General features: G+C 40.1%; 3 protein-coding genes across 3 annotated transcripts in view; 1 reads left to right on the top strand and 2 right to left on the bottom strand.

Annotated features, from left to right (window-relative positions):
* The window catches only part of LOC139465125 (GATA zinc finger domain-containing protein 14-like), a 2,821-nt gene extending 468 nt beyond the window's left edge, over positions 1 to 2,353 (bottom strand). Inside the window, exon 1 of the mRNA XM_071246813.1 lies at positions 1,556 to 2,353. Coding sequence (XP_071102914.1) covers positions 1,556 to 2,353 — 798 coding nt within the window. The remainder of the gene's footprint in view (positions 1 to 1,555) is intronic.
* Positions 2,354 to 4,539: 2,186 nt separating this feature from the next.
* On the bottom strand, positions 4,540 to 7,037 carry LOC139464262 (uncharacterized). The gene has a single exon (XM_071245784.1). The coding sequence runs from the start codon at positions 6,751 to 6,753 to the stop codon at positions 5,458 to 5,460; it is 1,296 nt and encodes a 431-aa protein (XP_071101885.1). The 5' UTR covers positions 6,754 to 7,037; the 3' UTR covers positions 4,540 to 5,457.
* A 29,983-nt stretch (positions 7,038 to 37,020) lies between these two features.
* LOC139464261 (transmembrane channel-like protein 7) lies at positions 37,021 to 71,160 on the top strand. Its single transcript, XM_071245783.1, has 18 exons — positions 37,021 to 37,037; positions 41,694 to 41,793; positions 47,822 to 48,036; positions 48,689 to 48,758; positions 49,476 to 49,548; positions 50,971 to 51,143; positions 51,980 to 52,143; positions 52,728 to 52,875; positions 54,299 to 54,402; positions 58,285 to 58,387; positions 60,080 to 60,160; positions 62,410 to 62,550; positions 63,538 to 63,624; positions 64,381 to 64,494; positions 65,821 to 66,026; positions 67,504 to 67,686; positions 68,177 to 68,255; positions 71,101 to 71,160. Exons 1-18 carry the CDS (start codon positions 37,021 to 37,023, stop codon positions 71,158 to 71,160), a joined length of 2,118 nt encoding a protein of 705 aa, XP_071101884.1.
* Positions 71,161 to 72,089: the final 929 nt, after the last annotated feature.

Below are 72,089 nucleotides of genomic sequence, written 5' to 3'. Positions count from 1 at the left end.
TCAGTAACATACGTATTCCTTATCTTTGTACAAGCTGTATTGGATATCAGCTTCACGTCTAACCCCTTTGCGATCGAGTACATGTATTTAAGACAACAGTAAGTATATAATCCCCCAGAACCAGTGGCGTGGCGGTAGCGTTGTGTCCTGAAACATTAGCACAAGTCATTGATTCCCTCTATTGTTGTTTTGACAATGCTCAGTTCTGATGATTGATATCACTAATAAAAAGAACAAGCTGACTTTGAAGCCCGTTTATTGTATCTGTCTGTGGATATGCTAATGACCTACTTAGCAGCTTTACGGAACGTATAGGCTGATTAACAAAGCTTCCACTGGATACTTGAACGGGAACTGGGGAAGGGGTGGGGTGCGGTGGAGGGTCACCATAACCATGACAATTTCAGGCAGTGAGTCTTGAGAAAGAGTGAGTGAGTTGGGTTTAACGCCGCTTTTAACAGTATTCCAGTTATATCGCGGCGTGTCAGCTTAATGTGGGAGGAAAGCCCGAAATGATGCAGGTCTCAGGCGTTGACCACTTCGGGGAAACCCACGAGCACCTGTATGGGGCTGACAAACCTAGAAACATAATCGGGGCGAACCGGGATTCGAACCGACAATCATAGGTTTTTGGCGTGGCCAAGGGACGCAACTCTGCACAGAGAATCGCGGCGCCTTAGACGTCTTGGCCACCCGTGCCCCCGAGTCTTGAGAAAAGGAGGTGGTCGGTTAGCCTAGAGGTGAAAGCGTTAGCTCGTCACACCGAAGACCCGGGTTTGATTCCCTATATGGGTACAATGTGTGAACCCCATTTCTGGTATCCCCCGCCTTGGTATTGCTGGAAAATTGCTAAAAGCAGCGTAAAATCATAGATTACTCACTTTCGAAAAGGCACAATTTTTTTAATGGCTACGTCATAAAAAATACCATTTCAAACGCGTGATTATCATTATAACTATCTGAGGGAAACACACACACACACACACACACACACACACACACACACACACACACACACACACACACACACACACACACACACACGCACGCACGCACACACAAAAAGCAATTTACCACAAGCAATCTCACACTTTACGGCTAAACTGACATTGTCATTCTACCGAAAAGATAACAAGTAGTGGGTTTGTGGCAGTTCCCATTCTGTAATGCAATTATAGTTATCAAACAAAGTCGGGTATTATGTCGTAGTGCGGGCTAAAAGTCATTTCACTGCTTATGATACAATAACCATTGACACAGCTACCGAAATAGCTATATGCAGGATGTTTATGGTCTCCAAAATGTTGTATGACAAAAGACTATAGCACTAAACATTTCAGTATCTGTTGTCATAATTGTTGCAATTTCTCAAAAGGTAATCTCGTAAAGTGTTAACTGTATGTGTGTAACGGCCTTGTTGAGGGCAATGTGGTCCTCGCACAGTCGTGAGAGAGATTTGAGTTTCAGCGTTAGATCATTCAAATACATTATGGTTGTTGCGCGGAACTGTTATGTGTTGGGTTTTTTATTTCTGTTGTTGTTTAACCCTTGTTACTGGTGTTGTTGCTGCTGTTCGCACGTTGTTGGTGTTCATAATACCAGTGTTGACCCCGTTGTGGGTGTTGTTATTGCTGATGGTGACCCTGTTGTCACTGTTCATATTGCTGCTGTTTTCCACGTATTTGGTGTTCATGATACCAGTGTTGACCCCGTTGTGGGTGTTGATATTGCTGGAGGTGACCCTGTTGTCAATGTTCATATTGCTGCTGTTATCTCCGTTGTTGGTGTTCATGATACCAGTGTTGACCCCGTTGCGGGTGTTGTTATTGCTAGAGGTGACCCTGTTGTCACTGTTCATATTGCTGCTGTTATCTCCGTTGTTGGTGTTCATGATACCAGTGTTGACCCCGTTGCGGGTGTTGTTATTGCTAGAGGTGACCCTGTTGTCACTGTTCATATTGCTGCTGTTTTCTCCGTTGTTGGTATTCATAATACCAGTGTTGACCCCGTTGTGGGTGTTGATATTGCTGGAGGTGACCCTGTTGTCAATGTTCATATTGCTGCTGTTATCTCCGTTGTTGGTGTTCATAATACCAGTGTTGAGTCCGTTGTGGGTGTTGATATTGCTAGCGGTGACCATGTTGTCAATGTTCATATTGCTGCTGTTATCTCCGTTGTTGGTGTTCATAATACCAGTGTTGAGTCCGTTGTGGATGTTGATATTGCTAGCGGTGACCATGTTGTCACTGTTCATATTGCTGCTGTTTTCTCCGTTGTTGGTGTTCATGATACCAGTGTTGACCCCGTTGTGGGTGTTGATATTGCTAGCGGTGACCTTGTTGTCACTGTTCATATTGCTGCTGTTTTCTCCGTTGTTGTTGTTGGTGGTGATATTGTACCTGGTTATGTTGACTATAATTATTACCGTCGTTGTAGTAGTTGTAGAATGTTGTTGATGATAACATAGATGCGACGTAAACCTGCATTGTAGATGTCCAACACGGGATCGGATCAAAAGGCTACAGCAGTTTCACTAAAACGTTGTTATTTCTTAAAAAATATTCAGAAAACTTGAAAAAAACTTATTTTGGGGTTTACAACAAGAAACATAATGGTTTATTGTGCATCCTGAAAGAATTGCGTTATGGGTATCCATAAAACCTGAAACATTCCAAACAGGAAAAATAGCCTTTATGAAAACAACATTTAACAGTTGAAATCATGACCAAAGAATATGTCTTCACTAGGTGTAAGTTCGGCAAAACATGATTTTATTTGTGTGTTTATTTTTTGTGAGGTTTGTTTTATGGGGTTGGTTTATTATTTGGGGTAGGAGTAATATGTCGGGTACTTTTTGATACACCATATTTAGCTACAAGCTGTGACACCATCAATCTGAATTGTTTATTATGGATGGTTTAAGTCAGTCTGGGACATCAGTACAAAAATGCTAAAACATATTATTTTGTTTAAAAAAAGAATAAATGAGCCAGCTCATAAAAGTTAGACGAATAAATAATAAACGTATTGTATTGTCAATTTAGAAACCCAGAAAATACTTCCTTGTTATTCGTAAAGTTTGGAGTAGATTTCGGAGTGCGCGCGTCAGAATAGTGTGATATTAACTGTATATCATCATATTACTCATACAGACAAACTTATCGAAGGATGCGGTAAGATAGGGGTCAGCTGGAAATGTCAAATTTAAAAGTCTGAAATATTGGTGTGAAAATGATCAGACTTGTTCAAATGGAAAGCAGCTTGTCTTTGTTTCTTACACTTGCAAGTTCACATGGTCAAGTACATAACTCAGTTTGAGTCAAAGGCTTGCTCATGTTCAAATGTTAGAAAAATCCTTCATGAAAACCTCTAATCAGCATATTTGACACGTCTGATTACTTTCAGAACAATTTCTAAAAACTTTTCATTATTCTTAAATTATGCAGATCCGGTGGGCCAAAACAGTCCCTAATCCCATCTTGCCAGATCAAATTACACGTGGGAGCGTCTCAAAAAAAAACAATACACTTTCACTGAACAAAAAGCGACCGGTGTGGTTTTGTTTATTTCAAAATATTGCAATATTGACAATTATTTTTTATATAAAAAAGTATCACATTTGCTTCTTGTAAACAAATTCCAGCAAACAAATCCATCCTCGTTCATTCCCATACTTATCACAGATTTATGTAAATATTTTATATCACACATTCAATAACAATGTCTCGCATCCTATCCCTCACCGGCACATATATACAAAAACATCAACAAAAACATCATCAACTGCTCAAAAGAAGTCAAGGATCATGTCATGACAGGTTAACTATAGCTGTATGAAATAATCGGGGTCCTTAACTTCTACTGAGTAGTATATTTTCAAATATCAGCAATCGTGGGATCATATTTAAACACTGGCAGTTTAAAAAAACCATATTCGAATGACTAATCTTTTCAACTGTTGCTGTATGCCAAATATGGAGGATGTCATGGCAACCATACACAGAACATACGAAGGTATATGTGAGTTTCAATGGCTGCCACAAGTCTCGTCAAAACACGCGATTATGATAATCCACTAAAAGCTTACATCGTTAAGCTGATTATTGCCAAGATAAGCTTCATAAAATCATGCTAAACAGGAATTATTTGATATGAGTACACCCTTAAGTAACATATCTAATTACGTCAATGCGCTGTAAGAATACAGTTCGTATACACCCGCAGTCTTAGGGGATACGGTGGAATCACACTTCAGGCAACATGCATTCCTTGATATATGGCCTTACGAAATCCAATATCCCTCTCGTGAAACACGATTTGTTTAATGTGAATTTTGATCCCGTGGGGATTACAGAATAGGGGCAGGGAATTTATTATAAAATGGGGGTGGGGTAGCGGTGGAGTTGATGGAGCTTTAGGACTGTATCATATTCTTTCACCCCCCACTTCCCCCTGCCCAAAACATACAAGATGTTTTTCAAGCTCCCCGCCCCCCCCCCCCCCCCCCTCTATAATCTATAATAAATACCAGTCCCTAAATGATGTTCAAATTTAAAACTTATAATCCCATACATTTTTAATAAATCTCTTTATGAAAAAATAACGAAGGAGTACTTATGACAAAATAACTAGTCAGCGTTGCCATCTCTGTTCCACATAACAGTAGTGAGACTGGCTGAGACTCTATTTGTCAAAAAACTGTGTATAGCATACTCGCGAACACTTAGACGACCGCTTAGGCTCTGAAAATATATAATTTTCATAGAAACAACCAACTATATTTAAAATGAAAAGGGGAGCTGATGAGACCCAGAAAGTGTGGAAGGTCTTAACGTGCTTCGTTTAGGACGAGGCAAAAAGGAAAATAATATGGTTCCAGGACTGTGACATAGAGTAGTGACCACTAAGGACGTCCGATATATCAGTTCAGCAGACACAGCAATAACCCAAGTTTCACCTTAAAGTACATTCGAGAATACGATGTTCGAGCTAAGGAGGGTTCCTTGTACCTTTCGTGACCTTCGAGTTGGTGAATTAAAAGCAAAGTTAGCAGTATTTTAGCCATGGTGTGGACTTTCAAGTTTTCCATACGTCTAGGCACACGTAACGATAACGAATATTCTCCGAAAACGTAAGGACTTAACAACTTGTTGGGTTCCGATTACCCTACCGACCATAGTTTTTTAGGCGCCGATTCTCACTTTTGTTTTACTATTTCACCATTCGTGATAAAACAAAGAGAACACATGAAAGACTATACCACACACTGGTGTCTTCCACATTTATAATCCAATACCATGCATATATGTTCAAGTCTACCTGCCCAACCTATTTTGAAATGTAGTGTAATCGGAAACCGCTTCACAATCCTGTTATGAGTTGTTGTTTTTTTCAAATATAAGACACTTTGGTGAAAAAGTACATATATGAGCTAAATTATATATTACCATATATGTATTACCTAGGCATGTACTTCTCCAACCATTGGGTACATTTGGCTATCGCCTTCTCCCGGATCTCTGCTGGGGGCGTTTCAGACCCCCTTCGGTCGCACGAGATGATGTCCCTGTAACGTATGTCGAAGTCACCAAATGTTATTTGAAAAGTTCTCTCCCGCCTGATGACATTATACTTCCCCACCCCCGGGATCCTCATTGCTTCTGCATTGTTCAGTGTTTCAACCGAAGAGGATTTAGGTAACATATTCGATCTGAGGCTTATCTGAGGAAAGAGACACTTGTCTCCCCTTAGTGCTCTTCTGTCTCGAGAGTCCATTAACTCAGTAGTAGTAGTACTAGATGCACAACTTCTTGCACTGTCTAAAGATCCATTCTCGACTTCACATGTAGATAGCATACCACTGGCGAGAACACTTGGGTCAATGTCATTTATTATTGGGCCATCCTCTCCAGTTACAGATGAAGGTGCTGGCTTTAGACTAGAGTTTTCAGCACCCATTTCATTCAATGTCTCATTTATAGCGTATTGTGCCTCTAACGACATACGTGAAAACACTTTTAAATTTTTTCGTCTAGTAGGTCTAGGTAGCCGAGATGGCTGCCTCAGCCCAGATGGTCTGGGGAAGTCATTTGCAGATTGTATTACCGCGGGACATGATCTAGAAGTCTTGTTACTTACTCTACTTACAGATGTGTTTACATTTCGTGGCGTGGGTAGAAGAGTATCCATTGACTGAGCCACGTTGGTCGCATGGCCAATATTCTTACCCTGAGAATTCATGGCGTTCGTGTTCGTGTTATCCACCACTCCACACGTCCTCACACCAGACGCTTTTAAAATCTCGTCTGCTGTCTTTGCAACCTCGGACCTTTCCCGCCACGGTTTGACATCCGGTACATTCTCCCGCCTAGAAGCACAAGGATCCTGTGTCATGGGCTCCTTCAGAATGTCGTCATCACTATCATCGTCCTCGAAGTCGTCCCCGGCGTTCACCCCGGCTCCAATGCCCCCCAAGCCAATGTCAACACTGCTTTTACAAACTGATCGTCTGATCGGTATAGAGTTACGAGTTCTGTTACTCAGCCTGGATACGCTGGCCTCTGACCTCTTGGACCGAGGTCCAGCCAACTGTCGGACAGAGCTAACACTTGTACTTTGCATAATCTTCGTATGTAACTTCTGGTATTTCACCTCTAAGGATTTCATCCACTGTGGGTATGGCGAATTGGCATGAGTCCCAGACACATCGCGAGTGCTCGCCAAGCGAGGGGCTATACCCGTTTTAGATCGCATTCTGCCACTTATATGAACTGATTTCTATAAACTTATTGACCAGCATAGACAGCAAGTAGCAACGGCTTTGTCCACCTGCTAGGCCACCATTGTGGGACTTTCCACAAACGATACACTTTTGCCATTCACGGAACGACCCGTTGTTAGATATGTACACAATCGCGTTTTTCTCAATACAAACGTCACTGAAGAGGTAACAGGTAGTTGAATACCCATGCGTCTAGCCTACAATTGGCTCAGTCACCGATTGTATCCACGGCGCGTAGGTTCCGTATTATACTCGCTGCCAGTCATTCCGTAATGAATGTGATCTCAAACCACCCATAACATTTGTCTTATCAATAACGCGTCCACGGCTGCAAGGCGTTGTGCGAATGCCGAGCCTTTGTGGCTGGCAATCTTGTACTAAAGGATCCGATTGGGCTTAGCACGCGAAATAGTCTTGCGAACTTTCTCAAGATTATCGAATATCAATGGGCATGCTATGCCTCAACAGTCATTCGTCATTTGTAATCAACTGCCCAAATCTTCAAACTAATTAATCAATTACACACTCCGAGATTACACTGATTAAAGGTGTTTGTCCCTATGGAGTAGTGTGTAGCTTCCATGCACTGATGTACTGAGTTATTTCCGGCTCAATCGTTTTCCTTCTATGACGAAGCGTCCTATCTTGTTGAAATCTGCAACACAGAAAATAAATACATCACAAATATGAAAATGAGGTGTCTATGATAAGGTACTGGGAATTTTCTGCAGACTGCACTTGATAAATGTTAAGATGAAATCAGTAAAAACTATATACAAAAGAAAATGAATAAGGGCCCAATTTAAAAGACTGCATATTTTAAAGGCAAAGACACACTGAAAGGACGTCACGTAACGTCTGTAATCTTGAAGTCTGAACCCAGGTGAGTGATATCATTTATTCTCAATGGTATTCACAGCTCAGGCAATAGCCCGGAAGCCGTCTCGCCTAAACTGACTGTGTATGAGTTCTCGTGTGCGAAGTTTTCGATATCCTGTAAATTTGAAAGTCTTAATCTATTTATCCAACCGTATGCGGTTTCTGCTATAGGGATGCAAACAAACGTTTTTTGCTGAATTCAAACCCGGATCTAAGAAATCATTTCGACATTATTCTGACAACAGATGTATAACTCCGCGTAGTTTCATCTTTTTCTTGTTTTCTTTGTTGGAAATACACCAGGAGGAGATTTGATTCTTTCCGAGTGCCTGTCTTCCCCTAGAAACAAAATATCAACGGGTTAAACATTGTTTGACTGAACTTCGTGTACTCTGCCTGCATCCCCCAAGCAATGATTATATGGTTAGACATCTGAATATGTCCCCCATCATTGCCTCCTGCTACTGCTGCAGTAAACCACGAAGTCATAAACAGGGACTTCAATTATTCAGATTAATTCCATTCCCTATCCGTGTATTTATCGGTTCTGTCCTAACGACATCAAGCAGAAAGTATCTTCCGTTATCCATTATTCAATGTTATTTGCACCATCAATGCCGTTTTCGTCTTTGGTTTCCACCTCAACTCTCTTGGTAATACAATAGTGTCATATTTTTAATGCATTTTTTATTGTTCTCAAATATTTAACAATGCTGAGGAAGGTGACTATTTAGCCATGCAAACAGAAGGAGACTATTTAGCTATGCTGAAAAATGGCGGCTATTTACCTATGCTGAAAGAAGGAGACTATTTAGCTATGCTAAAAGAAGACGACTATTTAGCTATGCTGAAAGAAGGAGACTATTTAGCAACAATGCTGAAAGAAGGAGACTATTTACGTATGCTGAAAGAAGGAGGCTATTTAACAATGCTGAAAGAAGGTGACTCTTTAGCTATGCTAACAGAAGGAGATTATTTAGCCTTGATGAAAGAAGGAGACTATTTAACTATGCTGAAAGAAGGAGACTATTTAGCCTTGCTGAAAGAAGGAGACTATTTGGCTATGCTGAAAGAAGGAGAGTATTTAGCCTTGCTGAAAGAAGGAAACTATTTAGCTATGCTGAAAGAAGGAAACTATTTGTCTATGCTGAAAGAAGGAGACTATTTAGCTTTGCTGAAAGAAGGAGACTATTTGTCTATGCTGAAAGAAGGAGACTATTTACCTATGCTGAAAGAAGGAGAATATTTGGCTATGCTGAAAGAAGGAGACTATTTAGCTATGCTGAAAGAAGGAAACTATTTAGCTTTGCTGATAGAAGGAGACTATTTGGCTATACTAAAAGAAGGAGACTATTTGGCTGTGCTGAAAGAAGGAAACTATTTAGCTTTGCTGAAAGAAGGAGACTATTTATCTATACTAAAAGAAGGAGACTATTTGGCCATGCTAAAAGAAGGGGATTATTTAGCCATGTGGAAAAGTAGGAGGAGAGTTACTTAGCCACGTGGAAAAGTAGGAGGAGAGTTACTTAGCCACGTGGAAAAGTAGGAGGAGAGTTACTTAGCCACATAGGAAAAGAATGAAGAGAACATGGCCCTGCTGAAAGGGGAGTATTTTACCATACCAAACAAGCAAGGAGAGTCTAACTGCATTAAAGGAAGAGGCCATACTTACAGAAGGAGGGGTGTTTAGCAATACGTAAATAAAGAAGGGCGTTTGGCCATGCTAAAAAGGGAAATGTTTAGTCATACTTAAAAATGGAAGTGTTTTGCAATGCTAAAAAGGAAGTGTGTGGCCATACTTAGAGACGGAAGAGCGTTTGACCATGCTAAAAGTTGGAAGAGTGTTTGACCATGCTAAAAGATGGAAGAGTGTTTGACCATGCTAAAAGATGGAAGAGTGTTTGACCATGCTAAAAGATGGAAGAGTGTTTGACCATGCTAAAAGATGGGAGAGTGTTTGACCCTGCTAAAAGATGGAAGAGTGTTTTACCATGTAAAAGACGGAAGAGTGTTTGGCCATGCTAAAAGATGGAAGAGTGTTTGACCATGCTAAAAGTTGGAAGAGTGTTTGACCATGCTAAAAGATGGAAGAGTGTTTGACCATGCTAAAAGATGGAAGAGTGTTTGACCATGTTAAAAGATGGAAGAGTGTTTGACCATGCTAAAAGATGGGAGAGTGTTTGACCCTGCTAAAAGATGGAAGAGTGTTTTACCATGTATAAGACGGAAGAGTGTTTGGCCATGCTAAAAGATGGAAGAGTGTTTGACCATGCTAAAAGTTGGAAGAGTGTTTGGCCATGCTAAAAGATGGAAGAGTGTTTGACCATGCTAAAAGATGGAAGAATGTTTGACAATGCTAAAAGATGGAAGAGTGTTTGACCATGCTAAAAGATGGAAGAGTGTTTGACTATGCTAGAAGATGGAAGAGTGTTTGACCATGCTTAAAGATGGAAGAGTGTTTGACCATGCTAAAAGACGGAAGAGTGTTTGACGATGCTAAAAGATGGAATAGTGTTTGACCTTGCTAAAAGATGGAAGAGTGTTTGACCATGCTAAAAGATGGAAGAGTGTTTGGCCATGCTAAAAGATGGAAGAGTGTTTGGCTATGCTAAAAGACGGAAGAGTGTTTGACCATGCTAAAAGATGGAAGAGTGTATGACCATGCTAAAAGATGGAAGAGTGTTTGACCATGCTAAAAGATGGAAGAGTGTTTGACCATGCTAAAAGATGAAAGAGTGTTTGGCCATGCTAAAGATGGAAGAGTGTTTGACCATGCTAAAAGATGGAAGAGTGTTTGACCCTGCTAAAAGATGGAAGAGTGTTTGACCCTGCTTAAAGGGAAGAAGAGTATCTGGTTTCAAATGTTTGGGCATTTAATCATGCATCTTTAAACCAATAACTTTTAAGGAAAGTGTAATTCGTAAACATTCTTACGAGCTTTAGTTTTATAATGAAATCAGTCACATTCAAATACCTGAATTTTTTATATCTTTTCATCTCGATTATAATTTATAGTGTAATAGCTTCATATCAGCCATAGTTGATAATAACCTTGAAACACTAGGCCCCCACGATACTGAGTATCAAATAAAACCAAACATAATGTGGGTATTACTTGCCTTGTCAAACGGTATGTATCGAGTCGAGTGGATAATTTCACACCAGACAACATTGATAAGCTGAAGTAATCCTATAAGATACACGTCACTGACTGACATATTCCGACTAATGCCAATCACAAGTGGGTTGAATCCCTGGTTAAGGTGAGTGAGACTTGGTGGGGGTATACTATAGAAGCGTACAGCAGCTTCACAACATGGTGTTTGTACATTGTAGAGTAACGTGCCACCTTGTATGGGCTCATGTAGGGATTTTAAATAGCATTTGTATTCGAAATTTCATTTCATTTCGCTTGGATGATAAGGTTACTTATAATTTCATGGGGTTAGAATTGATTTCGTTATATCCGATTTCGTTTTATACCACTCTGCTTAATCGAATTTACTATAGAGCCCTTGCTATAGCCTTTTGTTCGCGAGATATTGTGGTGGCATTGTTTTTTTATAATCCCAGGGACATGAGGGAAGCTTTGAAATAGCCAATATATATATGCTATTTGGTAGTATAATACAAATGAGATGTTGCAGTTGTTGCAGTTCAAAATAAATGTTGGTCACGTGTTAATTAGGTATGTGTGTGTGCATATATATATATATATTTCGCTTTATTCCTCTTCGAAATATAGTCTTTGTACAGTCGAGTGTTTCTGTGGTATTTTGAACTGCGACACCTCATTTATATTCCGAGTGAGTGAGTGAGTATGGTTTTACGCCGCTCTTAGCAATATTCCAGCAATATCACGAGGTGTGTGTGGGGGGGGGAGGGGGACACCAGAAATGGGCTTCACACATTGTAACCATGTTCGGGAATCGAACCCGGGTCTTTGGCGTGACGAGCGAACGCTTTAACCACTGGGCTACCCGACCGCCCCATTTATATTCTGAATACAAGAAGACTTGCAACACGATCGTGACCATACTGATGACGATGAAATACGTGTGTCCGGCTTATGACAATGAAAGGTTACTGGAAAGAATGACCCCGTAACCATCCTACTGTAAGCACGGGTAGGGTTCGAATCTGCGGTGTCACATCCCCTGGTGCTGTACCCACTTGGCCATCCGAACACGACTCATGGGAACAGATCAATGAGAGTGGTGGATCGATGAGGTTGGTGATCATTAACTTTTCATTAACGATTCCTCGAGATATCTGATGTATGAGAGTGATAAGACACCCCGGTCTGAAGACAATATCAATGATTTAGTTTAATCATGAATTAAGTTAGCGTGTTTCTCAAGCACATCAAGTTATGTTAGGAACATTAAAAAAATGATTAAAATCAGATGTATAGAAGTCAGTGCTCAGAGCAAAAGGTTTAAGCTTGGAGAACACGCCCGTGAGTGGACGGGCGCGATTGGAGCGGGTAAATATGTGAATGTCGGACTGGTTGAGTTTGTGTGATGGGTCAATGGCAAGGTGGAAGGGTGAGGTCGGTGATCAATGAGTAGGGTGGACGGGTGAGGTGGTTTATCAATGAGTAGGGTGGATGGGTGAGATTGGTGATCATTGAATAGGGTGATGGGTGAGGTTGTTTATCAATGAGTAGGATGGATGGGTGAGGTTGGTGATCAATGAGTAGGTTGGATGGGTTAGTTTGGTGATCAGTGAATAGGGTGGATGGGTGAGGTTGGTGATCAATGACTGAATTGAACTGAACTGAACAAGGTACTTGTTAAGTTACTCAGACAAGATACTTGAGTAAGTTAATCAGACAAGGCACTTGAGTAAGTTAATCAGACAAGGCACTTGAGTAAGTTAATCAGACAAGGCACTTGAGTAAGTTAATCAGACAAGGTAGTTAATTAAGTTGTTTGAGTGGAGTAAGATGGTTCAATAAGTTATTGACTGAGATAGTTGGATGCGGGTTGGGTGGGTATTGGGGTGAGTATTGAATGACAAAAATTTAATTATATGAGCGAGATGTTTTATAGGTGACTTCATAGGTAGGCACACATATGCTACAATCTAAGAATACGACTAGTCAAGTGACAGAGGAATTACTTATGCGGTAATGTAATAAAAGTTGATGCGATGTCATTACGAAAGGATAAAAACTACCTCCCAGTGTGGAATATAATACCTCGCAATACATGAGACACTTGACGGAATCCAAATTACAACAAATTAAACAAGGGCATTGTTTGACGCAGCAATCTACGTAAGAAGTATCGACACTCGACACAGATCTGTTACACTGAGAAAAGAACGTTATTGACAACACTGCAACCATTGTATGCTCTAAATACAGACCTTTTATCAAATGTATGTTTAACGAAGACACGTGCAATTAATAGTACTGAAATTCTAAAAATATAATGTGGCGACAATGTGGGGGTGCTTTGACATGTTATGCATTGTCGGATATCGGGTATCTGCAAGCAAAATCCATGTAATTAATGTACTGTGAAATAGTACACCGTACCAGTCGAGGCTACATGTGACAATGTACTGTGATGTATTGGGTAATAGAGTACACCATACCAGGCAAGGCTACATGTGATGTGACAATGTACTGTGATGTATTGGGTAATACAGTACACCAAAACAGTGAAGGCTACATGTTACAATGTACTGTGATGTATTGGGTAATACAGTACACCAAAACAGTGAAGGCTACATGTTACAATGTACTGTGATGTATTGGGTAATAGAGTACACCATACCAGTCAAGGCTACGTGTTACAATGTACTGTGATGTATTGGGTAATAGAGTACTCCATACCAGTCAAGGCTACATGTTACAATGTACTGTGATGTATTGGGTAATAGAGTACTCCATACCAGTCAAGGCTACATGTTACAATGTACTGTGATGTATTGGGTAATAGAGTACACCATACCAGTCAAGGCTACATGTTACAATGTACCGTGATGTATTGGGTAATAGAGTACACCATACCAGTCAAGGCTACATGTTACAATGTACTGTGATGTATTGGGTAATAGAGTACACCATACCAGTCAAGGCTACATGTTACAATGTACTGTGATGTATTGGGTAATAGAGTACACCATACCAGTCAAGGCTACATGTTACAATGTACTGTGATGTATTGGGTAATAGAGTACACCATACCATTCAAGGCTACATGTTACAATGTACTGTGATGTATTGGGTAATACAGTACACCATACCAGGCAAGGCTACATGTTACAATGTACTGTGATGTATTGGGTAATAGAGTACACCATACCAGTCAAGGCTACATGTTACAATGGACTGTGATGTATTGGGTAATAGAGTACTCCATACCAGGCAAGGCTACATGTTACAATGTACTGTGATGTATTGGGTAATACAGTACACCATACCATTCAAGGCTACATGTTACAATGGACTGTGATGTATTGGGTAATAGAGTACTCCATACCATTCAAGGCTACATGTTACAATGTACTGTGATGTATTGGGTAATAGAGTACACCATACCAGGCAAGGCTACATGTTACAATGTACTGTGATGTATTGGTCTAATGCAGTTCACCATACCAGGCAAGGGTACATGTTACAATGTTTTGTGGAATATTGGATAATATAGTACACCAACCACAGCTCAAACACCAACTTTAACTTTAAGCCATACTTGTACATAGCCTAACAATAGCTCAACTTTAACTTCAAACCGAACTTGTACATAGCCTAAAAACGGCTCAAACACCAACTTTAAGTTCAAGCCGAACTTGTACACAGCCTAAAAATGGCTCAAACACCAACTTTAACTTTAAGACGTACTTGTGCATAGCCTAATAACTGCTCAAACACCACTTTTAACTTTAAGCCATACTTGTACATAGCCTAAAAACGGCTCAAACACCAACTTTAACTTTGAGCCGTACTTGTACATAGCCTAATAACAGCTCAAACACCACTTTTAATTAAAGCCGTACTAGTACATAGCCTAATAACGGCTCAAACACCAACTTTAACTTTAAGCCGTACTAGTACATAGCCTAATAACAGCTCAAACACCACTTTTAATTAAAGCCGTACTAGTACATAGCCTAATAACAGCTCAAACACCAACTTTAACTTTAAGCCGTACATGTACATAGCCTAATAACAGCTCAAACACCACTTTTAATTAAAGCCGTACTTGTACATAGCCTAAAAACAGCTCAAACACCAAATTTAACATTAAGCCATACTTGTACATAGCCTAATAACAGCTCAAACACTAATATCAATGACCAAATAACAGATTAATAGACTCGGTCAAACTTACAACATTTTACTCACGCACTATTTCTAACTAACATAACTATCCCTCCTATCTCTCACCTCTGATGCGCCACGACCAAATCATGACGCCACGGGGAACACCCATATTTCATGTTTTAATCGAATATCATTAATGTTCTAGTGACAGACATGCTTATCTAAACACTCAAACTGCTGAGTCAGGTCATTCATACAGAACTACTTAAGACGAGAGTCCAAAGTAAGCGTCGGTTATATGACCGTCAACACTTGCATTGTCCACCAACCAGTCTCCCACCCGTGTAGCTCATATACAGTCCAGCACGCCCGGCATGTGTCCACCTGCCATTACGATGTATACTGCCTGTAAAGGAGTGTATTATTAACCTGTTAATGATTGTTTGCTTATCTGTAGCAGTGAATCGAACACGTTCGGCTCACCTAACCTACCACAGCAGTTTCAAAAGTCGCTAGGTGCGAGAGCATTTTCCCATGTCGTAAAAAGTTAACTATGGAATCCTAGACGGGACATTGTCGCGTTATCGCATTGTCGCTTTGTCGCCCTTACAAAAACAAGCAAGACGAGACAAAATTAACCAAAGCCCGACTACGAGACAATGCCCCTTCTTGGATTCCATAGTTATGTTTTACTCGATGGAATATACGAGCCTCGGGAGAAATAGAAATCAATAAAACATTCTTGAAGGTGTCATGGGTATACAGTGAAAACGTTGATAATGATTAATAGATTTTCTTTTCTTAAGATAAAAAAATGGAACATTAATATTACAGTGCATTCGGGTTACCAGTGACAACGGGAAAATATGAAAGTTATTCACCATGACCACGACAATGTATACATATGACATGGAGTATCATTAGGTATATAACTACTGATATTATATAAAATATGCTATCTGTTATTAGTATTTTATACATACACAACGTTTCAGGGACATGAAGCTGTTGTTGTCCGTAAGATTACTCCTTCACGTTTAGATCCAACTTCCAAATGCCTACAGTGACTCTCAATGTATATGTAGTTTAGGGAATACAAATTGTGTTAATTTATAGACTTAATGTTATATCAGTAGTTGAAACGTATAAAAACTTTTTTTCCCTTTTATATTTTTGTTGTTCATTGATTTGCTGTTTTCTTGCATGGAATTAAACTTTCCGCCGCGGTTGTTTGTTTGTTTGTTTATTTTGGGGAGTGTGTATTTTTTTATTTATTGGTTTGTTGTTTTTTGTGTTTTTGTTGTTGTTGTTGTTTTGGGGGTTGTTTGTTGTCGGATTTTTTGGGGTGGGGGGGGGTGTGGGGGTATGTATAAATATCCCTCATTATAGATTTAAGCTTATGACACCAACGTTTATTTTAATTTAATATTTAGTTGTGTTGTGCATATCATGTTGTGTTGTGTTGGTGCGTCTTGTTATTTATTTAGTGTTGCGATCGTTGGGTTGTTCTGCGTTTGGCAGTGTGTTGTGCTCAGTTGTATGTTTGTAATGTGTTGTGCGCTGTAGTGTGTTGAGTGTCTGTAGTTTTCCAAGACTCCTTGTAACAGCACGTGTTACGCATTATAGGCATAGGGAACCAAGAACAACGGCCAACCTGACCACATATATGGACTACGGGATAGGTGATCGCGCCGACTGAACGGTGACCAGACGGACGGACCAACAGACACGTGCTATAACGGACACTCCTATATATTCTGCCATGCCAAAAGATACACTTGAAAATTGCAATTGACTAACACATTACACACGTCATCAAAACGTTATAAGTCTGAAAACATTTTCCGAAACACCACAAAACTTAAGGTCCAAAACACAACTGTGACACCATCGAATAGCCATTGGTTTCACTTTAAGACACCATGTTTGATAGTGGCTAAAAATGAAACAAACAAGAAATGGTTATTCCATGGTGATGTTTTTGAAATATTACACGCATCATATCAATTACACGCATCCTATCAATGAGTATCTCACAACAGATGACGTGCATACGACGTCTCAAGGAACATGGGGGTCGCAGTTTCACAGTACACCGTAAGGGGCGGTGGGGTAGCCTGGTGGTTAAAGCGTTAGCCCGTCACGTCGAAGACCCGGGTTCGATTCCCCACATAGGTACAATGTGTGAAGCCCATTTCCGGTGTCCCCCGCCGTGATATTGCTGGCATATCGCTAAAAGCGGCGTAAAACCACACTCACTCACTCACTCACTCAGTACACAGTAATTTACATTCTTTTGCCCGGATGTTTGTGTGTTATTTTATGTTGACAAGAGACATACCTTGGTGAGAACGCCCCCTGGGGCAAGCGTGGTTGTGTTACTTCCTTGAGATGCCGGAACTGGCATATAGGCACATACATCTTCAACATGAACAACGTCAAACTCGAGTAAGCAGACAGAATCGGAACTATTTCACAGAGAGAACCAACACACTTTGGGCTCTAGTCGTCTGCCTCGGATGCGGCGTACAAATACATGTGCGATGTTCTGGAAGTAACTGGATGCGTCGGTCAATTGGGATCTAGTCGTCTGCTTCCGATGTCAAACTGTATGACTAAACGTGTCTCTGCAACGTTCTTCCATTCTTCACTACGACTACGTCGTGCACCTGCTTCTAAACATGTCGTCTGCTGCTCGTCATAACAACAGTCAATCAATCTCCGTTGATGGACGTTTATCTCCTTACATCTCTAATTTCTAATCGTGAAAGAATATCCTCTCTCACTTGAACACGTCGCACTTAAACACTACTCGGGGTATCCAGGTAAATACTCTCCACACGGGATTTCAGCAGTTCCTCTCACTCTCCAAACAAAAGTCGTCCACCACTCGTCCTGAAATGACTGGGACTCAATCTCCTTCTCAGGTCCTCCCGGCATTCCTTGAGTCCTAAGTCAGTGAGCCCGACAGGGGTTAATCCCGTCGGTACGGTTATCGGGCAATCTGTGATATTTGACAACTCACGGGCTGAATGAGAACGTTAAAGTTTGACGCTGAAGACTTTTAAGCTTTAAATGTCGACCTGGGCTGTTCTGGCCAAGTTTGAGTAAGTGAACGTTCCCTAAACGGCAAATAAATCCACAACATAAACACGACCTCCCCGAGTTTGCACCTTAGTTACCGTACAATGTCGGTGTTGATCCCAACTCTCGGCGATCGATCTATCCTTCGGCTCAGTCATTCCATTAAGATGCGAGCAACGTTGAATCCTGAGGTGCGTTTGGCCGCTGTGGTCGATGTGAGACGCCCGACTGAACAAATGTAAACAACAATAATAGAAAGGTCCGGGGATGATTGGATACTCAATTGGAAACAGGTAGCGTTGATTGGGCTTTGGTTCTGATCTGCGGTAGAATTCAAGTAGATAGACGCGTTGATTAATTGTCGTAAAACCATAAAGCGCACGAGCATGTCCATGTGGTGCAGTCGAGTACCACAGCACTTTGCACATTTATTGCAATGGGGGGCACGGGGGGCCCAGTTGTCTAAGGCACCGCGATTTGCTGTGCAGAGTTGCGTCCCTTGGGCACACCAGGAACCTATGATTGTGGGTTCGAATCCCGGTTCGTCCCGATTATGTTTCTAGGTTTGTCATCACCATACCCGTGCTCGTGGGTTTCACCGAAGTGGTAAACGTCTGAGACCTGCATCACTTCGGGCTTTCCTCCCACATTAAGCTGACACGCCGTGATATAGCTGTTCGCCTGTGGCGAGAGTGAGTGTGAATTAGAGTGTACTATAGCAAAGACCAAACCACGTAACCTACACATGTACCAACATAAGGTCACACCACACACATACACCCATCTGCGATCGATAACATAACATAACAGAACAGAATACGTGTCAGCCAGCAATATCAACAACAAAATATGATGATACGTCACCCCGTGTCTACCCCAGTTACACTGTGGTCGTCTCAGAATCTACTCTTGTCTCGCTTTGGTCAGAGGCTGAAACCTTTCCCCGAGACCGACATACACATCTGCACTGAGATGCAGCCCTCCTTGGAAACCATGTCGATATTTACGCATCACTGCCGAAAGTACGGATCAGTTTGTTCAAATTATTAATGAGCGTCTCATAAGTTAACGTCGTATCTTCTTACGTGTGCAAAACCGGTAAGCGATTGATTGAGTGGTGTGGGATTTAACCCTTCGGCTAGTAAATCAGTTATGTAAACTGCCCGGCAAAAGAAAGTATACACTTAAATTTGGAATTGACCAAACTTACAAACGTAATCGAAATGTTACCAGGCTGAAAACAGACTACAAATAACCGTATCAAAGACTGGTCTGGCGACAAGTACATGTATACATCAGGACTCTTCTACTGAGGAACCCCCACCATAGCTAGCCTTTCATTTCCACACTTAAGCGAGACTTCTACGTCGGTACGGTTTACCCTTTTAAACGACCAGTGAAGATCCGGGGTAGAACAGGTCTTCAGCAACCCATGCTAGGGACCCATGAAGATCCGGGGTAGAATAGGTCTTCAGCAACCCATGCTAGGGACCCGTGAAGATCCGGGGTAGAATAGGTCTTCAGCAACCCATGCAAGGGACCCGTGAAGATCCGGGGTAGAATAGGTCTTCAGCAACCCATGTTAGGGACCAGTGAAGATCCGGGGTAGAATAGGTCTTCAGAAACCCATGCTAGGTCTTCAGCAACCCATGCTAGGGACCCGTGAAGATCCGGGGTAGAATAGGTCTTCAGCAACCCATGCTAGGGACCCGTGAAGATCCAGGGTAGAATAGGTCTTCAGCAACCCATGCTAGGGACCAGTGAAGATCCGGGGTAGAATAGGTCTTCAGCAACCCATGCTAGGGACCCGTGAAGATCCGGGGTAGAATAGGTCTTCAGGCAACCCATGCTAGGGACCCGTGAAGATCCGGGGTAGAATAGGTCTTCAGCAATCCATGCTAGGGACACGTGAAGATCCGGGGTAGAATAGGTCTTCAGCAACCCATGCTAGGGTCCCGTGAACATCCGGGGTAGAGTAGGTCTTCAGCAATCCATGCTTGCCGCAAAAGGCGACTATGCGTGTCGTAAGAGGCGACTAACGGGATCGGGTGGTCAGGCTCGCTGACTTGGTTGATGCATATCACCATATCCAAAGTGCGTAGATCGACGCTCGTGATGTCAATCACTGGATTGTATGGTCCCGACTCGATTATTTACAGACCGCCGTCATATAGCTGGAATATTGCTGAGTGCGGCGTTTAACAACAAAGGAACAAACAAACTTCTTTAAACATGTGTTATCTATGTAATCAGTACCCAACTGTGAGTATGATTGCTGTCGTGAAGACATTGATTTGTTTTGTGTGGTGTCTATTGCATTGGGGCGTCGATAGCATTGTGTAAATCCTTTTGTTCGCCTTGTTTATGGGGACAGATATCACCTCGAATTTATTGGCCTTGTCAGTCTATCAACACAGTGATAGCGTGTACACCCCCCGTGGCGACGGTGGTCCCCAGTCCCCAATGCTTGTCAAATATCATGAAAATCAAATCTTTTACTTCGATTAAATGACTCTAGGTGACTATATCAGTCGATCTGCCAAACTCTCCTTTGAGGTCATGTCAGACGAAATGCCTAATCAGCCATTCAGCGTGGATGTTTATTCTCGATTCGAGCAAGCAAACAGGGTTTCTCGAAAAAGAACGTAAACAGGCAGTTCCGAATGGAAAACAGTGGCTGTGGTATGTTGTGGATATTTACATCTTCTTGTTTCTGAGCGTCATGTCTTGCATCCAAAATGATGTACTTGTACTGTCTAGGGAACATTTTGTTAAGTTTATCGTTGAGACTGAAATTCCCGAAACTCGGACCGAAAACAATTCACGCCGAATCGTTTCAGAAAGCCGAAATCATTCTGATTGGCTATGACATCAAAGCATCCTTTTTGAAGGCGGAGGGGTATCGGGGGGTGTTTTGAATGAGATTGAATGCTTGACTTTGGAAGTGACTTAAATCAGATGGCCAAACTGACTGCTGTGTATGGAAGGTGCGCTCCTGGGGGTATTATTCTGACCTGGTCACGTATGTTCCAACCTCGAGTAGACAACAATGACAACGTCTGAACATTTACAAAAGGACACCAAGATTATTGACTATGGCTGTAATACTGAATCTGCTGCAACTTTCTAAAATACAACCCACTCACTCACTCAATTACTCACTCATCAACACATTGATCAACTCACTCACTCACTCACTCACTCAACCATGGGATTATCAACTCACTCACTCACTCACTCACTCAACCATGGGATTATCAACTCACTCACTCACTCACTCACTCACTCACTTACTCACTCTTCAATGTGAGACAGATAAAAAAGTGGGGCCGACTAAAAAAGTTTTTAAAGATATATTTGAACGCTCATTCACAATATTCACCTACAAAGCTGCATGGCAAGGTTTGGTCCATGTCAAATCGCCATGCTCCTCCAGTGTTCTCGGCCTACATGTACATGGCAAAACAACCTCATCTGCCAGGCGAACATTCGCCACAACACACCCACCGCCGTTCCTTGGATAATCTCAACAGGTTCGCGATTGGCAAGGCTCCGTCGTTGTCCTCGAGTTAAGCTTGTGTATCAATAATCAAGGCATGCTTAATGAGCAGTATCAACATATCAATATTTCGTTACGACAGTCGCTACGATAAAGTTGGAAAACTAATATTCGAAACATACACCGTGTAATTACTTTCACATCGATTTGTGTGCAACAAATCAATTTTGAAATTTCAGTTAGCAGAGACCGAGAAGACACAAAGTTAAGACCATTGTCTTCTTGTTTTTTTGCCCTTTTTGGTGTATCTATGGCCGGGTAGTTAGACGGGTGTGGCTCCTTGTTTCGGGTGGCATTTTGTCCACGTGTCATATCTGAAGTATCTGTGACGTCGGCAGAAAAATCTATTTGTCCAGTCTGTATTCTTCTTTTGAGAACATTTGAATTTGTTTCAGTTTGGTGTTGGTTGGGCTGTCTGTTGTTAATTTCCTGAACGTATTATTTATTTGTTCACTTTGTTGATGAAGCTGAATAAGTGACTGTGTGTCTGTGAGAGTGTGTGTCTGTGGGAGTGTGTGTGTGTGTGTGTGTGTGTGTGTGTGTGTGTGTGTGTGTGTGTGTGTGTGTGTGTGTGTGTGTGTGTGTGTGTGTGTGTGTGTGTGTGTGTGTGTGTGTGGTGTTATGTGTGTATGGTGTGTGTATGTCTGAGTGTGTGTATGGTGTGTATGTGTGTGTATGTGTGTGAGTGTGGTGTGTATGTGTGTGAGTGTGTGTATGGTGAGTGTGTGTATGTGTGTGAGTGTGTGTATGATGTATGTGTGTGTTAGTACGGGGAGAGGATGTGTATATGTGAGTTTGTGTGTATGTGTGTTAGTGAGTGTATGGTGTTATGTGTGTGTATGTATGGTGTATATGTGTGTATGGTGTGTGTGTGTGTATGTGTGTGTTAGTATCATGGTGTCTATGTTTCTGTTTGGATGTTGTTATGGCCATGGGTAGATGTTATATTTAATCAAGGTCGTCTCAGTAATTGATGTTTGCATTGATTTATGCTTTGACACATTTCTCAATGTTTACCAGAGTAACTAAAATTTACAATTAATCATCAAACAGTAGCCAAACAAACTAACAAGAGCAGTCAGCATGGAGCTGCACGTCAATAAACAACAACACCCCGTTGGTCTGGTATTGAACGCATCAGCTGCAGACATTGCAGCGACCAACCCGTGTGGAACACTCGTAGCGGCGCTACACGAATATGTCAGCTTCTCCACAAGCTCCTACAACGTGGACGTCCGACTGTCGCTACGACATCGACAACATTGACCTTTAGACAACATTGACCTATAACATTGACTATAGGTGCACATGTAAGTGTTAACGCCCCTTTCGACATTTTTCAAGTTACATCACCCTATTATATGTCGTAGTGACAAGGCACAGATATTTAGAAAATGGGTGAAGTCTACGAGCACGAAGATCCTATTTGTGTCGCAGACAGTGGATCCTGGCATGACCAAGGGGTGCAACTCTGCACGAATAATGGCGACCGCTTGTTAGACTGGGATGTCCGTGCCTCAGGGTTAACCATAAGCTGGCAATGGAGCATTGCAGCACGTGAACACTATACGGTCTATAGAAAACACTCGAACTTTTCTGTATGAGTATGTAAATGTTGGATAACGCCGCAATATTATAGCAATATCGTCGGTTTGTAAATAATCGAATTTGGACCAGGCACACAAGAGACTCAGGCACGTGAACAACGATCCACGATCCACGATCCACTCCATCAGAATACATTTTGAGCCACACACCATGACCACCCGATCCCCATTTCAGTCGCCTGATGCTACAAGCATTGGGGTACCAACCCGACCTGGAGTACCCACGGGAGTAATTGTATAGGTATTGTTGTGTATTATCGATCGATACATGTCGTAAACAAGTAAAGATGTTGCAAACTTAAGGTTCGCGTTTTGTCGTATGGGGTGAGGAAACAGGTGAGGTAAGGTTAAATGGGGTTTAACAGCGCGTTAAACTTACATGCACGTGTGACGCTATTTGACTAGTCCGGTCTAATGGCGGTTTTATAGTGCTAGCCCATTGAGATGCCATGCCGCAGTTCAACGTGAATACCCCACTCAGACACAGTATACTGACACCTTGGTGATCAGTCCCTGTTTTCACCCCTCAATGCAAAGCGTCAGGCAGGGTAACAACAAGTACCATCTTATAATGTCTTTTGGTATGACGCAGCCAGGGATCCGACCACCGACCTCCCACGCTCCGGGCAGACGCTCTTCCACTAGACCACGGAGGCGGTCTGTTCATGTAGGTCATATTAACTTATCTCATTACGTCAACAGAATAATCGAGTACGTCTTTTTGGCAATATTCCAGCAATAAAACGGCGGGGACACCAATAACGGGCTTCACGCATTATACCTATGTCGGGAATCGAACCGGGACCGATGACGTGACGAAACAACGCTTTACCCACAAGGCTATATACCCAAACGGTCATGTTTTCAACAGACTATAATAAAATTCACGTGTTTCTCTATAACGGCTACGTATCTTCCAAGATTAAAATCGGTTCCGGCTTTCCATAATCGTAGTAAATATCTGCCTGGAACGTGTCTCTTTTTCAAAATCCCATTATTTCTTTTTCAGTCGTTAAAATTATCATAGGTATTCCGCGTTATAATAGGTCCTTAGCTCAGTGGTTAAAGCGTTTACTCGTCACGCCGAAGACCCTGGTTCGATTTCCCACATGGGTACAATGTGTGAAGCCCATTATTGGCCCCCCGCCGTGATATTGCTGGGATATTGCTAAAAGCGGCGTAAAATCATACCCACTCACTCACCCTTGCTTGTCGTAAAATGCGAGTAAGTGGATAAGGTGGTCAGGCTCGGTGACTCGGTTGAAAGCACGTGACATCGTTCCCCTACATCGTTGGGGGCGTTCATAATAACGACCACTGGTTTCTCTGATCCAGTCTCTATTAATTACTACCCGTGAAGATCCGGGGTAAAAATAGGTCTTCAGCAACCCATGCTTGCCGTAAAAGGCGACTGTGCTTGTCGTAAGAGGCGACTAACGGGATCGGGTGGTCAGGCTCGCTGACTTGGTTGATGCATGTCATCGTATCCCAATTGCGTGGATCGATGCTCATGATGTCTATCACTGGATTGGCTGGTCCAGACTCGATCATTTACAGACCGCCGTCATATAGCTGGAATATTGCTGAGTGCGACGTTAAACAACAAACAAACAAACAAACAAACAAACAAACAAACTCTATTACTCACACCCAAAACAAAACATTGTCTGTAGTGGGGTTTTGGGAAAGCCAAGCCTACTAAGGTATTATCTGTTTCCCGTATTGTAAGTAAATGGTATAATTGCTAAGCCAAACCAATGATATTGCTAGCACAAGCAGATTATTTCCAGTAACCTTACATCACTAATTTTTAAACCATGCGTTGGTCTACATATATACACGGATTATCGCGATTACGCAATGTGTACAAGTTCTAGGGATTTTGCCAGTAAACGTTCACCTGTTCAAGACCCGTGAAGATTCCGGAGTAGAATAGGTTTTCAGCAACCCATACTTGCCGTAAAAGGTGACTATGCTTGTCGTGAAAGGCGACTTACGGGATCGGGTGGTCAGGCTCGCTGACTTGGTTGATGCATGTCATCGATCCCAATTGCGTGGACCGATGCTCATGATATCAATCACTGGATTGTCTGGTCCAGACTCGATTATTTACAGACCGCCGTCATATAGCTGGAATATTGCTGAATGCGGCATTGAACAACAAACAAACCAACCAACCAATCCCCTGTTCAAAGATATCTGTCACTTTTTGTCTAGCTCAGAGCCCCTGATTAAAATATTGATTATTTCATGTAATCAGCGGTTTACGTAGTTGACACTGTCATCGAGAAATACATGTGTATTGAAAGGTACCAAATATATATAAATGCAGTAAACCGTTATACAAATGACTAATTGAATAATGGGTGGTATTCAAGCTATTTTTATTGATAATTTTTATATTTTATTCTGAAAGACAATTCCTGTCGTGACATAAATGTATAACTTTATTTAATGATTGCGGTTTCATTCCGTCTTTAGTACGTTTCAAGCTAGACTAAAGTTATCGCCTTCCTACATTGTACCCAGGTAAGAAAAGGTGAGTATGGTTTTACGCCGCAACATTCCAGCAATATCACGGCGGGAGACACCTCAAATTGTCTTCACACGTTGTACCCATGTGGAGAATCCAACCCGGGCTTTCGGCGTGATGAGCAAACGCTTTAACCACTGGGCTACCCCACCGCCCAGCAATGTTTAGAAGCAAACCCGGTTTCTTCTGCTCGACGAGCCTACGATTTTATAATAACAAACAAGATCTACGCGATGGAATGATTGGTTTTCATGACAATAATCAACTTTTACCTGACGCAACTATTGTCTGTTATGATCATACACAACTTTTCAGATTCGTCCTCACAACAAAGTATTGGTTTCCTTGGTATCATAAAATCAATGTATAAAAAAAACTTGGACCAAAGTAACGTCATTGAACGAAATAATACAACACTTTGTAAATCTCTACTACATCTCAGCAACAAAAAGTATATAGTTTTAGCAGAGAGTGAGAGGTTTCCATCAGTTACAAATTCTCAATGTAGAGAATTTCCTAACTGGATAGGGGGCACGGGTGGCCCAGTCGTCTAAGGCGCCGCGATTCGCTGTGGAGAGTTGCGTCCCTTGGGCACGCCAGAAACCTATGATTGTGGGTTCGAATCCCGGTTCGCCCTGATTATGTTTCTAGGTTTGTCATCACCATACCTGTGCTCGTGGGTTTCACCGAAGTGGTAAACGTCTGAGACCTGCATCACTTCGGGCTTTCCTCCCACATTAAGCTGACACGCCGTGATATAATTGGAATAATGTTAAAAGCGGCGTTAAACCCTACTCACTCACTCACTCACTCCTAACTGGATAGTGCTTATAAGACAACCTTCATCAACATACTCCGAGCCATTGTTACAATAGTAATAAGTATGATTTAAGCCCAGTTAAATTTAGGTGAGGTAAGGTGAAATTGGGTTAAACGTCGCGTCCAAGATTATTGCACTTATATAGCGACGTGCATGCATGTGTAAGTGTGTGTGGCTGCTTGTACTAGTGCCGAATTATAGTGCTAGCCCACTCAGATACCATGCCGCAGTTTAACATGAATACCCCACTCAGACACAGTATACTGACTCCGAGCCGACCAGTCCTTGTTTAAGCCCCTTAATGGCGAGCGCCAGACAGGGTAACAACAAGTACCATCTTTTAACGTCTTTTGGTATGACGCGGCCGGGGAAAGAACCCCGGACCTTCCGCTCTCCGGGTGGACGCTCTACCACTAGACCACGGAGGCGGTCAGTTAAACTAAGGTTCCAAATAGTCATTGTTCAGGTTGTGTTTTCACTGAAAATGTCAAAGAGAAATGATTCCTTTGTACTATTTTTCTCCAGGGGAATTATTCCCAAAGGGGGAACAGGTGTCCCCGTCTTTCCTCCCACATCAGCGTGACATGCCGTGATATTGCTGAAATGCTGTTTAAACCAGCAGCATTAAACCAATTTCACTCACTCACTCACTCAACTTCCATAATATTTAGGAAACAGACATTCTGTGTATAACTATGGGTATTGAACACAACAAAATTGGAAATTTCATTATAAATTGTATACTTATACACTTATCCTATCTCACAATATGCATTTCTTCTTTCCATTCGATCCTATTAGGAAACGTGCTTAAACAAAGTTTCAACACGACCAGGTCGTGTGAGGTGGACGTGAATAGGGAATTATTCAAAAGGAACAGTTTTTACAAGGAACATTCTTTACGATAGAATTGCACTTGCAATTTGTTCTGGGTGTAGTTAATCCGCGTTGAACTGAACATCGTTGACAAATACATGTACTGTATACGTGATGTACTACGATATGGTCATATATACGGAGATAAACAACAAAAAACCTACCTTGGAAGAGAACTCATTCCTCGCCATGTTTTAACGCCCACCCTGGGAGCCTCTGGTCCCTGTTAGAACTCATTATAAGGCCCCGACTCTAAAACATACGGGTCGATGGTGAACGGGCGCTGTCAATAGAAATTGATTACACACGTGACCTGTGACTCGAGGGTTTTGGTGGGCTTTGTCACACAGTCAGATCATATTCGCAGGTTACCCATGCGTCAAATAGAAGAAACTTAACACACGTAATCGCATTAGACCACGCTACACCAGGGGTCACTTCAACTAAAAGGGATTTAGGGACCAGTAATCTGGGCCATGTCTTGTGTCGAGCTCATACAGCGCCGATCACCATGCAGTACGGCTGTAGTATTTGTAGTATATATAGTAGTAGTGGTAGTAGTGATAGTGGTAGCAGTAGCAGTAGCAGCAATATTCCGGCGGTCTGTAAATAACGAGTCTGGACCAGACAATCCAGTGCTTGACATCATGAGCATCGATATATACAATTTAGGATACGATGACATGCATCAACCAAGTCAGCGAGCCTGACCACCCGATCCCGTTTGTCGCCTCTTACGACGAGAAGTAGTAGCAGTAGTAGTAGTAGTAGTAGTAGTAGTAGTAGTGGTATAGATGTAGTAGTAGCAGCAGCAGCTTTAGTAGTAGTACTGGTGGTAGTAGTAGTGGTAGTAGTAGTAGTAGTCCTAGTAGTAGTTGTAGCATAGTGGCAGCAGCAATAGTAGCAGTAGTTACTGTAGCAACTACTATTAATGATAATAATTATAGCAATACTGAATACTGTGCAGTATTTACGACAACAGCCACTACCACATCTAAATCTCCTACTACTGCTACAACACTGACCCGACAATTACTATTACTGCTACTATTACTGTTACTATTACTGTTACTGTTACTGTTACTATTACTGTTACTGTTACTATAACAGTTACTGTTACTGTTACTATTACTATTACTGTTACTGTTACTATTACTGTTACTGTTACTATTACTGTTACTATAACTGTTACTGTTACTGTTACTATTACTATTACTATTACTGTTACTGTTACTATTACTATTACTGTTACTGTTACTATTACTGTTACTGTTACTATTACTGTTACTGTTACTGTTACTATTACTGTTACTATTACTGTTACTATTACTGTTACTGTTACTGTTACTGTTACTATTACTATTATTGTTACTGTTACTATTACTATTACTGTTACTGTTACTATTACTGTTACTGTTACTATTACTATTACTATTACTGTTACTGTTACTGTTACTATTACTGTTACTGTTACTGTTACTGTTACTGTTACTATTACTATTACTGTTACTGTTATTATTACTGTTACTATTACTATTACTGTTACTATTACTATTACTGTTACTGTTACTATTACTATTACTGTTACTGTTACTATTACTATTACTGTTACTGTTACTATTACTGTTACTATTACTGTTACTGTTACTGTTACTATTACTATTACTGTTACTGTTACTGTTACTGTTACTGTTACTGTTACTGTTACTATTACTATTACTGTTACTGTTACTATTACTATTACTGTTATTATTACGGTTACTATTACTATTACTGTTATTATTACGGTTACTATTACTATTACTGTTACTATTACTATTACTATTACTGTTATTATTACGGTTACTATTACTATTACTGTTAGTATTACTATTACTGTTACTATTACTGTTACTGCTACTATTACTGTTACTATTACTGTTACTGTTACTATTACTTTTTCTGTTACTGTTACTGTTACTATTACTATTACTGTTACTGTTACTGTTACTATTACTATTACTGTTACTGTTACTATTACTGTTACTGTTACTGTTACTATTACTGTTACTATAACTGTTACTGTTACTGTTACTATTACTATTACTGTTACTGTTACTATTACTGTTACTATTACTATTACTGTTACTATTACTATTACTGTTACTATTACTATTGCCATTACTATTACTGTTACTGTTACTGTTACTATTACTCATACTATATCTATTACTGTTACTATTACTATAACTATTACTGTTACTATTACTATTACTGTTACTATTACTATTACTGTTACTGTTACTATTACTATTGCCATTACTATTACTGTTACTGTTACTGTTACTATTACTCTTACTATATCTATTACTGTTACTATTACTATAACTATTACTGTTACTGTTACTATTACTGTTACTATTACCATTACTATTGCCATTTCTATTACTGTTACTGTTACTATTACTCATACTATATCTATTACTGTTACTATTACTATAACTATTACTATTACTATTACTATTACTGTTACTATTACTATTACTATTACTGTTACTGTTACTATTACTATTGCCATTACTATTACTGTTACTGTTACTGTTACTATTACTCTTACTATATCTATTACTGTTACTATTACTATAACTATTACTGTTACTATTACTATTACTGTTACTATTACTGTTACTATTACTATTACTGTTACTGTTACTATTACTGTTACTGTTACTATTACTGTTACTATTACTGTTACTGTTACTATTACTGTTACTATTACTGTTACTATTACTACTACTGTTACTACTACTGTTACTATTACTATAACTGTTACTGTTACTATTACTATTACTGTTACTATTACTATTACTGTTACTGTTACTGTTACTATTACTATTACTGTTACTGTTACTGTTACTATTACTATTACTGTTACTATTACTATTACTGTTACTGTTACTGTTACGATTACTGTTACTGTTACTATTACTGTTACTATTACTATTACTGTTACTATTACTGTTACTATAACTGTTACTGTTACTGTTACTATTACTATTACTATTACTGTTACTATTCTGTTACTGTTACTGTTACTGTTACTATAACTGTTACTATTACTGTTACTTTTACTATTACTGTTACTATTACTGTTACTATAACTGTTACTATTACTGTTACTATTACTATTACTATTACTGTTACTATTACTATTACTATAAGTGTGACTATTACTATTACTGTTACTGTTACTATTATTATTACTGTTACTATTACTGTTACTGTTACTGTTACTATTACTATTACTATTACTGTTACTATAACTGATACTATTACTATTACTATTATTTTTACTATTACTGTTACTATTACTATTACTATAAGTGTGACTATTACTGTTACTGTTACTATTACTATTACTATTACTATTACTGTTACTGTTACTATTACTATTACTGTTACTATTACTATTACTTTTACTGTTACTATTACTGTTACTATTACTGTTACTATTACTGTTACTGTTACTATTACTATTACTGTTACTATAACTGTTACTATTACTGTTACTATTACTATTACTATTACTGTTACTATTACTATTACTATAAGTGTGACTATTACTATTACTATTACTGTTACTATTACTATTACTATTACTGTTACTGTTACTGTTACTATTACTGTTACTATTACTATTACTGTTACTATTACTGTTACTATAACTATCATTATTACTGTTACTGTTACTATTACTATTACTATTACTATTACTATTACTATTACTGTTACTATTACTGCTACTATTACTGTTACTATTACTGTTACTGTTACTGTTACTGCTACTATTACTATTACTATTACTGTTACTATTACTGTTACTATTACTATTACTATTACTATTACTGTTACTATTACTGCTACTATTACTGTTACTATTACTATTACTATTACTGTTACTGCTACTATTACTGCTACTATTACTATTACTGCTACTATTACTGCTACTATTACTGTTACTATTACTATTACTGTTACTATTACTATTACTGTTACTGTTACTGCTACTATTACTGTTACTATTACTGTTACTATTACTGTTACTGTTACTATTACTGTTACTATTACTGCTACTATTACTGTTACTATTACTGTTACTATTACTGTTACTGTTACTATTACTGTTACTATTACTGCTACTATTACTGTTACTATTACTGCTACTATTACTATTACTGTTACTATTACTGCTACTATTACTGTTACTATTACTATTACTATTACTGTTACTGCTACTATTACTGCTACTATTACTATTACTATTACTGTTACTATTACTATTACTGTTACTATTACTGTTACTATTACTATTACTATTACTGTTACTGTTACTGTTACTATTACTGTTACTGTTACTGTTACTGTTACTATTACTATTACTGTTACTGTTACTATTACTATTACTGTTACTGTTACTATTACTATTACTATTACTGTTACTATTACTGTTACTGTTACTGTTACTGTTACTATTACTGTTACTGTTACTATTACTGTTACTCGTACATTAGCCTTTGGGTTCCCAGTCGTTTACTGAACTGAAATTAAAACAATAAAATACATGCCCCTAAATATGATTTAATATAGAAAATCGAATAATTTTTCGTTCGATTATTTCAATTCAATTGACATTTTTCATGTGTTCATATTTCAGAATAGGAAACGCACGCAATTTGTTTACATATTTTAAATGGGTTTAATGTTGTATCAAATTTAATAGGTAAGTTAATTGATAGCATTGCGCAAGGTGGTTACAACAACAAAGCTTCGCGTGGGGGGAGACCTATACCGTTATCGCACCTGCTGAAAGAAGCAGGCTTTGAAGTGGGAAACGCATGTAACCCGATAAAATATCTATTCACCGAAGTCACCATTTTAACACGGAACGCAATGTCAAGCTACTACCGCTCAAACAACAACTACGATCGAGCTGCCCTGAAATAAACATATTATATATCGATAACAGATTTAAACCATGACAACCAGGGTACCCCCGTTGTGCTTTATAAGTGCAGGAATGTAATTATTTGAATTGTTTCAAAAGTATTGTAGAAGTCTTGTTTGTACAAAAATAGTTATTAAAATTTATTCTTATCATTTCTATCGAGTGAGTGAGTGAGTGAGTGAGTGAGTGAGTGAGTGAGTGGGTGGGTGGGTGAGTGAGTGAGTGAGTGAGTGAGTGAGTGAGTTGCAGGTTGGGCTGATCATATGACTGACACCCTTACCCTGTGAATATGGCCCCTTACATTAATACTTCATAAGTATGCTACTGCGTTAGTCGTGAGGTCGCCTTCACTGACAAAACTTTCACTGAGACTGAGAATGGGAAGAAGGATAAGGAAAAGAAGGAAAAGAAGAAGGAGGAGGAGGGGAAAAGGAGAAGAAGAAGCTTCATTCACACAAAAACAATAATACGGAGAAAGGTATACACGAGTATAACTGTTTCTAATATTGTGATATCAGACTTAATATTTCTGTCATAGGAGGTACGCTAACGCTAGGTCGAGTAGTTATCAGGCCTAGTTATTGAAACAGAACAGAACAGAACTAAAACCTGAATCGACAGATGAGTGAATCGTGACACATACTTGTACTAACACGTGAGCTAGACAGAGATGAGAGTTGGTTTTCGGTTATACTCACCGTCAACGACAGACACCAGCCACACTGGTGTAATCACCTGATTAACCTTGCCTCGTCACATGTTTAAACCGCTGGAGTAGGATGATATACTAAGACAGCCAGTAGGCCACCCTACTCCAATTCCATGATGACAAGTTCTTTTTATGCCTTTGTCTCCCTGACTATACCCTGACTAAGAGCCTGTGGGGGTAGTCAGCAGAGTTTGGTAAAGATGGTTATCTTTGCATGAAAACAAAATCGCACCGCCTCCAATGTTTGTGTGAGTGATTGTATATGTGCATCATGTGTGTGAGTAAGTTCGTCGCCGCTTTCAACAGTATTTCAGCTGTGTGGCGGCATGTCAACAATCTGAGCAGGAAGCCTGACGTGATGCAGCTCGTTCGTTTACTCACGAGAACGAGTAGACCAGCCTAGAAACATTACCAGGGCCAAACTGGGATTCGAACTAACTATCATAGGATGCTGGTACGCCTAAGGGACGTAACTCTGTACATACTACTGGGCCAAGCTAACGTTTCAGAATAATTTTCTACTATATTACATCTACTTAAGTCCGTGCGATCACGACTCTAAAGATCCAGGGTGGAATAGGCCTGCAGCTGCAGCAACTACTACAACTAAGTACTACTTCTGCTGCAACTACTACTACAACTAAGTACTGCGACTACAACAGCTACAACCTCTGCTACTACTACTACTACTACTACTACTACTACTACTACTACTACTACTAAAACTACTACTACTACCGCCACCATATTGCTGGAATAATGTTGAGTGTGGCGTAAAACAACATACCAACCAACCAATTACTACTCCTACTACAACTACTACTACTACTACTACTACTACTACTACTACAACTACAACTACAACTACTACTACTACTACTACTACTACTACTACTACTACTATTACCACTAACAATACACAAACTCAAAATACACGCCGTCGTCATATAGCCGGAATATTGCAAACAACAAACAGACAAACAAAACTCACAATGCCCTTATAAACATCCAGAATATGAAGACAAAATAGAAATAAACAACTATATAGTATGTAAAGTTGACGTTAAACAATAGACAACACAGTACAGTCCAGCTTAATGGGGCATCTCCGCAAATCTCCGTGTCTCTGTGGCCTGAAGACAGTTTGTTTGAATAATATTTGGACATTGACAAAAGAGGCAAACATACAAGCAGACCGCCTCCGTGGTCCAGTGGTAGAGCGTCAGCCCGGAGGCCCGGAAGGTCGTGGTTCCAACCCCTGGCCGCATCATACCAGAAGAGGTGGTACTTGTTGTTACCCGTCGCTCGTCATTAAGGAGACAAAACAAAGACTGGTCGGCTAGGAGTCAGTATACTGTGACAGTGTAGGGCATTCATGTTAAACTGGGGCATGGTATCTCAGTGGGCTAGCACTATAAATGAGTGAGTGAGTTGGGTTTAACGCCGCTTTTAACAGTATTCCTGTTACCGTATTCAACGTAATAAGCGACCGGGGCGCTCTCAAAATTAGAAATAGGGGGCTCTTATTAGAATATAATTTTGGTGAGAGAAAAAACAGAGTTGAAAGATTGTAAATTTCGTAGTTTATGCCGACAGCCTGAAAGGATACAAAAGAAAAGTCTGTGCGTATTATACACGACAGATATATTTTCCAGAATATAATTGCCCATAATTAAGGGTGCATATAACACACGAGTGCGTATTATACACGAACAAATAAGTCTTGTGTACATTGATCAATCGGAAGTGGTGCTAATTGGGATTGTTCACTAGCCAATATATTAGCAAATATCGCCGTGGGCGCTTATTACGTCGAATACGGTGTCTTAGCTTCATCTGGGAGGAAAGCCCGAAGTGATGCAGGTTTCAGACTTTTACCACTTCGGTGAAACCCACGCGCACGGGTGTGGTGCTGACAAACCAAGAAACATAATCGAGGGGAACCAGCATTCGAACCCACAATCATAGGTTTATGGCGTGCCCAAGGGACGCAACTCTGCACAGCGAATCGCGGCGCCTTAGACGACTGGGCCCCCGCTAACACTATGAAACCGGCATCACTCCGGATTAGTGCAAACAGCCACAAACACGCGCATGCGAAATAATCTTGAACGCGAGGTCAAACCACATTTCACCTCAGTCACCACCTCACCATCGCGGGTTTATTTAACAACTGCAATGAACAAAATGGCGACGTTACTTGTCTTTAATTTTCAAAATTCATACATTACAATGTTACAATGTTGCAATTAAACTGCCTGACAAAAGAAAGTATACACTTGAAAACTGAATTTGACCCAAAACTTACAAATGTTATAAAAACGTTACTACGCTGTAAACAGTCGCTAAAACACTGCGAACGTAAGGTCCAAAACATAACTCTGATACGCTTATCAAATGCATCACCATCGAATAACCATTTCTTGTTTGTTTCATAGCCACCATCAGACGTGGATGTATACTTTCTTTTGCCCGGCAGCTTATTTCATTTTATTGTGTTTTTTTGTACAATGTATTTTTTTATGTGTAATTGTTTTCTTGATCTGAAAGAGAATAAATCCTATCATGTTGTGGTATTTACGTCCTTGATTCCCTTGGGTATGACCTAGCTCCATTCTGTTACGATCGCGATACATAGAATGGAGCAATAATACACTGGATAATCGAGGTTATTCTTTCAGGAGATTGTTTTAAATTCTTTCAGTTAAATTAATAACTTTTTTTCAGAAAGATAAAATGTGATGATACGAGTGAGGGGCTGGTTTGGGTTAAATTTATGTTCAATCAGTAAGGCAATCCCGGCGAATCTCAGATTCGAACCTACAATCAGCAGATCCTGTAACGTCCGAGGGAAACTACTTCGACCTCTAAATATCATCATGATAACTTTTTGAATCATTGCTAGTTCACGTGCATTATGAAGCCCTTGCTTAAATTGTTTATTTCAAATTTAAGCTCGAGATGTTCTTTACGATCTGTAGGCTTCGATTATCGTAAAGCTATAGTAAGAAAATCGGACACAACTATTGTCATAGCGTATTTTCGAAACTATCGTGAACTTAGGGTATCTTGTCTTTGAAAGTTGTTAAAATTAATCCCAATTTATATCGTTTCGAAAATCCAGACTCAGGATTACAACATTATGTTGGAATGAATGTTGACGAAACATCAGAATACTTTTTTCCACAGTGTATTTTTCAGTTTTGGGAAGTAATCCTTTTCTCGTCACCATTTGATTTTTAAAATTTCTGCCAGTTCTTTCCTTATTGCCAACTGTTCACGGAGAGCCCACGTGAACTAAGGGAAGCAACTCCAGAGTAGTACCTTTCAAGCTCCTAATTAGGTTTGGCACTGCAAGCTACAGCATGGAGCTTTGAATTTCCTAATGATACTATTTCGGTGAAGAACATTTAATGCGTCATTGTAGTCAATGTAAAGGAAAATACACAATGCATAACCATTTGGTTTAATATACTGTCAGATTTTAAAAAAATAAAATAACTTATGATATTTATTTATATTAGCATTCTATAATTTGGAAATAAAGAGAATTATAAAATGTAAAAATCTACATTTGAAACTAGTTACCATTATGATGTTAATGTCCATATATTGACTTGGAACCTGTCTACAGATAATGAAGAAGCATTCAGCGTTACGCAATCACACCGTGAAACCAATTTAAAGTACTTTAGGCGCTCTTGTTTGACTTCGTCTGCTTGAAAATGTCACTTTCTTTTGGTGTTAGATGTTTAGATTTATCTCAAAGTCAAACCCCTGTCTTGTGTGATGTAATGTGCCTTGAATATGACGAAGATCAAGAAGTACAAGTGTAAATCAATCGTGAATGTTTGTGCATAATTTCTCCTTTCAAATCTGATGATACTGTGAAAGAAAAGCAGCCATTAAATGGCATTTGATGTAATGTAAGTATCAAAGATCCAGATTGTTGACAGCTATTTTACTCATTGTGATTAATGGTCACATACATTTGGTCATCTCCTATATTATTTTAGTATAACATGTCTTATCTACATTTCACAGTACTAGGCCTGTATGAAGAACTGAATGAGAGGGACGAATGCGAGTAGCCTAGGCCTAAATATGCCAGTCCGCAAAATTACAGCTTAACCAGGGCAAATGTAAATGATAAAATAAGTCAAGGTAAAACAGTGGTTGAAAGCATGAGAAACTATCCATACACACTTCATTTTGCTTTTACCAACAGAGAAACTAGGCCAATGGGCCAACCTGAGTGTGCAACCCAAGTGAAGTGATAAGAAAACATTACTCGCTCATGTACTTGTTGCATTATACCAGTCCCTTACTCCCTGAATAGCAGGAGAGCGATTATTCAAAATTTCAATGAACTTTGACCCTGCACCTAAAACACAAGGATAACTCTGTTAAAAAATATCTAAAATAACCAGAATAAGCAGCAGTAGAAACTAACAGTTTCATTCCACTAGTCCTTATAGTGATAAGATATAGCAAAACCCTTAAAAAGTGCACATTTCTACTAGTCCTTATAGTGATAACGTATAGCAAAACCCTTAAAAAGTGCACATTTCTACTAGTCCTTATAGTGATAACATATAGCAAAACCCTTAAAAAGTGCACATTTCTACTAGTCCTTAAAGTGTTAACATATAGCAAAACCCTTAAAAAGTGCACATTTCTACTAGTCCTTATAGTGATCGATAACATATAGCAAAACCCTTAAAAAGTGCACATTTCTACTAGTCCTTATAGTGATAAGATATAGCAAAACCCTTAAAAAGTGCACATTTCTACCAGTCCTTATAGTGATAACATATAGCAAAACCCTTAAAAAGTGCACATTTCTACTAGTCCTTATAGTGATCGATAACATATAGCAAAACCCTTAAAAAGTGCACATTTCTACTAGTCCTTATAGTGATAAGATATAGCAAAACCCTTAAAAAGTGCACATTTCTTCTAGTCCTTATAGTGATAAGATATAGCAAAACCCTTAAAAAGTGCATATTTCTACTAGTCCTTATAGATAAGATATAGCAAAACCCTTAAAAAGTGCACATTTTTACTAGTCCTTATGATACCTTAACTATTGGGCAATTTGGCAAGGACTACAGGACTAGTGCCAATTTCTAACGCTGCTTAATAAGCTTAATGTGTCCAAATTCCACCATAAGCCAAGCATGTATGGTGTATTTTGGATTGAAACATGTGAGTGAGTGAGTAGGGTTTAAAGCCGCTTTTAACAGTAGTCCAGTTATATCGCGGCGTGTCAGCTTAATGTGGGAGGAAAGCCCGAAGTAATACAGGTCTCAGACGTTTACCACTTCGGTGAAACCCACGAGCACGGGTATGGTGCTGACAAACCTAGAAACATAATCGGGGCGAACCGGGATTCGAACCCACAATCATAGGTTTCTGGCGTACCCAAGGGACGCAACTCTCCACAGCGAATCGCGGCGCCTTAGACGACTGGGCCATCTGTGCCCCCTTGAAACATGTGAACTGACTGATGCATGAAAAGAAAAGTTAAAGTAGATCCAATGACTTGACATTCTTTTATTTCATTACCAAACAGACAATAAATCTTTCATGAGTATTCGAATGTAGTCATGAAACATCAATCATGTAGGTCCTTGTCATTGCCTGATACAGGGATAATTCTAGGGTGGGGCCTTGTGCTTTTAGCCCATATATTTAAAAAAGGCCCACATTTATATAATACAATTTGCGTTGTATGGGCGTACCTCTGGAATATTTGAAATTTTGATATACTTGGGCACATGTCATAAAATTCCTAGAGTGAACCCTGTTGATATTAGAATTGAAAGAGTTGGGGTCCCAAGGTTCAGACACCATAGGAGATACTCACAGGGATGCCAGTTGCCGCATTAATTTCAAACACTGTTCACTGATTATAAGTATAAGTATAGCAGTATCAACAGTAAACTTCAGGAAAAATTCAATGCATTTTCATATTGAGAGAGGCAGGGTTAACAGGGTTAGAAATTGGCACTAGTCCTATAGTCCTTGCCAAACTGCCCAATAGTTAAGGTATCATAAGGACCAGTAGAAAATTGCCATTTTTAAGGGTTTTACCATATATTATCATCACAAGGACTAGTGGACCAAACATGTTAGCTTCTACCGCTGCTTAATATCAATATGCATGCATCTAAAGTTTAGCCACCTGTCTGAAGCCAGAGTGGAGCAACATGTCTTTCTGTCTAAGCTCAGCTTATAACGGGTTATAGCCCATTTTAGGAATGTATTTAGACCTGCTCAGAGGCAGATATTTGGTGCCAAGTCTCCAGAAAACATCAGTTTCAAATCCCAAATGGGAATTAAAAGTTTCCCAATTCATGTTATAAAGTCACACTAATATTATGGGTTGGTCGAGGTGACTTGTATATCACTGATATCAGCAATCAGGAATAGTATTAAAGTTTGTTTGTTTGTTGTTTAACGCCGCACTCAGCAATATTCCAGCTATTGGACGGCGGTCTGTAAATATTCGTGTCTGGACGAGACAATCCAGTGATTGACATCATGAGCATCGATCCACGCAATTGGGATACGAATTATAGAGGAAGATGCATTGAATGCAATATTAAAATACATCTGAACTAAGAAAATGATAAATTCTCAATTTTGAACAAAAGAAATCCCAGGCACTTAGTTTGGTATCCCCGATAAATCTCAGCATTTATTGACATTGAAAATTAGGGCAAAAGAGAAGTTCAGGCAAGTATACGTAGACTCAGAAGTCTTTGGCACAGAGTGTGCACATGAAGTTAATATCCTTGTTGAACCATGCCTGAAGCTCCAGTTAAGCTGCTTATCTCCGTAAAATGAGCAGAATGGTATCCTACTGACCTTTTGTCAGTTTTACCTGTCAGTTTTATTTCTCTGAAAAACGGTGGCACAAGACTGGGTATATATATATATATACAACAGATAAAAGGTATTCAATGAACATAAAGATGGTAACATGATTATGACACTTTAACATAATAACGTATTCAAATGTACAATGAATCTGGACAGATGTTTTAAAGTGGATATATTTTTATGTGATAATGTTCTACGTAGTTTACAAATACTAGGCCAGATATAACAATCCTTTGGGATACAAAGAAGTTGTTGTTGGAGAAGGGCTTCACACCTAAAAACATAGTGAAACTTGTCTCCAACAGCAGATGAATTGCATAGTGTACAGACATGGTCTTCCCTCAGTAACCCTCTCCATTGGCCAAAACTTCTACTGCTTAAACAACGATTAATCACTTGCCTCCTACCTGAAATCTATACTGTCTGGCGCTCGGCAATAAGGGGCTAAAACCAGGACTGGTCGGCTCGGAGTCAGTATACTGTGTCTGAGTCGGGTATTCAGGTTAAACTGCGACATGGTATCTCAGTGTGCTAGCACTATAAATTGGCGCCAGTCCGGACTAGTACAAGCAGCCACACACACATACACATGCATGCATGTCGCTATATAAGTGCAATAATCTTGGACACGACGTTTAACCCCATTTCACCTCACCTACCTGTAATCTTAAAAATGGATCGATCTACTTGAGTGTTGAGAGATGGCAAATGGAACAAAGCACCATTATTATTTTACCCAATTAATTTTAGGGGGCACTGGTGGCCCAGTCGTCTAAGGCGTCGCGATTCGCTGTGCAGAGTTGCGTCCCTTGGGCACGCCAGAAACCTATGATTGTGGGTTCGAATCCGGTTTCGTCCAAATTATGTTTCTAGGTTTGTCAGCACCATACCCGTGCTCGTGGGTTTCACCGAAGTGGTAAACGTCTAAGACTAGCATCACTTCGGGCTTTCCTCCCACATTAAGCTGACACGCTGTGATATAACTGGAATACTGTTAAAAGCGGCGTTAAACCCAACTCACTCACTCACTCAATTAACTTTAAGTTGCTTGCATACAGATACACATGAACTTTTTCAAAAATCCTATAAGTAAACTTTTTTATGTTTTATGGCATTTTCTGCTTTCATGCCTATATACCCTCACAGATCACATTCATGAACTCTTCTGCAGTGGGGCGGTCGGGTAGCCCAGTGGTTAAAGCGTTCGCTCGTCACGCCGAAGACCCGGGTTCAATTCCCGACATGGGTACAATGTGTGAAGCCCATTTCTGGTGTCCCCCGCCGTGATATTGCTGGGATATTGCTAAAAGCGGCGTAAAACCATACTCAGTAACAGTCTTCTGCAGTGTATAATGGACAAGCTTGCTGTGTCTTGTTTTTTCCAACTTAGAAATATAACGCTGTTGTGAGATTATGCAACAAGTGGAACATATTGGGCAATACATTAGCAGATGCAATTCAGTGTATAAAATTAAGCATGAAAGTGAAGGGTCCTTGTCATAACCCTAGTGTTAAAACTTTAATATTTAGGGGGTCACAAGACTCAATTGAACAAGCCTCAAGGATCCTTAGAACCCAAAGACTTACTTAGTTTCGGCTACTGCAAATTACTGAAAGTCACCTATCCTAGTGTCAGTTGGTTTCTAGCTATAACACACTTTTTACCTTGTCTATGCAAGCCTTTTGTTTAATAGATCAGACCGAAGATTTAGAGAGACGAGAGTTCCGATGCACTCAGCCAGACAGCTGACAAATTCAACTGATTCCATGTCGAGACCAAGTCAATCATCAAAGGTACCTCTGAATGTTTTTATACCTCATGCAAGTAAACTGTTCAAATATAATTTTCTGAAACACTAGGCTAAAAATGTTTCAGTTTGTTTCTGACTGTCGCCCCCTTGAAGATCAAGGTTAGAATCAATAGGTCTTCAGCAACCCCTGCTGGGTATAACAGGATCAGCTGACTTGGTGGATGCATGTCATCATTTCCCAGGTGTGTAGATCAATGCTCATGGTGTCAATCACTTGATTTCCTGGTTCAGACTTGACCATATTGCTGGAATACTGCTGAGTGCAGCTTTAAACAACAAACAATCAAATCAAAATATTTCCTGTCATGAACCAGGGTGTTTTGACTGATGAACTATGTTCGATTAACCGATGAACTTAGGTAGTTAACCAAGGTATATTAGACAAGAAGAGTTTTCGATAATACGGACTGAATCTACCACTTTAGTGAATGGAAATTAGTCATTATTGAGAGATGAGTACTAGAACCTACTTTGCATGATGTTAAACATTTAGGTTGCAGGAGCTAAAATTATCATCGATAGTATTGTGTTAGTTATCTGGGAGTGGCGCGAAGATTCAGAGACTGAAGGTTAACCAGGGAGGTTCTCTCTGTACATATATTGGAAATCCGGATCAGAAAAGTAGACTGCCTCCGTGGTCTAGTGGTAGAGCGTCCGCCCGGAGAGCGGAAGGCCCAGGGTTCAATCCCCAGCCGCGTCATACCAAAAGACGTTAAAAGATGGTACTTGTTGTTACCCTGTCTGGCGCTCGGCATAAAGGGGCTAAAACAAGGACTGGTCGGCTTGGAGTCACTATACTGTGTCTGAGTGGGGTATTCAGTTGTGACGATTAATCGATATGTATTCGAATCACGATCTCTAGGTATCCGATACGATATATCGATATGGTTTCTATGTATCGATACAATAACGATACATTTCATTGAATAAATTAATCTGTTCTGAAACAAAATATTTACTCGTAATACAACCAGAATTGCTGTCTCGTGGACGCCGCCATGTTTGAGGTTGCTATGCAACGTTTAATCTCGTCTAGTCTTGCTAGTTAGAATGGCGGCTCTTGGCGAGGAAAGCGATGTGTCAGAGTTTATAAAGCCTCCGACATCATTTAAAAGTGCTGTGTGGAAGCATTTCCTTCTGTCGAGAGACAAAACAAAGGTGCCATGCACTATTTGCAATACCATTTCAACATATAATGGCAACACAACGAATATGGCAGCCCTGAAGAGACGCCACGCGAGTGAAGATGTTCAAATTCACAAGAGGGCAGAACTGGATCCTCAAACTTCCAAGTCGTCGAAGAATTCTGCTGGTGAGAATATCATGAACATGTTTCGTCAAAAAGAGAAACTGCCTCCTAATAGTGAACGATCTAAGGCTCTTGCTCAGTTTATTGTCAAAGATCTCTAGCCATTTTCAATCGTTGAGAGTGAAGTGTTTGTGAATTTAATTGAAACTCTGGAGCCGAGGTACAAACTTCCAAACAGAAAACTTTATCAAAGAAAATAATTCAAGAAATGTATTAGGACACAAAGCAAGAAGATAAACTCAGTCAGGCAGAAGCAGTTTCATTGACCACTGATGGGTGGACCAGCCGATCCACTGAGGGATACCTTACAATCACAAGCCAACACATCAACATTGAATGGAAATAGTTCCCTTTGTTCTACAGACAAGAATCATCAAGGAGTCACACACAGGGGTAAACATTGGTAAAGTGCTGAAAGATGCAGTGGAAGAGTGGGGTCTACAGCATAAACAGACTGGCCTTGTCACAGATAATGCTGCCAATATGGGGATAGCGGCGGAGGTGGCAGACATGAAACACATATCCTGCTTTGCTCATACTTTGAATTTGGCCACCCAAATAAGACTCAAATTACCCAGAGTAGCCACACTCTTGGGAAGGGTCAGGAGGATAGTGGCGTTCTTTCACAGGAGCACAGTGGCCTTTGCCAACTTGAAGATCAACTGAGAACAACTTGATCTGCCTAAAACAAAACTGAAAATGGATGTTATTATGCGATGGAATAGCACTCATGATATGATTCAAAGTTACCTCCAACTTCAACCTGCCATATATGCCACTCTCATTGCAACTAAGGAAATCAAGAGAAAGGAAACAGATATCAGTACACTCAGCGAGACAGACATCCAAAACTTAGAGCTTCTTGTTGATCTTCTGCGGCCACTCAAAGGAGCAACTGAAGTCCTTTGTGAGAAGTTTCCAACACTGTCCATCGTTGCCCCAATGCTCCATTTGATAAAGACTCAGATGTGCATCAAAGATGAAGATCCACCTTTTGTGAAAGAGGTCAAGACAGCCATATTTGCAGATCTCAACAAGAGGTATACAAAACCAGAAGTGTTGCAAATTCTACATACTGCATCAGTAGTAGATCCAAGATTCAAGTCCCTGCCCTTCTTGAAGGATGATGAAAAGGCTTCTGTCTAACAGATCTATCAACATCTGTAGCTGAGTACTGGGATAGCAATTGTGTATGTATATCTAGTTTATTCTACAGACAAGAATCATCGAGGAGTCACACACAGGGGTAAACATTGGTAAAGTGCTGAAAGATGCAGTGGAAGAGTGGGGTCTTCAGCATAAACAGACTGGCCTTGTCAGACCGAACACAGCACCAATGGACCGAACACAGCACCAATGAACCGAACACAGCACCAATGGACCGAACACAGCACCAATGAACTGAACACAGCACCAATGGACCCAACACATCACCAATGAACTGAACACAGCATCAATGAACCGAACACAGCACCAATGGACCAAACACAGCACCAATGGACCGAACACTGGATCAATGAACTGAACACAGCATCAATGAACTGAACACAGCACCAATGGACCGAACACAGCACCAATGAACCAAACACAGCACCAATGAACCGAACACAGCACCAATGGACCGAACACAGCACCAATGAACCGAACACAGCACCAATTAACAGAACACAGCACCAATGGACCGAACACAGCATCAATTAACAGAACACAGCACCAATGAACCGAACACAGCACCAATGAACCGAACACAGCACCAATGAACCGAACACAGCATCAATGAACTGAACACAGCACCAATGAACCGAACACAGCACCAAAGAACCGAACACAGCACCAATGAACCGAACACAGCACCAATGAACCGAACACAGCATCAATGAACTGAACACAGCACCAATGAACCGAACACAGCACCAATGAACTGAACACACCACCAATGAACCACACCAATGAACCGAACACAGCATCAATGAACTGAACACAGCACCAATGAACTGAACACAGCACCAATGAACCGAACACAGCATCAATGAACCGAACAGTGCACCAATGAACTGAACACAGCACGAATGAACCGAACACAGCACCAATGAACCGAACACAGCAACAATGAACCGAACACAGCACCAATGAACTGAACACAGCACCAATAAACTGAACACAGCACCAATGAACCGAACACAGCATCAATGAACCGAACACAGCACCAATGAACCGAACACAGCACCAATGAACTGAACACAGCACCATTGAACCACACCAATGAACCGAACACAGCATCAATGAACTGAACACAGCACCAATGAACCGAACACAGCACCAATGAACTGAACACAGCACCAATGAACCACACCAATGGACCGAACACAGCACCAATGAACCGAACACAGCATCAATGAACTGAACACAGCACCAATGAACTGAACACAGCATCAATGAACCACACCAATGGACCAAACACAGCACCAATGAACCGAACACAGCATCAATGAACCGAACACAGCATCAATGAACCGAACACAGCATCAATGAACCGAACACAGCACCAATGAACGGAACACAGCACCAATGAACCGAACACAGCACCAATGAACTGAACACAGCACCAATAGACCGAACACAGCACCAATGAACCGAACACAGCACCAATTGACCGAACACTGCACCAATGAACCGAACACAGCACCAATGAACCGAGCACAGCACCAATGAACCGAACACAGCACCAATTGACCGAACACTGCACCAATGAACCGAACACAGCACCAATGAACGGAACACAGCACCAATGAACCGAACACAGCACCAATGGACCGAACACAGCACCAATGAACCGAACACAGCACCAATGAACCGAACACAGCACCAATGGACCGAACACAGCACCAATGAACCGAACACAGCACCAATGAACCAAACACAGGACCAATGGACCGAACACAGCACCGATGAACCGAACACAGCACCAATGGACCTACCCCTGCCCAATTTGAATCTGTTGACGAAGATGTCGCTGTTGTCAAGACAGAACAAGACACTGCAGACAGTGGTGCTGGGTCATCAGGGTGCCTGTCTAGATTGTTTGGAGACGTGTATGTGGTCAAGGTAAAGTCTGCATCCCCCCCTCGTCCAGCCAGGTCATCCTTGTCACAAGCTCAAGATGAGATAGCTACTGTAAAGTACCATCACTACTTGTGGATTCCAATCCACTTGATTGGTGGAGAGTGAATCATCATCTGTATCCAATGATAGCACACTATGCAAAGTCAGTATTATGTATTCCAGGCACATCAGTACCCTCAGAGAGAGTTTTCTCTACTGCTGGGGACATCATAACAGCTCAAAGGGCCAATCTGAGTTGGAAGCATGTGGATAGAATGATTTTCTTGAAAAAGAATGTTAAGCATTTCTAGACATTTGAAAGTTCATGTGAAAGTCTAATGTTTTAAGGTTCATTATTCATTTCAGTTGAATTATTTGAATTTGCATTTACAAGTGTTACACACTTTCGGATAGTCATTTGCTGCAATCTTTGTTTGATGATGATAATTGACTTTTATTAATTGTTAAGAATTTGACAGATTATTGAGATTAAGATTTTTGTGTGCAAGACTGACTTGTAAAGCAAGTACTGTTTTGTTAGTTTTGTTGCTGACTTTTAAGAACACTTAGCAATGTCATATTTGTTTTGACAGATCATATTATATGGTATTAACACTTTTGACTGAATGAATATTAGTGATTGGTCATTTTAAGTCATTCAAGTCTTTTATTCAGCCAGAATTCCTTCATAAACAGGTATGGTGCTAATTATTATTGTACCTTTCTGACTGTACCAAGTGCCAATTGAGATTGATATTTGATATTATTTTTGTGAAAATTTTGACTGAGTGAACTTTTGCAATCATTACTGAATATTTCTAGTAACAGTATTGTCAGTTGTGAGACTTTGAGTGTTCTAAAGTTCAAGTTGTGTAAACTGAGGGTATGAAAATTGAGTTTCAGTTCCTGCACAAGGCCATTCCAAACTGTTCAATATAAGCTTGATTATATTTCTTGCTCAGGGACAAGCAATCTCAGCATAAATAGAAAATATGCTGATTTCAGTGTGATGAAAATCATTTGTGTTTTACACAATCATGGTTTAATGGCCAAGAAATATTTATTTTCATATGTGTGCCAAATTACACTGTGTGCCAAATTGATTTTTATTTTGTATTTTCCTAATTAAAAGTTTCAAATAAAAAGTTTTTGAGATCTTTCTTTCATCTTACTTCTTGAATTTAAGAACAAAATTACATGGATTACACAAAACAAAACTGCAGAATTTAGTTTAAAGATTTTATTTTCTTAAAAACAGGCATGTTCAGCAGTAAATTGTGTATCGTGATACATATCGAATCGAATCGTAAAGCATAAATTACGATATGTATCATATCGTTTTCAATGTGTATCGTCACAACTGTAGTATTCATGTTAAACTGCGGCATGGTATCTCAGTTAGCTAGCACTATACATCAGCATTAGTCCGGACTAGTACAAGCACGCACGCGCGCACGCACACGCACACACACACACACACACACACACACACACACACAAGGAGTGGTAAGAATCAGTTGACTAGGTAGAAGAGTATTGTTCATAGAAATAAGTTTATTTTGAAAGTTTCTGTTTTGACAATAATTCTCTAATCTTCCAGAAATATGTTCTGTCTCGGTCGCAGGTCTTGACAAACAGCAGGATGTCTCTTGGCAGGGTGTTCTCTCACCGAGTGTTGACTAATCACCCCCGGGAACAGAATCTCGACTCAAAGCCATCCTGGGGTCCGATGGTGGGACAGATTCCTTCAAGAGACCAGGATGAGATGGATGAGGACTTTCTGGTGGACGTTGTACCCTCAGCAAAAGAGAAAATGTACTGGTGAAGAGAATATCTGTCAATCTGTGGGAACCTGGGTATGAGGGAACTGTATCCAATTAGTCTATGATACATTTTGCAGTCTGTGACTTTCGCTGTTTGTCCGAGGTCAGAGTAAATTTGTTTGGGCTTGTTGACTTAACAGTTGCTGTATCTAACCTTTGTAATTATGGGTTGTCTGTATTTGGACAAGATGATTTTTATCCCCTTGGTAACTAATGCATGGAGATATAGTCATCATTTCTGGAGCATCACTTGAAAACCCTGTAAGTTTTTTCATCCAAACTTGGTACATGTTTTAACCAGAGGCTGAAGAGGTGCTTTTTGCTGTTGTGGAGACGGGATATTTGTCATCTTCGGATGACTCTTGACTGACATGTCGATACAATCTGCCAGTCGGTACAAATTGTGTGAAATTACATTTATATGGATCACACCGGCTTCAACGGGTTTATGTTTTATATTACTTTTTTTGTTATATTTTCTTCAGTAGTATGAAGAGTCCAGTACTTCATAAAAAAAAAATGAAATATTGTCCATCAATGAATTTTGCCAATGGACATTATGAGAGTTGGTGTCAATATGTTTATTTGACATTTAACCTATCACAGACAGAGATCTCATCCCATCTCTTTCCATGAATTTGAAGGTCCAGATTATCGGAGAAGAATGTCAGAGCCAAATTGGGATTTTGGAAACTCAAGCTTCATGACTTTAAAGTAAGATAGGAAGGAAAAACTTGAACTCTAACTGATTCTGTTTTATAGTGAGTGAATGTTATAATGCCAGTCAACAATACTCCAGGTATATCATGGTGGCCTGTGAATTATCATTGTAGCAGGCAAACCGGTAACTGAAAGCATAAACAACATAACTCGGGTGTGGTTACAGCAATCACCGGGGGGAACGGGGGGCCCAGTCGTCTAAGGCGCCGCGTTTCGCTGTGCAGGGTAGCGTCCCTTGGGCACGCCAGAAACCTATGATTGTGGGTTCAAATCCCGGTTCACCCTGATTATGTTTCTAGGTTTGTCAGTACCATACCCGTGCTCGTGGGTTTCACCGAAGTGGTTAACGTCTGAGACTTGCATCACTTCAGGCTTTCCTCCCACATTAAGCTGACATGCCGTGATATGACTGGAATACTGTTAAAAGCGGCGTTAAACCAAACTCACTCACTCACTCACTCACTCACTACAGCAGTCACCACAGTGGCAGTTGTTTTAATAGTTTCCCTATGTGGCAATATTTGTTATTGATAATAAACACTATAAAAAATGTGATTTCTTTGCAGTGAATCACCCCATACACTTGGAAAATTGCCAGATTCACAATTTTCCTAAATACATATTCATTATTTTGTCCACAAGTCAACCCACTATATTTTTCTTTTGTAATTGACGTTTGTGGGTATTTTCATTCTCTGTACTGTTTTGTAGATCTGGTATAGGAGAAACAAGAACAAGCACTGGGAGCTGCCGGTGTTCAAGTCGTACATTAAAACAGTTGAAAGTAAGCCATTAAAGCAGGCATGTCACAATTAAAGGGTTAGCTGCAGTCACTTTATCTCTCTTCCTTTGAACGATTTGGATATTGACTTGTTGCTACACAGAGCTACGGGCAGTTCCATAATGTTTTCCTAATAGTTTATTAGTGCAAGTAAAATTACATTAAACGATGCTTTATTATATCATTCCTGGTAAAATGATAGTTTCAAATACAATTTCTTCCGATCATTGCATCAAAATACTTGAAAGTTGTATTACTGAGTATCTTTTAAGTGTATCACTGATGGGCCTGGGAGAAAATATGTACAGCTTATTGTCATTGCTGACTTAGTTACGAAACAAATATGCATGGTAATCTTTAGGGCTGTTACGATTCACTCGCGTATTCGGTGAATCGAACCGTATCCATTCATGAATTGAATTCGTTATTCGGGGTCACTAGAATCGAATATTTATGAATATGCAGTCATGTGCATCTACATACCCTGTACCTAAAAATATCCCTAAGGACATATTATATGCAGAGATGTCTTTAAAGACAACACTCATATATATAATTTGACAGTATTGTGGTCATCGGTCATTGTGGTATTTGAGCAGATACTAGTACCTGGATAAATGCAGTATATGAATGTATGATATATTAATAATTAACCAACCATGTCAAATAATTAATGTTGTTATTTTTCACTGAAAATAATAAATTGTACATCAACTGCTGACTTGTTATTGTATTCGTGAATAAATATTCGTTTTCGTTACCCTATATTCATGACATGAATCGTATTCACCTCATAGTGTATTCCTTGCAGCCAGTAATCTTATCTCTGTGTATAAAACAATGCCTAGCAGAACAGGAAATTTATACAGTTGAGATGGTAAATGATCATGTCAAGTGATGTTTTGGTACAAATTTTTACATTTCCATTGACCAAGTTTTTGTTCCCCTGTTTGATCACCTGAAGCGATACAATGTATTTTTTTACTGCACATATTACAAAAAAAAATCCAAAATGGGATGTTCACGGATGCACATTAACGCAGTACTCAAGAAAATAATGTAATTATTCTCTTGTATTCTTTGTTTGGAGTTTCAATATACTTTTACTCCCGAGGGTCCAGTGATTTGGTATTCTAAAACAAGTGGACATTTTTAAAGATAAAATGCTGTTTCTGGTGACTTTGTATGTGTACTGTCTGTTCATGTTCTGCCCCATAAGTCGGCCATACTAACTGAACACCCCTGGTTACGTAAAGTGTTAAATATACTGTTGGGTACTTGACATTTTTCATGAGTATTTGCACACAAGCAACTCAAGATCATAATAGTAACGGTGAATTCATTTGTTTAGTTTACTCATTTGGAGCTGTTTGTTTCTGATATGAAACATTTCACTCAGATGTCATTTAAAACTATTTCCCCCAGGTAACTTTGGATCTGGAATTGGCACTTTCTTCGTATTCACTCGATGGGTGATATTGCTGAACATTGCTCTGGCTGTAGTGTGGCTGGGATTCGTTGTCCTGCCAACAGCTGTGGCCTTCGACTACTCGTCCATAAAAAATTCTTTCTCCTACTCCAACCTCCTCGACGGGAAGGTAGGATCACAGACAGCATCCTCCTCAAAACTGTGTTTATATGTTTCAATATCATCATAGGCGAATTTTGATATTCCGTATTTTCTTGAGTATAGTGCACATTTTTTTTAAAAAAAACACAGCTGTGTAGAAGGGGGTGCGCATTATACACGAATTATGAGTTTGGATGTTTTTTTCCTCCATGGAAAGACATTACCGTGAGCACGAAACACCGGAAATACCATGTCAACAAATCCATACTGAAGTACGCAAAATAATCATGTAATTACACTGTCTGGCTATAAAAAAGTGCTTTGTATATCTGGACTTATGTTTGTAAGGGAGGGGGTGGTTGTTTTTGTTACGTTTGTCTAGTTGTTAATTTCCAGTCTAGTTCGGACTCATCCCAGCCCTACTTGGGATGATGCAGGAATACATAGCTTAACAAAAATACATTAAAAAATATTAACCTATGTATCCTGTGAGGCCAACGGCTTTGAGGCCTTCAGCCTCGTAGGATACAAGGCTCAGTATTTTTATTTTTTGTTGTTGTTGTTTTTGTAAAACTACATATTTCTGTGAATGGACATACAGGGTTAAACAGGATGATTGTCCCCAAATGCCAGTTAACACTGAATGGTCCCATGGGGATTATTAGAGAGTGACAGATAATCTTTTGGTCACTGCTTCAAGACAAACATTTTTTCTTCTGTCAGTAAAGCTGATCACTTTATTGTTACAATCCAATACTTTTCTTAAAACCTGAGGCAATAATTTTTTAGCTCTACCCCCTCCTAGACTACCAAATGATCGGCCCCTTTTGTGGTGCTGTGTGACCCTGACTACTTGTGTTGCAGGGTCCAGTGGGAGAGTCATGGGTCTTCTTCTGTGCCTACACCCCCCAGCTGGGAGTCGGACACTTGCAGATATCAACACACGTCAATTCCTACCACACCGGCCTCGCCTACCTCGCCATGATCATTGTTACGTACTTCGGCAGTCTTTTGTTAATACTCAGAAGGTGAATTTGACAATAATGTTTTCACCACAGGGATTTTTCTAGACCTGATTAAAGGTGATATTCGACCCCAAGTCTACAGAAAATGACTGTAAAAATTCCATATATGTTCTGGTATATGCAATCAGAATTGGGATGGGGTAGGAACTAAAGCAGGAAATTCAATGGTAATTGGGGTGGCGTTAATGTTATGAACTAGGGACCCTATATTAATGCTGGTAGCAGCAAACCTCGTTGACCCCAGGTTGGTTTGTTTGTTTGTTGTTTTACGCCGCACTCAGCAATATTCCAGCTATATGACGGCGGTCTGTAAATAAACGAGTCTGGACCAGACAATCCAATGATTAATATCATGAGCATCGATCCACGCAATTGGGACCGATGACATGCATCAACCAAGTCAGCAAGTCTGACCACCCGATCCCGTTAGTCGCCTTTCACGACAAGCATAGTCCCCTTTTACAACAAGCATGGGTTAGGGAAGACCTATTCTACCCCGGATCTTCATGGATCCGTTGACCCCAGGAAACTTTAGTTTTAACTAGACACAGGTCTACATGAGTATTGTATTCAAGTGTTGACTTCAGCATGGCCAGTGGAATGCGGCCAACCCAGTCAGAGTCTGCAAGGACCAGGTTTTGCTTTGCACTTCTCACCTTCACATCATGGGACCACAGCATCAGCTGCCCTGAGGCCGCACTCAACCTGTCCAAGGGCATTGCCAGCAGCTTGAAGGTATTTTCCTCACTTCTCTCGTTCAGTTAGGGACCAACCATTTTTAGGGGTAAATTATTTTTAAATGAATCGACCTACTGTTTAAAAAAATTCAAAATTCCAGCACGTGATTGTAAGAGTTGTCTCGCTTTTTCATCTTTTGCCCAAGTTATATCCCATTGTGTGACACTTTTGTTACCCTCCCAGGATCATCGCTGTCATCTTAAGAGGCGACTTACTGGATTGTTGCTCCTAATATGAATGACAGGTTTGTCTGGTCGATACCCGATTCTTTGCCAACCACCGTCATGTAGCTGGAATATTGCTGAGTCCGGCATTAGAAAACATACAGTGGGAAGTTTCCACTCCCCTAAAGAATACCTGTTACAGGGGGGAGATTGCTTTGAGAAAATGTTAAATATTCTACCTGCAGCTGGGATTAATCTTGACCTACTCTGGGGCCAAATACCAATATTTTGCCCAAAGACTGAAATAAATGTCAGTAAAATTCCAAAATTGGAATAGAGATTTTCACAATTTGTGTTGATGTAGTTTACAGCTGATGTTTTGACTTTGTGGAGGTAGCTTGTATTTCACTGATAACAGGTCCAATAAAGAGGAAGAGGCTTTCGTGTTTAGTTTTACATACCGGTAGTTGATCAAGTACATTCTTGAATATGATACTGCTTTCATTTGTCCTATATCTTCATTGTTCTCTACGCCTGGGGCACATGGTTAGATTAGGCCCCCAACCCCTATTGCTGGTTGAAAGAGGCAACAATACTGGACTTGTGGATTACTGATTGTAGATCACTGGTCATGTTCTCACTCACCAGTTCCAGTAGAATTTTGGGGTAAAAATATCAAATGTCTACTGTAAAATTACCAAACTAAATCTGCAACTGAAATAACAAAATTCTACTGAAAAGTTACCAAAATTCTGCAACTAAAATTACCAAATTCTACAGTAGATTTGCTGTAAAGACATGACCGTTTCCAACTCAAAAATAAATGCAAACTAAATTGTTCCTGTGAAAATTTTAAAGGTTTGCTTTAATGTATGAACTTGATGTAGTCAAAATACCACAAGAACTTTTAAAAGAGAAAAAACAAAAATTTCCTTTATTGTTGGTTTCATATTTTGTATGTTTGAATCGCATGTTAATTGTTTGGGTATCATTCAAGTGCAAATTTCAATAGAAAAGCTTGAAAATAATGAAAATTAGGGTATCGGTTGATTATAAAGTCATTTTTTTCTGGAATTCTGCAGTAAGTCACATTTTCTGCAAACCTTACCGCGATAGCGGAATTGCAGAATTCATCTAGAATTGAGTCACAGGTTTGTCTGGCCCATATACAATGTTTCACAGGCCGCCATGATACAGCTGAAATATTGCTGACTCTGGCATTTAACATCATAACGCTACCTCACTTTTCCTTGTAGGACAACTTGTATGGTGCAAAGGCTGCCGATTTGACTCAACAGTGGACTAGGAGTGAGAAATTCAAAGTTTACGCTCTTCGAATTACAGCCTGGTTCATTACTATGTAAATATAAGAAGGCTTTATGTTCAGTCAGTTCCTGTTATCGTTTGTGTTTCAGTGAGTGAGTGAGTTGGATTTTACACCGCTTTTAGCAATATTCCAGCGATATCATGGCAGTGGACACCAGAAGTAGGCTTCACACATTGCCCCCATGTTGGGAGGCGAACCCGAACCTTCAGTGTGATTAGCGAACGCTTGAACCACTAGGCTACCCCACTGCCCCTTGTGTTCAGTGCGTTCAGACTTCCATCTGTGTTTATTTCATTGTTGAATATCCAGTGCATTATGTCGCCATTCTATTGTCATAAATACTTGGACGTCATCGTATATTGTGATATTGATTGTACAGATACATTTGTAATGTCAATTCTGTTTCGATACCAATTTGTTAATATTGATCATACTAATCTCTATTAATAATTCACTTCCACAGAGTGAGTGAGTGAGTTGGGTTTAACGCCGCTTTTAACAGTATTACAGTTATATTGCGGCGTGTCAGCTTAATGTGGGAGGAAAGCCTGAAGTGATGCAGGTCTCAGACGTTTACCACTTCGGTGAAACCCACGAGCACAGGTATGGTGCTGACAAACCTAGAAACATAATTTGGGCGAACCGGGATTCGAACCCATAATCATAGGTTTCTGACGTCCCCAAGGGATGCAACTCTGCACAGCGAATCGCGGCACCTTAGACGAAGGGGCCACCCGTGCCCCCTCACTTCCACAAAAACATGTACATTTGTTAAGGTTACTGTGAGTAAGATGGGCAGTAAGAAGGCAGAAAATTCAATAATAAACATCAATAATCTGGCTAACCTGGCTATCGATACAGAACATAGAGATCGATCATTGTTAACTAAATATCGATAAACATCTGAAATGCAACGTTGAGTAAATATGCAAATAAGGTCCTAAAGAAATCAACCTATTCCGCTCCACTGGTGAGTGGAAGCACATTTTTGCATGGATTACATTGTGGACATTCAAGATATAACAAGAACAGTTACTTTCTATCTTTAGCCATTGCCATTATTGACAATAACAAGTCTGTTTTGGTAAATATAAGTTTATTTCATCACAATAGTTTATGTAAGATATTATCAGTGACACAATTTTTATATCGATAATCGTTAATATGTTTTCCATCACCAATAAATTCTGATTATTAATATATTTTGCCAGCCCTAATAAACATTTAAGTTCATATTAACATTAAGTTGATTAATTGCAGGTCAAGCTAGGAAATATTTATCAGTACACAGACAGAATACAGTATTTCATTATTAGTCGATATATCAATAAACTTTCCAATCACTGACACCCCTAATAAACACCCTGCACCCATTCATTACCAGAGTTTCTATTTCAACCTGATTCTAATGGAACGCTGGATGCTGCACATCTTCAATATTATAAAAATGGAATCTAATATGAATTGTATAAGTAATAATGCAAGTAATAAGTGTATTTTGACAAATTAGGACTGTATTTTAAAAGTGTATCAGTGGACACAACAAACTTGAATGTTTCATTCATGTCCAAACTAATTGTGGGATACTTTCACATGACTTCGTAATACATCAATTGACATGCCATAGGAACACTTGTAAACAGTGGTGGCCATTTTTCAATATGGCCACAAAAGTCGCAGTTTGCACAATTTGTGATGTCCCTTTAGCTTAAAATCTATTTTAGTGCTTAGTCTTGCTGTGTGCAAAGTTTCATACTTTAATCATAAAATGCACAATTCACCCATACATTGACACTAATCTGCTCCACTAAAATTAAGGATCCAATCAAATGAGAGATCAAAACTCTGTGCTCCATTAGAGATAAATGAGATGAAGATGGTGATGACACAACTGTAACGAGCTGTGGCGATGAATCATAATATTTATCACAATAGAATGCAGATATAATACACTGGATAAATGAGGATGGGTTTGTTATGTTATGCTCGAAACACTTACAGCAGAAATACTGCTGATTTGCAATGATTGAATTACATTTATATTAATAAACACTCTGCTGATATATTCTCTTGCAACTAAAGTTCCTTTCAAGGCATCAATAGCGGTAATCTGACCTTGGTTGCTGTAAATAACGGTGAGTTGTGCAATCTACCGATCACTTCGCATACGATTTCGCCAAAATTATTGTAAAAATTATTGGATGAAATTTTGAATTTAATTTTAAAAAATATATTGCAAACATTAGTCCAGATAAACAATGAACATTTTTTTATATTACCAGATATTATTATAATAGGATTAAATTGTGTACTTCAGTTTTTCGATTTGTTGACTGGTATTTACGCTGTTACGTGATCGCTGTGATCAGCTGATAATGTTTTCTGAGATGGGGGAAATCATTGTGTCATTGGAAAACTTTACCGCACGCTATAACCGAGTTAGCGCTATATTGAAGGGCTCAATAACGAGGAAACACTGTAGCTGGAATATTGCTGAGTGCAGCGTTAAACAACAAACAAACAACCACAAGAAAAATCATAGTGACTACTGGTAAATTTATTTCTTTTTGTAACACACAAAAAGTCAAGTTTGCACAGGATTGTATGCCTGGCTGTTATATAGACTTTATTACAGGGTGCTAGTGGGAGCTGGTTGTACAGGCATTGTCTATCTGCTTGTTATATTGACTATATTACAGGGTGCTAGTGGGAGCTGGTTGTACAGGGATTGTCTATCTGCTTGTTATATTGACTATATTACAGGGTGCTAGTGGGAGCTGGTTGTACAGGGATTGTCTATCTGCTTGTTATATTGACTATATTACAGGGTGCTAGTGGGAGCTGGTTGTACAGGGATCGTCTATCTGCTTGTTATATTGACTATATTACAGGGTGCTAGTGGGAGCTGGTTGTACAGGGATCGTCTATCTGCTTGTTATATTGACTATATTACAGGGTGCTAGTGGGAGCTGGTTGTACAGGGATCGTCTATCTGCTTGTTATATTGACTATATTACAGGGTGCTAGTGGGAGCTGGTTGTACAGGGATCGTCTATCTGCTTGTTATATTGACTATATTACAGGGTGCTAGTGGGAGCTGGTTGTACAGGGATCGTCTATCTGCTTGTTATATTGACTATATTACAGGGTGCTAGTGGGAGCTGGTTGTACAGGGATCGTCTATCTGCTTGTTATTTTGACTATATTACAGGGTGCTAGTGGGATCTGGTTGTACAGGGATCGTCTATCTGCTTGTTATATTGACTATATTACAGGGTGCTAGTGGGATCTGGTTGTACAGGGATCGTCTATCTGCTTGTTATATTGACTATATCACAGGGTGCTAGTGGGAGCTGGTTGTACAGGGATCGTCTATCTGCTTGTTATATTGACTATATTACAGGGTGCTAGTGGGAGCTGGTTGTACAGGGATCGTCTGTCTGCTTGTTATATTGACTATATTACAGGGTGCTAGTGGGAGCTGGTTGTACAGGGATCGTCTATCTGCTTGTTATATTGACTATATTACAGGGTGCTAGTGGGAGCTGGTTGTACAGGGATTGTCTATCTGCTTGTTATATTGACTATATCACAGGGTGCTAGTGGGAGCTGGTTGTACAGGGATCGTCTATCTGCTTGTTATATTGACTATATTACAGGGTGCTAGTGGGAGCTGGTTGTACAGGGATCGTCTGTCTGCTTGTTATATTGACTATATTACAGGGTGCTAGTGGGAGCTGGTTGTACAGGGATCGTCTATCTGCTTGTTATATTGACTATATTACAGGGTGCTAGTGGGAGCTGGTTGTACAGGGATTGTCTATCTGCTTGTTATTTTGACTATATTACAGGGTGCTAGTGGGAGCTGGTTGTACAGGGATCGTCTATCTGCTTGTTATATTGACTATATTACAGGGTGCTAGTGGGAGCTGGTTGTACAGGGATCGTCTATCTGGTTATTTTCGTCAACTTCACCACAGATGTTTCCTTAACCATCTATGATGTCAGCATGGAGCAGGTAAGATACACTATCCTATAACATAGTAACAGTATTCTTATATGCATATTGTGATTAGATGAAGCAGACAGTTAATGACAAAATCTAATGGGAATCAGAGGGCCCTTTTGGTTGACACTATAGTATTTTAATTAGGGGACACCTTATGTTATTTTATAGGTTCAAACATGGGAGTTATAAAGTAACGCCCTGATTTGGGGGCTTAATTTGAAATATTTTGACCTGAATCTAGTATTGTTTAAAGATGTGTTTTGAGGTAAGGTGAGGTCAAATTGGGTTTAACCTCGCGTCCAAGATTATTGCACTTATATAGCGACGCGCATGCACGTGTGTGTGTGTGTGTGTGGCTGCTTGTACCAGTCCGGACTGATGCCGATTTATAGTGCTAGCTCACTGAAATACCATGCCGCAGTTTAACATGAATACCCCACTCAGACACAGTATACTGACTCCGAGCCGACCAGTCCTTGTTTTAGCCCCTTAATGCCGAGCACCAGACAGGGTAACAACAAGTACCATCTTTTAACGTCTTTTGGTATGACGCAGCCGGGGATCGAACCCCGGACCTTCCGCTCTACCACTAGACCACGGAGGCGGTCAAAAGACGTGTTTTGATTATATATAAATCTCGAAATATATCTTAAGGAGAACAAGTTGGATGTTAACGTAAAACCTAGGGAGGAGCAATGCCTGAAAGGATGTAGTTACTGTAAATATATGACTTAATATCTCTTGACGTTACCCCTTTTTAAACAGTTGAGATAGTATTGTTGATATTTTAAGGGATGAGTGAATCAAAACTCAAATTCTGCTTCATACCAGCCGTTGATGTCTTCAACAATAGAATTCAGCTTCTTTCCCAAAGAAAAAACAGTCCTCGTTAAAAGGGGTTACCGGTAACTCAATTGCGTTGTCTGTAAACTTCTGCTGCACTCGAGTTATGTCACCTGTTTGGGACCACCTGATTGGTTTCATACTGCTCTCAGTTCTCAACATAATTTTTACAGGTCAGCTTTAAAACTCAAAAGGTAATTGAAAGTTTGAAAGCTATTCTCAAAATATGAATATCTGTCAAATTAGAGTGTTCACACTATTGTACTCTTCCTCTTCATCATGACACGGGTACCAAGATTCTGAATGACGTCGGACTGTTCTAACAGGTATACAATACTTCACCTAACAGGTATACAATACTTCACATCAACCCAATATTGACAATCCGAACATGTGCAGTCTCAGGTCAGCAGCTTTGATGGCGTCACACCTCTCGTTATAATGCAACAAATCAATATCATATATGGCTGTTCGAAAATAGGGTACTCAACGATATAAACATGTTCGGCTGCAGAGGCAGATCAAGGAATTTCAAGATTGAGGGATGCACACAATACCAAAGTCACAAAGTTAACAAAAACACACGTTGACGTGTCAGGTGTCAGAAAAAGGGGGTGGGGTGTCACTATGTTTTTTATACTGAATATTCCATTTTTGTTTTGATAGATTGATTGATTCCTTGTGACATCATTGTACTCCTTTTTTAACCTTGTTTTAATGCTATTTATTGCAACACTGCAAAGGAAATGTTTAAAACATGTAAGATGCATATTGATGCATATCCAATTGAACGAAAGTATGGCAGTTAACAAGGGCGTCTGAATATTCTTACACCGCTAATAACTCTGTATTTTCCAGTACATGCCCGGCTTCAAGACCTACATCACACCCATATCCTTCAGCCTCATCAGCATGATTGTACCACTCTGTATCTATCAGGTAAGGCACTGGCCATTTGTTAGCTCACCGGGTCTGAAGGACCAAGGTGAGCTTATGCCCTACCGAGGCGTCCGCCGTCTGTCCATCATCCGTACGCACAATTTTTCCAAACGACTTCTTCTTCTGAACCACTTATTGGAAATTAACGAAATTTGACTGGAGGCATCCCTAGGTGATGGGGATTCCAAATTGTACAAATGGTGGGACTGACCCCCTAAGAGGCTGACAGGGGGCCCAAATAGGGGTAATTTGGCTATATTGCTTTAAATGACTTCTTCTCTGGAACTAAGTGATAGATATCAACCATATTTGGTTGGAAGCTCTCTCCGGTGGTGAGGACTCAAAATTGTACAAATGGTGGGACTGACCCCATAAGGGGCTAAGGGGCGGGGCCAAATTGGGGTAATTTGGCGGATTGCTTTAGACGACTTCTTCTCTGGAACTAAGAGATAGATGTCAACCATATTTGGTTGTAAGCATTATCCGGTGGTGAGGATTCAAAATTTAACAAATGGAGGGGCCAAATAGGGGTAATTTGGCATTATTGATGTAAACAAATTCTTCTCTGGAACTAAGAGATCTATACCATATCCATATTTGGTTGTAAGTATTCTCCAATGGTGGGTATTCAAATTGGAGAAATGAAAGGGCTGAACCCGCAACCAATTTTGTTGGAAGTATTCTCAGGTGGTGGGAATTCACAATTGTACAAATGGAGGGGCTAACTGCCCCAGGGTCTGAGGGGTGGGGCCAAAAAGAGTTTATAACTTGGACACAGTTAAGATCCCCACCATATGTACAATTGCTGAGTATAAGGCTGAAAAAAAAAAATGATTCTCAGGCAATAGCTTGTGTACACACTAGTAAGAATCCAAATCCGTATATCGCTGTGTATAAGGTGAGTGGGGTCGTCTTATATATAGGGTTGAGTATTTTATTTTTTTTTCCGCAACACAAAGACATTACTGTGGACACGTAACACCAGAAATACCATGTCAACAAATATACAGAAATACTCATATTAATCATGTAATTACACTGTCTGGTTGTAGAAAGAGTTCATAATATGTCTGGACTTATGTTGGTTATCTATTTTATTAATTTTATTCAACATTTCATTCAATATTGTTTCAATTCATTTCGGCAAAATCGTATGTGAAGTGATCGGAAGATCGCACAACTGACCGTTATTTACAGCAACCACGGTGATATTACCACTATTGACACCTTGAAACGAACTTTAGTGTATAGAGAATGGATATATATATCATAAATGCCATACATTGAATTGCTGAAAGTCGTATTTGTTGTAGTTTGACTATTGTATATCAACATAAAGTTTTTGCAATCGCTGGCGCTGGAGCATGGACGTTGATTGGTCAAATTCTTCATTTGAAAACATTTCCGGCAATGGTGATCAGCTGAACCAAAGTGCTACTCTTATGGTTATTAATTTATTTCACATATATATGGTAAAGCTGCAACTAACATGATATTGGAATAAATTATTTCTGATAAAATAATAGTTTCAGATACAAGTCATCCGCTCATTGTATCAAAATTCTTTAAAGATATATTATTGGGTAATTTTTGATCGATGCACCGGTAGATTCCGAGAAACGTGTGTACAGCTGATTGCTACTTCCGGGTAAGTTTACGAGACAAGACGCATGGTAATTTTAGCCTCTGCATATAAAACAATACCAATCAAAACAGGAAATACAATTTAATTTGTGTCTAGAGAAGTACACGTTCATGCTGTCAGATTTGCCATCCACACCTTTTAAATGCTGACAGAGTCAAAATTACAAAATATTTGCAGTATGATATAATGTCCTACTGCCAGTATGTATATTTTGTCATGATTGCGTAAATATCCAGGTGAGCAATACAGAGAAGTATCCTTTGTTATAGTGGGGTGGGCTGGTGAGGTTAAGGAAGGGGTCATGAAAAAATGACAGTTCAAAGGGCACTGGTGGCACCGCAATTTGCTGTGCAGATTTGCATCCCTTGGGCATCCGCAAAACCTATGGCATGGGTCCGAATGCCAGTTTGGCCCGATTTTGTTTCAAGGTTTGTCACCACCATGTGCTCATGGGTTTCATGAAAGTGGTGAACGTCTGAGACCTGCTTCACTTCTCACTGTCGTACTCATATAATGGGAATACTGTTCAAAACGGTGTTGAAACCAGTTTACTCATGCGTCATTATGCCTGGATTGTGTGTTTTGATTCATATTTTGTTTTCAGCTGCCAAAGATGGAGCATTATGCAACTGGAAAGATGGAACTGAATGTTACTCTCATCAGAATCTTCACCTTGAGAATGGCCAATCTCTTTGCTCTCATTGTCTCCTTGTATAACATCGTCAATGCACACAGCAAGAAGGACGTGAGTAAAACATTTGAGTTATGGCAAATACAGTATTCATCACATCTAAAATAAGAATTTACATGGGTGTTTTTAGATAAGAAAGTCAAATATTTTGAAAACTGAATGCTGACAGCATGAACTACATCAGTGTATAGAAGGTAGTGATCATAACAGGTCTTTAGCTCTGTTTCGGCAACATCATCTACACCTACTTTGGCCATTGTGGACAGTGTGCGAGAAAATCATCTTGCATCTCCAAAACTGCTGGTCCAAATGTGGCGATGGACATAATTCTTCAAATCACTTTGAAAATTACATTAATGCAATACGTGCTGTTCTCCACTTCAAACAGATCATGTTACAACATAGGATGAAAGGTAACTACACATTACTTTCAACACTTGCAATGTCCATGCAGAGCAGCAGTCATGGGTGATGTTTGAAAAGAAACAATTAGCCTCCTACAATCTGACCCCCTGCAGCAATAGAAACTGGCACTAGTCCTGTCCTTGCCAAAATGCCCAATAGTTAAGGTATCATAAGGACTAGTAAAACATTGCCATTTTTTAAAAATTTTTGTTAACAGTATATGGACTAGTTAACTGAAAGTAGTACCGGTAGTATCTATCACTGCCCCTGTGAAGATCTGGGTTAAAATTGGTCATTACAGCACATGCTTGTGGCAAGAGGCGCCGAACAGGATCGAATGATCAGGCTCGCTGACTTGATTGATGCAGGTCATTGCAGTCAAGACACACTACAGTTAATGTCTTAATATTGACCATTCAAATAAATCAAACAACATTGTAGTTAGAATTTATTCATTTACATTATTCATTTGGTTGCTTTTGTGTCATTGTGTTCCCATTGCGTAGATTGATGTGCATGTCAGTCACTTGATTGTCTGGTCCACCGTCATGTCGTTGAAACAACAAACACACAACATATTGACCAATATATGTAAAAAGAAAGCTGGTTTAAGGTGGATACACTTGTACCTTCCAGCCCGGTAAGGCCAGCAGAAGCAACTGTATGGGGACTGTGATTGGTCAGGAGTTGTACAAACTCGTCATTATGGACACCATCATTCATGTAAGTTTTGATGCAATTTTGTTTATGGGCGCCAAAAGACTCACACTGAAAATAAACATAAACTGTCGGCCAAGAGAAAGTCTACACTTGAAAATTATATTTGACCAAAAATATTATAAACATTTTCAAAATGTTACTAGGATGAAAATAGTCACCGAAACACTGCAAACTTAATTTCCAAAACATTACCATGATACCCGTATCCAATACCTCACCATCGAATAACCGTTTCTTGTTTGTTTCAAGTTTCGCCACTGTCAAACATGGGTGTATACTTTCTTTTGAATTGAAAATACACTAAACATTTTGTCTACAGGATAATGATTATGAATTTGTTGATTGTTGATGATATTGGGAATGAAAATATCCTCACAGAACTGTAACATATGTTATATTTGGGATTACACTTTCAGTCCCATCTGGGATTCAAACCCACATTCACAGAGTGAGGCATCAAATCACGAATTCACACAAAGTCACCAACCATGCCCACCCATCCTTCCTCTGAGTAGCTGTTTAGGTTACAATGTGTGTAGGGATTGAACCCATGCCTTCGGTGCAAAGGGCAAATGCTTTAACCACAAGACTACCCATGCACCTCGTTACAGTGAGTGGCGTGGTACTATTTTAATTGATTTGTAGTGGATTTTGTTGAAAGAGGAAAAAATATGTGAAAATCAATATTTTGGGTTTCGAACCAACTATTTTTTAAATTCATGTGATTACTTGATCATTGCTTGTAAATTTTGTTCACAGACAGTTGCTAATGTGCTGCTGAAATTCATGAGATACTACTGGACCATGAATAAAATAGAGTTTAACATCTCCTCGTCCGTTCTTGTGCTCATCTACAGACAGGCTCTTATCTGGGTAAGTCTTCAGTTAGAAATATATCCTGATCAATGGGTGCAAGTGACAAACTTTATTTTTATTATCACGCGCCCCAACAAAGTAGGCGGGGGATACTGAAATGGGTTCCGTCCATCCGTGTGTGCGTGTGTCCCGAAATTGTTTCCAGAGCATAACTCAGAAACCGTTTAATATTTCTCTATGAAACTGTGCATGTCTATCAGACTCATGCTGAACTGGTGCCATTTGCTATTTAGGAATTTTAGAAATTTATATTTTTTATGTTTCCATGGCATCAAGTTGGACTTAGGTTCTATAAGGGTGGTGTTCGTTATGGAGCGTAACTGAAAAAACGTTAAATACTCTCTTATAAAACTTTGCATGTCTACCAGGCACATACTGAACTGGTGCCTTTTGAAATTTAGCACTTTTAGAAATTTGAATAGTTTAAGTTGGATTTAAGTTTTAATATAGTGTGGGTTCACTTATGGAGTATAACAAATAAACTGTTAAACATTTCCTTGTCAAAAATTGCATGTCTATATATAAAGCACATACTGAACTGGTGCCATTTGATATTAAGGAGTTTTAGAAATGTTTATTTTAGAATTTCCATTGCAGCTATTTAGACATGGGCTGAGAGAAATGTTGGGTCAGTTACCTGGTTTAGGACCATAACGTGTTGAAATGGGCAGGAGATATAGATGACTTTGTCGACTATACACTTGTGTTGAACTTATAAGACAGAATAGAGTGTTTCAATGGATTTTGCTATTTTTTTGTCTATGTTTTGTCTGTAAATCTAAGCAGAGTCTCGGCAAATCTATGCAAACATGTTGAAGAATTGAGCCAATCATTTTGAACTATTGGCTCCAATATATAATATCATTTATAGTGGTATTTTCACTGAGATATATATAGAAAATCTCAACCGCATCTCTTTTGATATCAAATATATCAGCATGAGTCGTAAAAGTTTAATACTCCAAGTTTTGCCAAGGAGTTTTATACTTTTATCGATGAGAGTTGATATATTTGATGTCAAAAGACACAAGTGAGATTCTATTTATTATCCATAACTACTTCCAACTTTTTCAGTTTGTAAACGGTATGACCAGCTTCAGGGGCAGAGAGATTAGTAATGTCATTTGATTGTGACATCACAATGATCTGCAGTACTGTACAGTGATCTTGCCCAAGCAATATCTGGTATAAAAGTCAGCTTTGGATGATAAAAGTGATTTTAAAATGAGGGGTTCAAATTTGCTTAATAATGAATTTGAACCAAATAACTGAAATGTTTCTGCTGGGATGCTATGTGTGATGATTGCTTTCTGCTCGCTCCAGATTGGCACTCTGGCTTGTCCCATCCTGCCTCTGATAGGGACGCTATCAGACCTGGTGTTCTTCTTCCTCATGTACGGCATCATCAAGCACACCGGCATGCCTCCAAACAAGCGCTGGGCTCAGTCTCGCAACACAGTCTTCTTCATGACCTTTCTCCTCCTCTCTCTCATCTGCATCCTTGTCCCTGTTGCCATTGTCATTGGAAGGTAGGGTAACTGTTGTGTCTGTTGTCTTTGGAAGGTAGGGTAACTGATGTGCCTGTTGTAATTGGAAGGTAGGGTAACTGCTGTGCCTGTTGTAATTGGAAGGTAGGGTAACTGATGTGCCTGTTGTCTTTGGAAGGTAGGGTAACTGATGTGCCTGTTGTCATTGGAAGGTAGGGTAACTGATGTGCCTGTTGTCATTGGAAGGTAGGGTAACTGATGTGCCTGTTGTCATTGGAAGGTAGGGTAACTGATGTGCCTGTTGTCATTGGAAGGTAGGGTAACTGTTGTGCCTGTTGTCATTGGAAGGTAGGGTAACTGATGTGCCTGTTGTCATTGGAAGGTAGGGTAACTGATGTGCCTGTTGTCATTGGAAGGTAGGGTAACTGCTGTGCCTGTTGTCATTGGAAGGTAGGGTAACTGTTGTGTCTGTTGTCTTTGGAAGGTAGGGTAACTGATGTGCCTGTTGTCATTGGAAGGTAGGGTAACTGCTGTGCCTGTTGTCATTGGAAGGTAGGGTAACTGATGTGCCTGTTGTCATTGGAAGGTAGGGTAACTGATGTGCCTGTTGTCATTGGAAGGTAGGGTAACTGATGTGCCTGTTGTCATTGGAAGGTAGGGTAACTGATGTGCCTGTTGTCATTGGAAGGTAGGGTAACTGTTGAGCCTGTTGTCATTGGAAGGTAGGGTAACTGATGTGCCTGTTGTCATTGGAAGGTAGGGTAACTGATGTGCCTGTTGTCATTGGAAGGTAGGGTAACTGCTGTGCCTGTTGTCATTGGAAGGTAGGGTAACTCCTGTGCCTGTTGTCATTGGAAGGTAGGGTAACTGATGTGCCTGTTGTCATTGGAAGGTAGGGTAACTGATGTGCCTGTTGTCTTGTAGGTGATTGGTGAAAAACAACAAAGTAATTGTAAGTGATTGATGAAAAACAGCAAAGTAACTGTATGTGATTGGTGAAAAACAACAAAGTAATTGTAGGTGATTGGTGAAAAACATCTAAGTAATTGTAGGTGATTGGTGAAAAACAACAAAGTTATTGTAAGTGATTGGTGAAAAACAAAGTAACTGTATGTGATTGGTGAAAAACAACAAAGTAATTGTAGGTGATTGGTGAAAAACATCAAAGTAATTGTAGGTGATTGGTGAAAAACAACAAAGTTATTGTAAGTGATTGGTGAAAAACAAAGTAACTGTATGTGACTGGTGAAAAACAACAAAGTAATTGTAGGTGATTGGTGAAAAACAACAAAGTAATTGTAGGTGATTGGTGAAAAACAACAAAGTAATTGTATGATGGGAAAAAACATTATCAGTAACTCTGATCGTGGGACGATTACCTTTACACCCCCACCATAATAACATGTAAGCATTCTCATAGGTTCAGAAGAATGTTCAGAGTTTTACAGTGATTAAAGTGATGTACACATTACCAGTTGCTAACCTTGTCATTTTAAACATGGTTATTTTGATATTTCAGTCCGATTCTAGACCTGGGCACAACACACAATGCCACAGTACGCTATGGGCCATTTAGTACTGGCATCATGCCATCGTCAGCATACCAAGACTTTGTTAACAGTTTAGATGTGGAGTGGCTGGAAAAAGTGTTCATGTGGGGCATCTCGGACGCAGTGGTGCTACCCCTATTTTTCATACTTCTGTAAGTATTAACATGTAAACCATAGCCTCATTCAGGGTTTCCTGCAGTAGATCAACACCACTACAAGTCTACCACCTAGATCTATGAACCAATATTCACTTCCCAACTGGGGGCATGGGTGGCCCAGTCGTCCAAGGTGCCGCGATTCTCTGTGCAGAGTTGCGTCCGTTGGGCACGCCATAAACCTATGATTGTGGGTTCGAATCCTGGTTCACCCCGATTTTGTTTCTAGGTTTGTCAGCACCATAACTGTGCTCGTGGGTCTCACCGAAGTGGTAAACATTTGCGACCTGCATCACTTTGGGCTTTCCTCCCACATTAAGCTGACACGCCGGGATATAGCTGTAAACTGTTAAACTCACTCATTCACTCACTCACTCACTCACTCACTCACTCACTCACTCACTCACTCACTCACTCACTTCCCTACTAGATAGTTTGTAGGCAGCCGTTGTTAGTTTCCCTGTAACCTGAAGTGTTTGTGTTCCAGAGCGCTGCTGGTGTATCAGCGCAATCGCATCAGTGGGGAGGCAAAGCATGGAGTCATCCTACAGGCGGAGCTGCAACAGGTAGGGATCTAGGGCAAAATACATTACCTGGACCTCATGCTTGTCTGTCCTGAGGGAATTCCAGGGTAGAACAGGTCCCCTGCCTCTTGTACTTATCTGTCCTGAGGGAATTCCAGGGTAGAATAGGTCCCCTGTCCTTTTACTTGTCCGTCTTGAGGGAATTCCAGGGTAGAATAGGTCCCCTGTCCTTGTACTTGTCCGTCTTGAGGGAATTCCAGGGTAGAATAGGTCCCCTGTCCCTTGTACTTGTCTGTCTTGAGGGAATTCCAGGGTAGAATAGGTCCCCTGTCCTTGCACTTGTCTGTCTTGAGGGAATTCCAGGGTAGAATAGGTCCCCTGTCTCTTGTACTTGTCTGTCTTGAGGGAATTCCAGGGTAGAATAGGTCCCCTGTCCCTTATACTTGTCTGTCCTGAGGGAATTCCAGGGTAGAATAGGTCCCCTGTCCCTTATACTTGACTGTCTTGAGGGAATTCCAGGGTAGAATAGGTCCCCTGTCTCTTGTACTTGTCTGTCTTGAGGGAATTCCAGGGTAGAATAGGTCCCCTGTCCCTTATACTTGTCTGTCCTGAGGGAATTCCAGGGTAGAATAGGTCCCCTGTCCCTTATACTTGACTGTCTTGAGGGAATTCCAGGGTAGAATAGGTCCCCTGTCCCTTGTACTTGTCTGTCCTGAGGGAATTCCAGGGTAGAATAGGTCCCCTGTCCTTGTACTTGTCTGTCTTGAGGGAATTCCAGGGTAGAATAGGTCCCCTGTCCCTTATACTTGCCTGTCTTGAGGGAATTCCAGGGTAGAATAGGTCCCCTGTCCCTTGTACTTGTCTGTCTTGAGGGAATTCCAGGGTAGAATAGGTCCCCTGTCCCTTGTACTTGTCTGTCTTGAGGGAATTCCAGGGTAGAATAGGTCCCCTGTCCCTTATACTTGCCTGTCTTGAGGGAATTCCAGGGTAGAATAGGTCCCCTGTCCCTTGTACTTGTCTGTCTTGAGGGAATTCCAGGGTAGAATAGGTCCCCTGTCCCTTGTACTTGTCTGTCTTGAGGGAATTCCAGGGTAGAATAGGTCCCCTGTCCCTTGTACTTGCCTGTCTTGAGGGAATTCCAGTGCAGAATAGGGACCCAGTATAATAGATATCTGTCTGTCTGTTGTGGTGCATAAATAAACAGAACAGGTCCAAGTGGTGGTTACTTCATGCTTTCTATTTGGGGTAATGCTCTGTGGGAATTTAATGTCAGAATAGGCCCCCAGGCCCATTTACACAAAGTTACCTTGAGGCTGATACCATTACAACTCTGCATATTAAGACAAACTTGCAGTAGTCCTTGTGCTTGTTGTATGTCCCTTGGGAACTCCAGGACAGACTAGGTCACTGTACCCCATGCTTGTTGTATATCCTTTGGGAACTCCAGGATAGACTAGGTCACTCTACTCTGTGCTTTTTGTATATCCCTTGGGAACTCCAGGATAGACTAGGTCACTCTACTCTGTGCTTTTTGTATATCCCTTGGGAACTCCAGGATAGACTAGGTCACTGTACTCTGTGCTTGTTGTATATCCTTTGGGAACTCCAGGATAGACTAGGTCACTGTACTCTGTGCTTTTTGTATATCCCTTGGGGACTCCAGGACAGACTAGGTCACAGTACCCCATGCTTGTTGTTTATCCCTTGGGAACTCCAGGATAGACTAGGTCACTGTACCCCATGCTTGTTGTATGTCCCTTTGGGAACTCCAGGACAGACTAGGTCACTGTACCCCATGCTTGTTGTTTATCCCTTGGGAACTCCAGGATAGACTAGGTCACTGTACCCCATGCTTGTTGTTTATCCCTTGGGAACTCCAGGATAGACTAGGTCACTGTACCCCATGCTTGTTGTTTATCCCTTGGAGACTCCAGGACAGACTAGGTCACAGTACCCCATGCTTGTTGTTTATCCCTTGGGAACTCCAGGACAGACTAGGTCACAGTACCCCATTCTTGTTGTTTATCCCTTGGGAACTCCAGGACAGACTAGGTCACAGTACCCCATGCTTGTTGTATATCCCTTGGAGACTCCAGGACAGACTAGGTCACAGTACCCCATGCTTGTTGTTTATCCCTTGGGAACTCCAGGACAGACTAGGTCACTGTACTCTGTGCTTGTTGTTTATCCCTTGGGATCTCCAGGATAGACTAGGTCACTGTACTCTGTGCTTGTTGTATATCCCTTGGGGACACCAGGACAGACTAGGTCACTGTACCCCATGCTTGCTGTATATCCCTTGGGGACTCCAGGACAGACTAGGTCACTGTACTCTGTGCTTGTTGTATATCCCTTGGGGACTCCAGGACAGACTAGGTCACTGTACCCCATGCTTGCTGTATATCCCTTGGGGACTCCAGGATAGACTAGGTCACTGTACCCCATGCTTGTTGTATATCCCTTGGGAACTCCAGGACAGACTAGGTCACAGTACCCCATGCTTGTTGTTTATCCCTTGGGAACTCCAGGATAGACTAGGTCACTGTACTCTGTGCTTTTTGTATATCCCTTGGGGACTCCAGGACAGACTAGGTCACAGTACCCCATGCTTGTTGTTTATCCCTTGGGAACTCCAGGACAGACTAGGTCACTGTACCCCATGCTTGTTGTATATCCCTTAGGGACTCCAGGACAGACTAGGTCACTGTACCCCATGCTTGTTGTATATCCCTTGGGGACTCCAGGACAGACTAGGTCACTGTACTCCATGCTTATTTTGTATTTTGAGTGAGGTCAAGTGTTGTTCAAGTTAACATTTATTTAAATCCTGTTTTCCATGTATGCCTATGATAAATCATTTGGTATTTACTCTTTCTTTCTTTTTCAGGAAAGAGAAGATAACAAGAACTTGATGAAGAAAATAAGAAATATGAAAGTATATTTGTGAATAAGTTGAAAAAAAAGACTTTTGAAGTAAATGTTAATGTTGTCTGAAATAGGTTCAACATGCATGAAAGTATTGACTCATTATCTCAAACATGTCTATCAGGTGGTAATAAATTAATAAGGATATGTGAATCATCTGTGATGTCTTCGAAGTGCAAATCAGCTCATCTCCGGAGGACATTGTCAACTTCAAGAGAAAGAGATTTTTAGAAAAAGGTTTCAAAGACAACTTGTTTCTGTCAAGATCTCACAAATTAATCATGGCATATTAATTGTGTCACATTAATTGTTGCCTTTATCATATATATATATATATTTATTTTACATTGCATTTCTTTGTAGAACCACAGCATCTGCATGTACTGAAACACTAGTGAAATTAATGTTTGGGATGTTTCAACAGTTAAATGATACTTTCAGTAGACCCAGGTGTTCTGTAACATATTCCTTACAATCCACCTTTAACAATGTATTCGTAAGCTACACTTTAAAGTTGAAACTTAATTTTCAGTGATTTGACAAGTAAGTAGGGTTAAGTCATGTTCAGGGGATTTTATGACTGCTTCTACTGATCATCTATCAAAGGCTTGTAACTCTTGATGGACTGTTGTGGACAGCAGTCAAAGGGTTTCCATAGACTTCACACAGAAGTAACGTTTGAATAAAAATCATAATCGTAGACCTTATCACCCAGTCATAACAACTAGCTTCTTTACTGCACAACCCACATGTAATTACTGTATCAATAGAGATTTTATGATTTGTAATTTGCTGTAGGTTTTTTACGTTCCCAGCATAATTTTTTAGATTTTTTTTTTCTATTTGATTAAATTCGCACCCTTTAGTAAGAATATAATTCCCCAGCTACTTATGCTTGTGGTAAGAGGTGAGTGAATGGACCTGGTGGTAAGACTCACTGACCTGGTTGAT

The sequence above is a fragment of the Haliotis cracherodii genome, unplaced genomic scaffold (genome assembly GCF_022045235.1).
Source record: "Haliotis cracherodii isolate W230 unplaced genomic scaffold, xgHalCrac1.p SCAF_17, whole genome shotgun sequence".
Lineage (NCBI taxonomy): Eukaryota > Metazoa > Mollusca > Gastropoda > Lepetellida > Haliotidae > Haliotis > Haliotis cracherodii.
The sequence above is the reverse complement of the archived record's forward strand: the minus strand, read 5'-3'. Positions and strand labels throughout refer to the sequence as shown.

Bases quoted from the DNA above. Each gene is read 5' to 3' on its own strand.
- LOC139464261 (XM_071245783.1), top strand. The intron at 48,037-48,688 runs GTACTGGTGAAG...ATGAATTTGAAG, and splicing joins CCCTCAGCAAAAGAGAAAAT to GTCCAGATTATCGGAGAAGA. The intron at 49,549-50,970 runs GTAAGCCATTAA...TATTTCCCCCAG, and splicing joins GTACATTAAAACAGTTGAAA to GTAACTTTGGATCTGGAATT.
- LOC139464262 (XM_071245784.1), bottom strand. From the start codon at position 6,753: ATGCGATCTAAAACGGGTATAGCCCCTCGCTTGGCGAGCACTCGCGAT.